General features: G+C 39.8%; 10 protein-coding genes across 19 annotated transcripts; 6 read left to right on the top strand and 4 right to left on the bottom strand.

The window, feature by feature from the left end:
* The first annotated feature begins 1,477 nt into the window (after positions 1-1,477).
* LOC115483784 (transcription factor A, mitochondrial-like) lies at positions 1,478-2,562 on the top strand. Its single transcript, XM_030226038.1, is given in 4 exon segments — positions 1,478-1,647; positions 1,650-2,231; positions 2,234-2,315; positions 2,379-2,562. Coding segments are annotated over 4 exon segments (849 nt in total). The 5' UTR covers positions 1,478-1,589; the 3' UTR covers positions 2,506-2,562.
* A 2,564-nt stretch (positions 2,563-5,126) lies between these two features.
* On the bottom strand, positions 5,127-21,384 carry LOC111595028 (fatty-acid amide hydrolase 2-A). Of its 2 annotated transcripts, XM_030226040.1 has the most exons (4): positions 21,187-21,384; positions 16,215-16,395; positions 6,966-7,013; positions 5,127-6,885 (listed from the first exon to the last, which is right to left on the bottom strand). In XM_030226040.1, the coding sequence occupies exons 1-4, from the start codon at positions 21,342-21,344 to the stop codon at positions 5,512-5,514; spliced, it is 1,761 nt and encodes a 586-aa protein (XP_030081900.1). In that variant the 5' UTR covers positions 21,345-21,384; the 3' UTR covers positions 5,127-5,511. The 2 variants fall into 2 exon arrangements, with proteins under 2 accessions (XP_030081900.1, XP_030081899.1); XM_030226039.1 differs by lacking the exons at positions 16,215-16,395; positions 21,187-21,384 and adding an exon at positions 11,205-11,433 and having other exon boundaries at positions 5,128-6,885.
* LOC111595029 (succinate--hydroxymethylglutarate CoA-transferase) lies at positions 13,159-15,288 on the top strand. The gene has a single exon (XM_023308550.2). It carries the CDS (start codon positions 13,665-13,667, stop codon positions 14,997-14,999), a length of 1,335 nt encoding a protein of 444 aa, XP_023164318.2. The 5' UTR covers positions 13,159-13,664; the 3' UTR covers positions 15,000-15,288.
* On the top strand, positions 18,491-20,023 carry LOC115483785 (succinate--hydroxymethylglutarate CoA-transferase-like). Its single transcript, XM_030226041.1, has one exon. It carries the CDS (start codon positions 18,677-18,679, stop codon positions 20,009-20,011), a length of 1,335 nt encoding a protein of 444 aa, XP_030081901.1. The 5' UTR covers positions 18,491-18,676; the 3' UTR covers positions 20,012-20,023.
* Positions 21,385-22,934: 1,550 nt separating the features above from the next.
* LOC115483787 lies at positions 22,935-24,231 on the bottom strand. The gene is made up of 2 exons (XM_030226045.1): positions 23,342-24,231; positions 22,935-23,279 (listed from the first exon to the last, which is right to left on the bottom strand). Exons 1-2 carry the CDS (start codon positions 24,098-24,100, stop codon positions 22,950-22,952), a joined length of 1,089 nt encoding a protein of 362 aa, XP_030081905.1. The 5' UTR covers positions 24,101-24,231; the 3' UTR covers positions 22,935-22,949.
* A 68-nt stretch (positions 24,232-24,299) lies between these two features.
* On the top strand, positions 24,300-28,775 carry LOC115483786 (mitochondrial coenzyme A transporter SLC25A42-like). Of its 3 annotated transcripts, none has more exons than XM_030226042.1 (6): positions 24,300-24,552; positions 26,717-26,921; positions 27,605-27,908; positions 27,970-28,235; positions 28,291-28,477; positions 28,545-28,775. In XM_030226042.1, the coding sequence occupies exons 2-6, from the start codon at positions 26,723-26,725 to the stop codon at positions 28,696-28,698; spliced, it is 1,110 nt and encodes a 369-aa protein (XP_030081902.1). In that variant the 5' UTR covers positions 24,300-24,552; positions 26,717-26,722; the 3' UTR covers positions 28,699-28,775. The 3 variants fall into 3 exon arrangements, with proteins under 3 accessions (XP_030081902.1, XP_030081903.1, XP_030081904.1); XM_030226043.1 differs by lacking the exon at positions 24,300-24,552 and adding an exon at positions 24,566-24,910; XM_030226044.1 differs by lacking the exon at positions 24,300-24,552 and adding an exon at positions 24,566-24,891.
* Positions 28,776-29,452: 677 nt separating this feature from the next.
* On the top strand, positions 29,453-46,990 carry LOC111595033 (signal transducer and transcription activator). 2 transcript variants are annotated; one of them, XM_023308558.2, is made up of 10 exons: positions 29,453-29,728; positions 39,895-40,420; positions 40,752-41,797; positions 41,869-42,354; positions 42,418-42,687; positions 42,744-42,944; positions 43,196-43,334; positions 43,894-44,215; positions 45,294-45,666; positions 46,311-46,990. In XM_023308558.2, the coding sequence occupies exons 2-8, from the start codon at positions 40,287-40,289 to the stop codon at positions 44,162-44,164; spliced, it is 2,547 nt and encodes an 848-aa protein (XP_023164326.1). In that variant the 5' UTR covers positions 29,453-29,728; positions 39,895-40,286; the 3' UTR covers positions 44,165-44,215; positions 45,294-45,666; positions 46,311-46,990. The 2 variants fall into 2 exon arrangements, with proteins under 2 accessions (XP_023164326.1, XP_023164327.1); XM_023308559.2 differs by lacking the exon at positions 43,894-44,215 and having other exon boundaries at positions 29,454-29,728.
* An 851-nt stretch (positions 46,991-47,841) lies between these two features.
* LOC111595034 (metallothionein-4) lies at positions 47,842-48,248 on the bottom strand. The gene is made up of 2 exons (XM_023308560.2): positions 48,139-48,248; positions 47,842-48,072 (listed from the first exon to the last, which is right to left on the bottom strand). The coding sequence occupies exons 1-2, from the start codon at positions 48,161-48,163 to the stop codon at positions 47,963-47,965; spliced, it is 135 nt and encodes a 44-aa protein (XP_023164328.1). The 5' UTR covers positions 48,164-48,248; the 3' UTR covers positions 47,842-47,962.
* A 255-nt stretch (positions 48,249-48,503) lies between these two features.
* LOC111595035 (metallothionein-4) lies at positions 48,504-48,840 on the top strand. The gene is made up of 2 exons (XM_023308561.2): positions 48,504-48,603; positions 48,667-48,840. The coding sequence occupies exons 1-2, from the start codon at positions 48,579-48,581 to the stop codon at positions 48,765-48,767; spliced, it is 126 nt and encodes a 41-aa protein (XP_023164329.1). The 5' UTR covers positions 48,504-48,578; the 3' UTR covers positions 48,768-48,840.
* Positions 48,841-53,488: 4,648 nt separating this feature from the next.
* Positions 53,489-56,259, bottom strand: LOC111595024 (cortactin-binding protein 2). 6 transcript variants are annotated; one of them, XM_023308541.2, is made up of 8 exons: positions 56,060-56,259; positions 55,859-56,002; positions 55,684-55,800; positions 55,456-55,635; positions 54,914-55,402; positions 54,659-54,859; positions 54,393-54,614; positions 53,489-54,338 (listed from the first exon to the last, which is right to left on the bottom strand). In XM_023308541.2, exons 1-8 carry the CDS (start codon positions 56,190-56,192, stop codon positions 53,548-53,550), a joined length of 2,277 nt encoding a protein of 758 aa, XP_023164309.2. In that variant the 5' UTR covers positions 56,193-56,259; the 3' UTR covers positions 53,489-53,547. The 6 variants fall into 6 exon arrangements, with proteins under 6 accessions (XP_023164309.2, XP_023164310.2, XP_023164306.2 ...); XM_023308542.2 differs by having other exon boundaries at positions 54,914-55,033; positions 55,100-55,402; positions 55,859-56,259; XM_023308538.2 differs by having other exon boundaries at positions 55,456-55,629; positions 55,859-56,259.
* Positions 56,260-69,217: the final 12,958 nt, after the last annotated feature.

A 69,217-nucleotide genomic window follows, 5' to 3' on the forward strand; every position in this document is an offset into this window, starting at 1 on the left:
AAGAAAGTTCGGAGCAGCACACAAAATGTATTTGAATTCGTATTTCTATTTGTTTTTGTTTTGTTTCTGTTTTGTTTTTCATTTATTCGTTGTTCAATTTTTATTGCCTGACGTTTGCTACGCTGCGTCTGCTCTCGAGAGCGTTTGATATAAGCTCACAGAAACGTTTTGCCGGCTGGCCAAACGTGGCGACGGTTTGTGGCCGCTGTCATTGTCAGAGCCCGACCCAAAGCACGTTCACATTCACTAAGGAAACGGTAGCAAATCAAAAAAAAGACAAGAAATCAAGTAAAGCGGCCCATGTGCAAAATTTAAATTCAGCCGCCGCATTTGATAATTGCCTCGGCGAATCGAAACTCGTTATTTGCTCTGCGTTGGTTTTTAGTTGTTTTTAGTAGTTTTTTTCGCGCGAAATAGCCAAACACAGCCCAAATTGCAATATTTGCCAGCGGCAACAAAGAATTTGTGTCAGCCGCTTGCACAATCAACCGAACACATACACAAACATATACATATATATATCTATCTATCTATATAAACAGAGTCGCGCCTTGCCGCACGCGGCTTATGCGCAACGAGGGCCAACCGAAAATTGTTTGACCAGAAGAAGTAAAACAGCAATTCGCCAAGCAGTTACATAATGCGACTGGGAGTTGGCTGATTCAACTGGGCTTGGTTAAGCGCACTTGACGGAAGTCGGGAAAGCAAATACAGACGTATCTTGTATCTGTCTATATGCATTCCCATAAATTGTGATCGGTGTGGGTGGGAAAATGATCTGTGAAATCGTTTTGTCGGCGAGGAAATCTCTTTGGTGCGACAATGTTGATGCTATGTGGAGTAAGCCAATAAGTAAATTGGCCAACAGCGAACCACAAATAATCGTACCAACAACAGCATTAACAACTGGCAGTGAACAACAATTGGCGACGACAAATTGTCATAAGCCACAAGCACAACAACTGCCAACAACCAGTGTGCAGTCGAGCAAAAAAGTTAATATCCGGTTTTGGCCATGAAATTATAATGCAGGATATCAAACTGAATATGATTATATACATGAGTAGCTGCTAATATTTGCTATCTCTAAGCACTAATTCGGTGCCAACAATTGACGCATTGGTTAGCAGACTCTTAAAACAATTGAGTTTAAATGTTTCAATTAACTTCAATAAGCTTTGAATTAATTTAAGCTTTCGCGCGCTTATTTGTCTACTATAGTCGATCTACTTGCACATTTATTGCTATCCCACTTGCACAAAGCAGAGTTGCACAGCTAGCAGCGACATCTATGCGGCTAACGCACAGAGTCGTAAATTCAAGTGGCGCCACCTACACAGCTATTCGTTCAGCTATCGATAACAAAGTTTAGAATCATGGCTATTGGAATAGTATTTTCTTTAATACTAAATAGTAAGAGTCGCTGAACTGACAGCTGTTGAACTCAAGCAACTCTAGCAAAACGCCGCATTTTTTACGTAAACTTATTCTAGCTTATAAATTCAACAAGTTATTAATGCAAATAGTGTGAGAAAAACGTAGAAACAAACACGATTAAGAACGCACCTAAGAGACAAATCCAATTCAAAATGATCTACACGACGTCGCTGCTGTCGCGAGGCTCCATCTTCGGTTCGCTAATAAGCAAGTCAGGCAAGTTGTAGCCAAAAATGCAGACACTGCAAATACAAATCCAATCAACAATCACCATTTCACACCTACGCCAAAACCAAACAGACCATTGGCCGCTGCCAGCCTGAGCAACAGTTCGGCGCTGCACTCCAAGACACTGGAAGAGCAAATCGGGCTGCCTCCCAGGCCAAAGAAGCCGCTAACTCCATATTTTCGCTTCATGCGCGAAATGCGACCCAAGATGCTAGCCAGCAATCCAAGTATAACGACTATTGAGGTTGTACGACAGCTGTCGAAGAACTGGGTGAATGCAGATCCTAAGATGAAGGAGCGCTTGCAATCAGAGTACAAAAGGGATCAGGAACTGTATGTAGAGCAACGTACCAAATACGAAGCAACGCTAACCGACGCACAGCGCGCCGAAATCAAGCAGATGAAACAAGACATCAGCGATGCCAAGGAACGCAAACAGCTGCGTAAGCGTGTCAAGGAGCTGGGCCGACCCAAGAAACCAGCCTCGGCATTCCTTCGCTTCATTGCCATCGAGCGTACAAATACGCCGCAAACAGAGCAGCAAACGTACCGCGAATGGCATCAGAAGGCACAGCCAAATGGACGCGCCTCTCCGATGAGGAGAAGGCCGTCTACCTGAGCGAATCGCGCAAAGAGCTCGATCAGTACAAGTATGTATCAATCTAGCCTCAAAGCTCTCATTACCTTCTTTAATCATTTAATTCGCTTTGCAGAAAAAGTATTTCGATTTGGGAGGAGAAAATGATTCGTCTGGGCCACATCGATGTGGTGCGTCATGGCAATCTAATCGATCCGCCAGAGCCCAAGCACCGCAAGCCTCAAGCAGCCAAAGAGAAGTAGTCTGACTTGACCGTCTATCATCCGCCATCACAATATCATTTGGGTTTTTTTCTTATGAAAATTTGTTAAATGCTTCACATGCCTTCATAACTATTAAATAAGTCATTTGCTTTATCCCTATTACATGCTGTAAGATCTGTTCTGAATAATCATGTCGAATTATGTAAATAGTTTCAGCATCATGTATTAAATACTTAAAAAGACAATGGAGTTTGCTTTAAATGGAAACTGCATATATAGAATTATACTTTGTCATATTTTATAGCAAGCAAATAATATGTAGAAAATAGAGATATAGGGACAAAATACTTTTAAAAGAATTTACAGGGTATTAGCAATTGCTTTTCCAGATATTTCAACTTATACTTGAATTTCTCAAGATTAGATTATATGGCCTTAAACTAATTATCTAAGAGAAAAGCTTTAATAGCTTTATATTTATATAAAAAAAAAAAAAAATATATATATATATATATATATATATATATATATATATAATATTTTAAAATGCTGCTCTAGCTCTAAATTTAACATAGGACTTCAAAATACCATTGAATTTTGACCACGACTTGCACACATGCATACTTAGATATATTTCCTAACCAAAATCAAAAATATTTTATCCAATATTTATTAAAATTTTAAACTGTAAGCAAAGTTTTCTAGTTTGGCTATAGAACTTTCTACTTCTTAGTTCCAACTAATTTTAAAAATATTAGTTGCCTAAACGTGGCATAAAACCTATCTAGTTGCATTTGCCAAGTATAGCAAACACGTGTTCGAGTCTTACGGGGTTAACATCACACTTGATTTTTAGTTGATTTAACACGGTAATCGACACAATTTTAATCTATCTGCGTAGATCACGGTAAACAAATATGCAGTAAATTTGTCACCTCAAATGCGCAGAATAAAGAGACCAAAGAAAATAATTATAGACTATAACTATATAATGGTACAGTCAATCTGTCTATACGTAGGTATGTACATAAGCGTACAAGTCGATGTAGTTTGGCTTGCTGCGCAGACACAACCGTTCGCTGCTTGAGTCAGCTTCGAAGTGAACGAGCTGGCCAGAATTGGGATAGGTTTGGCTGCAGACTGAAGACAGCCATTTTCTGACACTGGAAAGCCGCTGACTGGAATGGTCAGCAGCTAGCACCTCGCACCTCGCATGCTCGCTCACACGCTCTCAGTGCATGTGCGTGTATGTGTGCATAAGCAGCATTGATAACGGCTTAAGTTTATGGCTGATCAATGAGCATAAAATTTGTTACGCTCAGCATTTTGTTACAGTTGCTTTTGCTGCACTCGAAAAAATGATTGCTTAGTACCAGAATTAGACTGAAATATACCCATATTTTATACCAATCACATATATAAGGAACATTAATTAATTTATTGATAATTATAATAATTATTGATAATATATGATAATTTATTTAATTATTTATGTTATATATAGTTGATACGCATTTCATAGAAGAAAGAGTACAGTTTGCTAGCAAATTGGGTACATTGTACCTAACATGAAACTGTAAACATTTTTGGTACATTTCGTGCAGCAAGTGCCTGTCTCTCTCGCTCTCGCTTGTTGTCTGTTATTCGACTTCCAGTCAGTGCTGCTTGGCTGACTGCGCTCTCATTTTATGAGCAGTTGGCCAACAGGTAGTCGCAAATACATGGCTTGAACAGTGTTCAGTTTAACCCTCGTCTACCTGTAGTAGAACTTTAACCAAACACGCTCTGAACTCTATGCTAATTATAACAGTCAAAATTTACAGCGCGTGTTAATTGTGCGCTGCAACTAGTTTCCAGCCGCATGGTCAAAGTGAGGAGAAAAAAGCTTCATAGCTAAAAACTTCAATTTGGCCGCCACATTCTTTAGACAGAATTCAACTTACCTCCGATTTTTGGCCAAATAACACGTTCTGTGACACAACTTAGAGCCGCGCCGCAAGCGCAATTGCGCAAGCCATATTGGCAAAACCTTGAGCTACTCCAAAAGCTACCAAAAAAATAAAGATTGCCGAACAGATCTAACTGTGCGCTAGGCGGCGCGCCTGGCCAACAAATTGACAATCTGGTAGCAGCACTTCAGAGCTGCTGATGCCTTGGCTGGCCAAGGCATGCACTCAACATATGCATGCATGTATATGCATGTGTATGTGTGTATGTATGTATATGTATGTATAACACTCACACAGATACGACTGCTTTCAATGTTCTGTGCTGCGGCCCAGCCAGGTGGAACAAGCATTTGTTTTGCTACTCTAGCAGTAGCTGCTTATTAGCCAGCTTTGCGTTTTGCGTTTGTCTGTTGTGGCTTATTATAATCGTTATTAGCCCATAACAGCGCCTAGTTAAGACCCTCCGCCACCCCCCGCAGACGCTCTGCCTTACAGACTCTGCTTGAACTGGAGGCCAAGCTGCTGAGTGCTTTGCGCAAGAGAAATTCATAAAAATTTAATTTTCGTTGATAAAATAAACTTTTTTTATTAACAATTTGGCTCAATGTAAAAATATACATATTTTTTATATCTCTGCTGTACGTTTTATTTGTATATTCAGCTTTATTTTTTATTATTATTTTTTTATATAAAAATTCAAGTATTTCCAATCGATAAGATCCCAATGAGAAGATGCTATATTAATACGAAATAGTAGCTAGAAAAATGATATTATACATACACAGCTATCATCTAGCGCTTAAGATCTAGGAGAATATATACATACATACAACAACAAGGAATTTTGGACAATTACAAAGGCAATAATTTAATACTCCGAACTCCGAGCTCCGAACTAAAGTGTGTGTGTGATGTGATTCTTTGTCTCTGCTTATATGTGGGTGAATAGAAATGAAAATACAATTAAAGCAAGGCCCAACTCAAAAACGAAGCGGAAAATTTTGTGAAGTTTTCTTTGGGTTTCAATCATGCTCGACACAGTCAACTATCGATGTATGTGGATGCCAAATGATGTAATTAACTAAGCGGCAGCAGCTCAACCTCGCTTGCCGCTCGACTGGGCGTGGCTGTGGCTGTCCTCCGAGGGCGGTCGCACCCAGCCGCCGTAGCGACGCTCCATTTCGCGCGCCACGGCCAAACAGAGATGGTCCTGGCCAGGATTGGCAACGACCTGTATGCCCATGGGCAAGTTGCGACGATCCAGGCCAATCATGCAGTTGGTGACGGGCAGGCCGAGCGTATTGAAGATAGCCATGTACATCGGCTCCAGCAGCTTGTGATAGATTTGATAGTGCTGGTGCGCTGTATTGGGGAATGTGGGATAGAGGAAGACGCCGTCTGTGCCGAGCAGCTCCTTGAATTCAGTCTTGAGCGCTTCGATGATGCTGGCCAGATGCTTGTGCCGCGAATTGGGTATGATCTTCATGAAATTCTGCAGATGACCGAAGATCACCGAGGGCAGTATGCTGTCCGAGCAGCCAAAGAAATACTTGACCGTCTCCTTGCACACGGTCTTGGGCTGTTCCCCCTCCTCGGTCTTGTGGTAGATGGTCTCAATGTTCTTCATGGTCAACATGGCCGACAGCGAGATGTCCAGAGACCACTTCATCTTGCGAATATTGACACGCTTCGCATTGAAGTCGCTGGCCACCCGATTGATGGCCGCATGCAGGTCCCGGCTGAGCGGACGCATCATGCCCGAGGGACCGTCGTTGTCCATGAAGAAGAAGCGGATGCCATTCGCACTGATCTCTTTGTCGAGCGTTAGCTTCGGCCCGGTCGGATCGCTCATGCACTTGAGCAGCAGCGGCAAGTCCTTGGCATAACGTGTCATGGGCGCAATGGTAAAGAAGTCGCCCCACTTGGGAAAATCGCTGGTCGGATGATGGCCGCGAAAAGAGACCGCATACGGCGTGGGCTTGTGGCCCCAAATGCCGCTGAACATGGCGGGCAAACGCGACGAGCCGCCAATGTCCGAGGTGAGGCCCAGCAGGGAGGCGCCACTCGCTAGCAGCGCCGCTTCGCCGCCCGAGGAGCCGCCCGGTGTGCGCTTCAGATCGTAGGGATTCTTCGTCTGGCCCGTGACATTGTTGTACGTCTCCCAGAGCAGGCACAGCTCCGGCGTGTTGGACACCAGCAAGATGATGCCGCCGCAACGTTTGATCTGCTCCACAACGGGCGCATCCGACTTGGCAATTTGCGGGGTCTTGAAGACACGGCCCGCCTGGTTGGTCAAGCCCTTGACGGCGATGCTCTCCTTGACCGTGACCGGGATGCCCAGCAGCGGAGTATGCTCCTCCATGGACTCGACGCTGTTAATGCCCATGGCAATCACATTGTCTATCTCGCGCGCCTCCTCCAGCGCCTCCTCAAACCGATCCTGGACAATCGCATTGATCAGCGGATTTACCTGTGAATCGCAGAGCAGACACACACGCACACCTGTTAGGCCTTGTTCGAGGCAATCAATCAATTGTGTAAATCTATTACCTGTCGACATCGTTCGATATACGCCTCAACGACTTCTTCGCTTTTAATCTGCAAAGAGTTGATAAATGAAGAAAAAGACTCTGATCATTTCCGCATTGGCTAGACTCCAACATTTAACTCAACATTTACTTTTTGTGTGCTGGTTTGATCAATGTTTTATTGTTCCATTCTTGTCGCTTAATTGTTTGTGAGAACCCAGCGACGACACAAAAGCAATTTACGTTAAATTAAAATCAATAAAAATTCACATTCATGCAGCACCCGCCAATTGTCTGCCTGCCTGAGAGCACCAAGAATGCGAATGCCTCAGCGTACGACACGGCGTATGAGTAATGTGCGGATTTTCAATTGCCTATTGCGTAGGGCCGACTGCTGGGGCAGGGGTGCACAGGCACAGGCGTGCGGCCAGGCTGCATTCCAGTGAATATATAATACATACACTTACAAATTGATTAACTAATGTAGCTTAAGTATCGCCAGCAGGCATCAGGGGAAGGCAGAAACTTGAAAGTTCATTATCTCTTGCTTGATGTGTGTCTGACCTAAGGCTAATCGCAGAACTAATATAAAACGGAAGCAAATGTCGTCTACAGCAGCCTAATCTAAGCTGGCATTTTCACAGCTGTCTGTAATTCATTTCAATGTCCACATTAATTTCGCAATGCATATTCAGGCTCGCAGTACGCAGCTCGCTCGCCTAGCTAATAATACGTTCATATACAAACGAAGATCATCGGCATTCGTGCACAGGCATATTATTACACTTAAGGCTACTCGACTTTTTCAATGACTTCCCGAGCAATTTTAAATCACAGCTCAAACTCAAACTCGAACTCAAGTTTTGTGTGTATCTCTAAATAGTTGACTGCCTGTTGTAAAGCGGCTGGGAGAGGTGCAACATGCGTGGGGTGTTGTAAGAAGCCAACAGCTACAAGTGCGCACACACAGCTCAGCCTCAAGCCTCAAGTGACAACAGTGGAACAATCAATCGGAACGTAGTCGAAAAGAAAACGAATTCAAAAAAAAAAACGGGTAGCAAAGTGAAGACTTACACTAGCTGACTACGCATACCCTTTATATAGGTTGTTATCTTAAGTTTAGATGATTTTCGTAATCTGATTTTTAAACTGACTTTTTTATCAATTCACATGATTACCCAAGGAAGTGGTTAAAGTAAAACTTACTTACAGCTAAATAGATTTCTTTTTTTCACGTTTTTGTTGAATCTAAAAACATGTGAAAAATGTTCAATAGTCTCATTAAGTCTCAAGTTGCTTCACACTTAGCTAACTTGGCTAACTTGGTTGTCATTTAGATAGAGTCTCTGTCAAATTATTAACAAAGTTTGTTTGGAAAACAAAAAGGTTTTCAAATTTTTTGTTGTATACTGAGATGAAAAGATGATGAAGATACTGAAAAGCTTATCCAATTCTTAAGTTGTTTCCTCACATACATAGCTAGAGCTCACCAGCAGAACATCAGATAAATAATACATATATAGATGCACTAAGGCATGATTTGATAGTGTAAATAAGCCGTGCTGCCTTTCAGAAGGGTATCAAAAATGATATTTATAGGCGTGGATTCTGCTGTGCAGCGTTCGACATGCCCATCGACTTGCGTCTTGTTGTAACATGCAATGTAAACGCGACACACAGACACAGATTCGGCAGCTGTACATATCACACATATTTATATATATATATACAGATAGCCACATATATCAGAGTCAAGTCAAAAGGAAAGATAAACAGAAAGAAAAGCGAAACAGAAAACAAGTTTAGGCAGCAGTTGGTCAGTCGACTATGGCAATAGCTCGCAGTTGCTATGTGTGCGTGTGTGTGTTAGTAGTTGTGCTTGTATTAGTGTCATGCAGCTGAAAGGTTTTACGTGCTCTGCTTTAGTTATTTGCGCCGTGCGTGTTCGTGTTTCGTGTACGTGAGCCTAGAGAGAACAATTCATCTGTTGGTTACGATTGACGATCGACTGAGTGAAAAAATAGCAGATATAATTGGTATTGAGATACATATAGATATATGTTGAAATTGTATCTTCTATAAATGGCAAAATGCTGGTGATTCACGCTACTTAAAAAAACACTTCGATGTCTATTTCTGAGCATAATAAATTTGCAATAAACATATCTCAGATCTTGGGCCCACTTATTGTTTAAATAAATCTCAATTTGTGCAGTAATTAAGCAAAATGTTGTCGCTGTTGTCTGCGGCGATGACCCGACAATAAATATATATATATATATATCTATATATATATATATGTATGTGGACAAAGCGACGCACAGCTGATGCGACAGCAGTAACTAGTTTGCACAGAGATAAACACAAGAGAAACAAAATTTGCGTAAACGAAATAAAGCAATTGCTTAAGCACTGACAATGGAAACACTAATAAAAACTCAAAACAATTATAATTAAAAAATTCATTAAAAAGTAGCCAAAAAGTTATATGAACAAGCAAAAAAAAGATAAAAAAAATTAAATAAAATTTAATGAAAATAAAATAAAGTCAAAATTAAAGAAATACAGCTTTGCGCGTGAGTGTGTGTGTGTGTGTGCGTCTGCTCGTGTGTGAGTGATTCGATAAGGTCTGTCAAGTCATGACCTTAAGTGCGTTGTGTGTGGATGTGGACCAATGAACGCAATGAATCCTACAGAGCACAACAAACCGGGCTAAAGAAGCCCAAGCAACAGCAACAACTACAATAAAACATAACCAGCCCAGAGCTTGCAATTATTTATGAGTACATTCATGTATGTGTGTCAGTATGTGTGTGTGTATCTCGCAGATACTCTTTTTAGTACATAAATTCGTCATCTCGACTCACGCGCCGTCTGCCTGGTGTGTACGTAATTTGAGGTAGTTACCAGATGTTATTGATATGGCCAAGATATGTATGTGGCTGCAGCCAAGTCAACTCTCTAGGCCGCGGTTAGCTAACCAATTTGACGTATTGCTGCCGATTTTGAAACAGCCATACAGCCCCATATATGCGTACATATAGTAAAATGCTTTGTTTAAATTGAGATTAGGATGAGTAATATATGCTCTATGTCTGTGCCAGCTAACTGTCTAAATTCAACGTTGGACAGCTGACAAAAAGAGTGAAAAGTAAAACAAAATTTAATGGAAAACTTTTGGAAAGTGGAAAACGTTTTTTTTCAATGAATATTTGAAAACAATTAACTTAAGCTAAAGCTGTTAAAGAATTGCCAGAAGACAAAGACAGCAACAAGCATTTCAGGTACATCTATCTATACGAAGAACAACAATTTCGTCTGTGTCAGACAAATGTATCTGTATCTATGTATCTGCTTTAGTCTGCGCTGTTGAAGAACCTAAGTATCATATATGTATTATAAATGATACTCATTTTCTTAAAGGTGATCTTTAACCAAATCTTTTTATAGCATAATTTATAGAGATAGAGAACAAAGGTTCTGGCACATTATAAGCAGATCCCAAAAATTCTTTTTTTTTGTGTTGAACAAAATTAGACTAAAAAGTATCAAATAAAAAAAAATTAAAAAAAAAAAAAAAAAATATATATATATATATATATATATATATATATATATATATATATATATATATATATATATATATATATATATTTTTTTTTTTTTTTTAATTTTTTTTATTTGATACTTTTTAGTCTAATTTTGTTCAACACAAATTAATTAATTAAATTATATTTTATATTTAATTTATAACATAATCTAAATTTATTTAATTTAATATTTATAGTTATATATATATATATATATTTTAATTTTTATTTATTAATTTTTTTTATTTGATTCTTTTTAGTCAAATTTTGTTCAACACAAAACAAAAAAAAATTTGGCTTATTAAAGCAATGTCTTGATGTTAAAGGTGAGCCCAGGTTGCACCTGGGAGTCAGCTAAGCTGACCAGTGTTGGTCAACAACAACAAATTGCCTCAGCTTTACCGCAGTGGCTGACAGATGTGGCAAGCGCTGCGAGTGGCCTCTCTTGTCGTTAGATTGGCATATGCATTGAGTGAGCTGTGGATTGAAAGCCCCAAAAAAAACACGCCTCAACCCCTGCTTCAGCAGCAAACCATAACCCGAGGCTGTACCCTCTGTCTATTGATATTTTACAAGATATTGCCAATTTTAAGGTGCGTCTATGTATCTATGTATGCACATATGCATACACACACATGTGTGCGTGTGTGCGTGTAATAAGTTGTACTTACCTTTTTGTTGCGAATCAGCTTGGCTAGATCGACGGCAGGTATCTCCAGCAGATGACTGCGTATGGGCGGCAACTTGCGCCGTATCACCTTGATGTTGGTGTAGCGGCTATAGGGCACCACAAACCAACTGAAGACAATCATGGCCGAGCGCAGGAAGCGGCGCATGATGTACCCCAGGATCCTGGAACACAGTAGGACAGCAATTTTGACGGCTTTGCGTTAGACGACTTCAAAGTGAAATTATTTCAAATAGGTATATATATATCTAGATATATATATATATATATATATATTTATATAGATGGTATCCAGCAGACACAAGCGAACAGGTTGGCCAACAAGCGAAAGGATTGTGCAATATGCAGCTGGTCTGCAATTGCAGTGACTGCGACCGCGACGTCGACGGCGACGTAGGCAGCGACTGCGGCGGCTGCTGCGATTTGCGCTTGCATAACTCAATACACGAGTCGAGCTCGAATTCGAATTCGTTGTTTTGGCTCGAAAACTGGCGATGGCTTAATACTTTTTTTTCTGTTTTTACTATTTTTCTCTATTTTTGGTCAGTTGGCTAATAGCTGTTGGCAAAACACTTTCTTAAGCGCGACTGCATCTCAATTTAGTTGCGGCAGCGATTGCATTTTTCTAGACGAATTTGTATGCGCTGCAAACGCATGCGTACCGTATCACTGGCTTTCATTTTGTTACACTATGTTTTTGGTTTTGTTTTGTTTTTGTTTTTGTTGTTACTGTTGTGGGGTCTATTACATTTGTAACCGATCGCAGCGAATTGAAACGACTTGAAGCGAATTGAACGAGCGAACCGATGCGAACGACGCGCGCTAAGCAAATAAATGAGTAGCTAGCGCAGCGCATAACATTTAAAGCTCTGCTTGGCTCGCCCGTTAGCTGCGCTCACAGCGCTGAGCCGAAAGCTTGAACCGGTTCGTCTGCTGCGTGACGCTTTCTCTTTAAGCTGCGTCCGCTCTTAAGTGCATGTGCCTTTATAGTTCATTTGTGAGTCCCATTCGCTCTGCGCAAATGGACTCAGCGAAAATTCAAAGAACTCAAACGGATGCCCTGAATAAACCATAAGTAAGATGGAATTATACAATAATTTAAGCTTGATGTAAGCTCGTTACATTTGAGAAGAAGTTAGAATTTAATTTTCCATGTAATTATATATTGTTATATATCTTTATAGATTGGTGCGTCAGTAAGGCTAATTACTTTATATGCTTCCAGCTAACCTACAATTAGCCGAACTTTTGATCTTCGATTTATTTGCATTTCTTGTTATTAGTGCAGTGCGAAGAAACTGAGACAAGTTGTTCCTTTGAACTGTTTGTTAATTATACAGCTTTTAGCCAATCGACAGTTATTAGAATGACGTGTATAAGAAAAAGGCTTAGAAACTGAAAGTGAGATCATCGAGAGAAAAGGGCAAAAATATTCTCAGTTGAATATGGAATTCTGCTGTTTCTGCTAAAATAAATAAACAAATAAGTAATATGAATGCATCTGTATATATACGTAAGCTCAAATATTTATAAGCGCTGAAACGTGGGAGTATGAGATGTTAGGGGCAGATATACATATTTGGGCGCTCATGCCTGACGAATATTTAATGGCAATTTAGCAATTTTTTTGTGCTGTAAATATTTTAAATGTTTACTATTAAGCTGTCTACGAGGTAAAAATTGTTTTTTAATTGCGCAACTATTAGAGTTTATAGCTTTAAGCCGACCAATTTAGAGCGTTGTTTACAAACAATTGTATATAATTAAAGTACTTTGGGAGTGCCAAAATTTAGAAGCTTCCTAATGACTTAAATTACAATCAGTCAACTTAAGCTCACGCAAAATGTTTAAGTAAACAAAACTTACATTTTTTTCTGCTTCTTTTTTCTCGAGTAGGACTTTTGCTCTTTGATGGGGGAAAAAACACGAAGCAGGTTTTATATTGCATTTATTATTTTTTATTTTTAGTTCAATGCGGGAAAGTACCAAGGTAAATGGTAATATAGCGGAAGATGTAAAAATAGTTGAGTAATAATTGAAGAACATTCCAAGAGCAGCAAACGGAGGGAAACGAACTCTACTTGAACAGCAAAGAGCGCCAATAAAATATATGTCCAGCTTAGTTAGTTATCTACACTTAAATGATAAACATGCTGTTATCGTATATGCTAAAAAAATACGTATAGCTAAGAGAAACTGAGAGAGAGAGAAAACGGGAGCACGTTGTGTTAAGAGCGAATAGTGGGCGATGTTTTAAGAAAGCTCTCACGCGTCAGCTGTGCTTGATTCAGTGGCTGCTCACCAGTTGCCTGGAAAACTTTCCGTTAAGAATACTCGCATAGCGCAGAAGAACGAAAACATCAACAACAACAGCAACAACAGAGAAAGTGACTGTCAATAGCAAAGCGAATAACAATTGATTGGAAGTAAACAGTTACTCTCTATGGCTATGTGGTTACAACGTTTACGACTCTCACGCGCTGCCGCTGCCGCTGCTGCTGCAACGCGTCAAAGTTTGCGAAGCTTTGCCGCTGCCAGCAAGCATAACAACAGCAACGATAACCTTGAGGCTTCTTCCATAGATGAACGTCATCCGCTGCGAGGCGTGCGTATATTAGATCTCACGCGCATTGTCGCTGGACCCTATTGCACGATGGTGCTGGCTGATCTGGGCGCCGAGGTGATAAAGGTGGAGCGTCCCCATTTTGGGGATGAAGCGCGCAAATGGGGACCGCCGTTTCTTGAGGAGTGCGGCGATGCGGCCTATTTTCTAGCGCCCAATCGCAACAAGCAGAGCGTTTGCATTGATCTCAAGCGGGGCAAGGAGCTGATGAGACAGCTGGTTGACAAGTGCGATGTGCTGGTGGAGAACTATGTGCCCGGCACACTGGAACGCTACGATCTTGGCTATGAGCAGCTGCGACAGCTGAATCCCCGTTTGATCTACTGCACCATCAGTGGCTATGGGTCGGTGGGTCCCTATGCCAAGTGTCCGGGCTACGATGTGATTGCCTCCTCTATGGGCGGCCTGCTGCATATAACGGGCGAACGTGACGGACCGCCCAGCAAGGTGGGCGTGGCAGTTACAGATGTGGCAACGGGTTTATATGCGCACGGCGCCATTCTGGCCGCCCTGCTGCAGCGGGAGCGCACACAGCGCGGTCAGAAGATCGACGTGAACCTGCTGTCCACGTGCTGCTCGCTGCTGATCAATGTGGCCAGCAACTATCTGAACGCCGGCACAGAGGCCAAGCGCTGGGGCACAGCCCATTCCAGCATTGTGCCCTACCAGAGCTTCAAGACGGCCGATGGCTACCTGACCCTGGGCGCCGGCAGTGATGCCCAGTTCGTGGAGCTGTGCAGCCGTCTGAACATTGAGCCAGTGTCGCTCGATGTCAAATTCAAGACCAACAAGGATCGCGTAAAGAATCGCGAAGAGCTAATCAATCTGCTGGCCAAGATCTTGGCACGCGACTCGTCCAAAAACTGGATGCGCCTCTTTGAGGGCGCCTCCTTTGTGGTGGGCCCCGTCAACAGTATACGCGAGGTGTTCGAGGATGAGCACGTCCAGGCCATAGGCCTGGTCAAGACTCTGCCACATCCGCGCGATGGCAGCGTCAAGGTCGTGGGTCCCCCAGTCGTGTACAGTGAAGCACGCAACGATGCACGCACTGCTCCACCCATGCTCGGAGAGCACACAGACGAAGTGCTCACCAAACTTCTGGGCTATGGAGCTGAGCAAATTGCAGAGCTTCGCAGTCAGCGCATCATTCAGTAAAGGATGCCATACCCAGAATCGTATTATACTACAAAGTATACCCACAGAGCTTTCTAGCATGAAATGGAATTTCAGTAAAGAGCTTAAAGCATAGTTCACATGCCTTACGTCCATCAGGAAAACAGCTCACAAAAAATGTACATTCATTAAGAAAAATATTTTTGTATCTTTATAGCTTTACATTAAAGTCGAACATTTACGGACTACACTGTGCCGCTTAACACTTGATCTCTACAAATAGCCGAATCTATCTAGATATATTTGAAGCTGAGTGACTAAAGCTTAAAAGTTATGAACCTGAAACTCTATAAGGGGAAATGTCGAAGTCGACTAGCTGGAAGACTGTGTTCGTTTTCATATAAGATCATAGCTCAGGCACTATCAGGCCTACTATGCTTTGTTCTCATAAGTAATCAGCTAAAATCCCGATACTTATGCTTAACGTAATGCATCCAAAGCCAAGAAACAAGATTGTAAAAAATTTAAGGATAACGTAAACATTTCTTTTATATATAACACGATAACAAATATACCTGTATGAAGCGTATACGATTTTGAACAGTGTATACACAAAGTTAAAATTTGTACAGTATGAATTTATTGATTTTCTAATTTTTTTTTTAATTTTTTTTTATTTGATACTTTTTAGTCTAATTTTGTTCAACACAAATTAATTAATTAAATTATATTTTATATTTAATTTATAACATAATCTAAATTTATTTAATTTAATATTTATAGTTATATATATATATATATATTTTAATTTTTATTTATTAATTTTTTTTATTTGATTCTTTTTAGTCAAATTTTGTTCAACACAAAACAAAAAAAAATTTGGCTTATTAAAGCAATGTCTTGATGTTAAAGGTGAGCCCAGGTTGCACCTGGGAGTCAGCTAAGCTGACCAGTGTTGGTCAACAACAACAAATTGCCTCAGCTTTACCGCAGTGGCTGACAGATGTGGCAAGCGCTGCGAGTGGCCTCTCTTGTCGTTAGATTGGCATATGCATTGAGTGAGCTGTGGATTGAAAGCCCCAAAAAAAACACGCCTCAACCCCTGCTTCAGCAGCAAACCATAACCCGAGGCTGTACCCTCTGTCTATTGATATTTTACAAGATATTGCCAATTTTAAGGTGCGTCTATGTATCTATGTATGCACATATGCATACACACACATGTGTGCGTGTGTGCGTGTAATAAGTTGTACTTACCTTTTTGTTGCGAATCAGCTTGGCTAGATCGACGGCAGGTATCTCCAGCAGATGACTGCGTATGGGCGGCAACTTGCGCCGTATCACCTTGATGTTGGTGTAGCGGCTATAGGGCACCACAAACCAACTGAAGACAATCATGGCCGAGCGCAGGAAGCGGCGCATGATGTACCCCAGGATCCTGGAACACAGTAGGACAGCAATTTTGACGGCTTTGCGTTAGACGACTTCAAAGTGAAATTATTTCAAATAGGTATATATATATCTAGATATATATATATATATATATATATTTATATAGATGGTATCCAGCAGACACAAGCGAACAGGTTGGCCAACAAGCGAAAGGATTGTGCAATATGCAGCTGGTCTGCAATTGCAGTGACTGCGACCGCGACGTCGACGGCGACGTAGGCAGCGACTGCGGCGGCTGCTGCGATTTGCGCTTGCACAACTCAATACACGAGTCGAGCTCGAATTCGAATTCGTTGTTTTGGCTCGAAAACTGGCGATGGCTTAATACTTTTTTTTTCTGTTTTTACTATTTTTCTCTATTTTTGGTCAGTTGGCTAATAGCTGTTGGCAAAACACTTTCTTAAGCGCGACTGCATCTCAATTTAGTTGCGGCAGCGATTGCATTTTTCTAGACGAATTTGTATGCGCTGCAAACGCATGCGTACCGTATCACTGGCTTTCATTTTGTTACACTATGTTTTTGGTTTTGTTTTGTTTTTGTTTTTGTTGTTACTGTTGTGGGGTCTATTACATTTGTAACCGATCGCAGCGAATTGAAACGACTTGAAGCGAATTGAACGAGCGAACCGATGCGAACGACGCGCGCTAAGCAAATAAATGAGTAGCTAGCGCAGCGCATAACATTTAAAGCTCTGCTTGGCTCGCCCGTTAGCTGCGCTCACAGCGCTGAGCCGAAAGCTTGAACCGGTTCGTCTGCTGCGTGACGCTTTCTCTTTAAGCTGCGTCCGCTCTTAAGTGCATGTGCCTTTATAGTTCATTTGTGAGTCCCATTCGCTCTGCGCAAATGGACTCAGCGAAAATTCAAAGAACTCAAACGGATGCCCTGAATAAACCATAAGTAAGATGGAATTATACAATAATTTAAGCTTGATGTAAGCTCGTTACATTTGAGAAGAAGTTAGAATTTAATTTTCCATGTAATTATATATTGTTATATATCTTTATAGATTGGTGCGTCAGTAAGGCTAATTACTTTATATGCTTCCAGCTAACCTACAATTAGCCGAACTTTTGATCTTCGATTTATTTGCATTTCTTGTTATTAGTGCAGTGCGAAGAAACTGAGACAAGTTGTTCCTTTGAACTGTTTGTTAATTATACAGCTTTTAGCCAATCGACAGTTATTAGAATGACGTGTATAAGAAAAAGGCTTAGAAACTGAAAGTGAGATCATCGAGAGAAAAGGGCAAAAATATTCTCAGTTGAATATGGAATTCTGCTGTTTCTGCTAAAATAAATAAACAAATAAGTAATATGAATGCATCTGTATATATACGTAAGCTCAAATATTTATAAGCGCTGAAACGTGGGAGTATGAGATGTTAGGGGCAGATATACATATTTGGGCGCTCATGCCTGACGAATATTTAATGGCAATTTAGCAATTTTTTTGTGCTGTAAATATTTTAAATGTTTACTATTAAGCTGTCTACGAGGTAAAAATTGTTTTTTAATTGCGCAACTATTAGAGTTTATAGCTTTAAGCCGACCAATTTAGAGCGTTGTTTACAAACAATTGTATATAATTAAAGTACTTTGGGAGTGCCAAAATTTAGAAGCTTCCTAATGACTTAAATTACAATCAGTCAACTTAAGCTCACGCAAAATGTTTAAGTAAACAAAACTTACATTTTTTTCTGCTTCTTTTTTCTCGAGTAGGACTTTTGCTCTTTGATGGGGGAAAAAACACGAAGCAGGTTTTATATTGCATTTATTATTTTTTATTTTTAGTTCAATGCGGGAAAGTACCAAGGTAAATGGTAATATAGCGGAAGATGTAAAAATAGTTGAGTAATAATTGAAGAACATTCCAAGAGCAGCAAACGGAGGGAAACGAACTCTACTTGAACAGCAAAGAGCGCCAATAAAATATATGTCCAGCTTAGTTAGTTATCTACACTTAAATGATAAACATGCTGTTATCGTATATGCTAAAAAATACGTATAGCTAAGAGAAACTGAGAGAGAGAGAGAGAACGGGAGCACGTTGTGCTAAGAGCGAATAGTGGGCGATGTTTTAAGAAAGCTCTCACGCGTCAGCTGTGCTTGATTCAGTGGCTGCTCACCAGTTGCCTGGAAAACTTTCCGTTAAGAATACTCGCATAGCGCAGAAGAACGAAAACATCAACAACAACAGCAACAACAGAGAAAGTGACTGTCAATAGCAAAGCGAATAACAATTGATTGGAAGTAAACAGTTACTCTCTATGGCTATGTGGTTACAACGTTTACGACTCTCACGCGCTGCCGCTGCCGCTGCTGCTGCAACGCGTCAAAGTTTGCGAAGCTTTGCCGCTGCCAGCAAGCATAACAACAGCAACGATAACCTTGAGGCTTCTTCCATAGATGAACGTCATCCGCTGCGAGGCGTGCGTATATTAGATCTCACGCGCATTGTCGCTGGACCCTATTGCACGATGGTGCTGGCTGATCTGGGCGCCGAGGTGATAAAGGTGGAGCGTCCCCATTTTGGGGATGAAGCGCGCAAATGGGGACCGCCGTTTCTTGAGGAGTGCGGCGATGCGGCCTATTTTCTAGCGCCCAATCGCAACAAGCAGAGCGTTTGCATTGATCTCAAGCGGGGCAAGGAGCTGATGAGACAGCTGGTTGACAAGTGCGATGTGCTGGTGGAGAACTATGTGCCCGGCACACTGGAACGCTACGATCTTGGCTATGAGCAGCTGCGACAGCTGAATCCCCGTTTGATCTACTGCACCATCAGTGGCTATGGGTCGGTGGGTCCCTATGCCAAGCGTCCGGGCTACGATGTGATTGCCTCCTCTATGGGCGGCCTGCTGCATATAACGGGCGAACGTGACGGACCGCCCAGCAAGGTGGGCGTGGCAGTTACAGATGTGGCAACGGGTTTATATGCGCACGGCGCCATTCTGGCCGCCCTGCTGCAGCGGGAGCGCACACAGCGCGGTCAGAAGATCGACGTGAACCTGCTGTCCACGTGCTGCTCGCTGCTGATCAATGTGGCCAGCAACTATCTGAACGCCGGCACAGAGGCCAAGCGCTGGGGCACAGCCCATTCCAGCATTGTGCCCTACCAGAGCTTCAAGACGGCCGATGGCTACCTGACCCTGGGCGCCGGCAGTGATGCCCAGTTCGTGGAGCTGTGCAGCCGTCTGAACATTGAGCCAGTGTCGCTCGATGTCAAATTCAAGACCAACAAGGATCGCGTAAAGAATCGCGAAGAGCTAATCAATCTGCTGGCCAAGATCTTGGCACGCGACTCGTCCAAAAACTGGATGCGCCTCTTTGAGGGCGCCTCCTTTGTGGTGGGCCCCGTCAACAGTATACGCGAGGTGTTCGAGGATGAGCACGTCCAGGCCATAGGCCTGGTCAAGACTCTGCCACATCCGCGCGATGGCAGCGTCAAGGTCGTGGGTCCCCCAGTCGTGTACAGTGAAGCACGCAACGATGCACGCACTGCTCCACCCATGCTCGGAGAGCACACAGACGAAGTGCTCACCAAACTTCTGGGCTATGGAGCTGAGCAAATTGCAGAGCTTCGCAGTCAGCGCATCATTCAGTAAAGGATGCCATACCCAGAATCGTATTATACTACAAAGTTTACCCACAGAGCTTTCTAGCATGAAATGGAATTTCAGTAAAGAGCTTAAAGCATAGTTCACATGCCTTACGTCCATCAGGAAAACAGCTCACAAAAAATGTACATTCATTAAGAAAAATATTTTTGTATCTTTATAGCTTTACATTAAAGTCGAACATTTACGGACTACACTGTGCCGCTTAACACTTGATCTCTACAAATAGCCGAATCTATCTAGATATATTTGAAGCTGAGTGACTAAAGCTTAAAAGTTATGAACCTGAAACTCTATAAGGGGAAATGTCGAAGTCGACTAGCTGGAAGACTGTGTTCGTTTTCATATAAGATCATAGCTCAGGCACTATCAGGCCTACTATGCTTTGTTCTCATAAGTAATCAGCTAAAATCCCGATACTTATGCTTAACGTAATGCATCCAAAGCCAAGAAACAAGATTGTAAAAAATTTAAGGATAACGTAAACATTTCTTTTATATATAACACGATAACAAATATACCTGTATGAAGCGTATACGATTTTGAACAGTGTATACACAAAGTTAAAATTTGTACAGTATGAATTTATTGATTTTCTAACGTTTCTTTCCAATTGGCGATAACGTATATACGACAATAATCGCAGCTGCAAGTTTACTTGATATGCCGGTAAGGAGGACTACTTAGAGATACGATTTATCTATACTACGCAATCGTCCCACTGTCATACACTCGCACATACATACATACATACACACACACACAAACACACACTCACACACACACACACACACACACACACACACACACACACACACACACACACACACACACACACACACACACACACACACACACACACACACACACACACACACACACACACACACACACACACACACACACACACACACACACACACACACACACACACATACACTTACACATATGATCAGCTTCAACGGAATTATGTACCATGGGTCGACCGTACGCTGCGAGAGATATTTATTACGCTAATGCTTATTACATTGGCCTTATTTGTCAACATTATTGGCTGGATGGCTTTCGTCTTGGCCTTAATGAAACACTACAAATACTCGCGGTATTCAGTCGATAAGCCCGATTCGACAAACCGTTCCAAAGCACTCGGCTAACCCACTTACCCGTCCAGCAAAATGGCTTCCAGTTGGACACGCACGCAGGCGACTATCGATTTTAGCAAACGCATCACTGGGTTGACCTGGCACATGGCACAAGGCACAGGAACAAATAGGAAATGGAAAGTTGATACAAGTGAATATGAACATAGAAATAAAAACATAGAAATTGTAAGGAGCACGCAACAACAAGAGCAACAAGCGCGTAACTCACTTATCGTTATTCACTTGAGTTTTATTTCTCTTATTCGTTTCGTTACGTTTCTATACGTTTTTTCTTCTTTTGGTCAATCAGTGAGTCGCGCTTGCTTTGTTGTGAATAGGCCGCGAGCTCTGCCTAAACTAACTCTGAACGGAGACAGTGCAAGTGCCGCTGCCTGCATTATATAAATTTTATATTTGTATTTATTTTTAATGCTGGCTCAGTTGGCTGTACGAAAACACTACGGCGACACACACCCTGCTATGCGCTCGAGCCCCACTGTGAACTCGAATGTACCTTGTACTTTACACAGAAATTTCATTGTTTACGTGTTCTATGCTCCTCCTCCATGTTTCATCTGTAGGCAGACTGAGTGGGACAGCGACATATTCAGATAGGCCGAGGGCAAAGGTAAAGGTGACTAGTGATGGGAACAAAGACACTTGGCTATCTAATTACATAATATATGTAGTTATGTGTGTGTATGTGCGTATTTGTGTGCACAACTGACAATGATTTAGTTAAAGGTAAATTTACAGACGAACAAATAATTGGTAAACCGAAAAGCTTTAATTGATATGAAATATATATTAAATAAAATGTGAATAACATTTATGATTACTTCAGCTAGAACGTTAAGCAATGAATGCAAATGTTTGTGCACTTGCACTTATATTTATGTAAATTGTCTAGGGACATTAACATTTTGACACCTTTGTGCACCTGTTGCTTATAAAACTGCATACACTGAATACAAAGTCTACAATAATTGGTTCTACAGAAGGTTACCTAAGTCTAGACAATTAAACAAAAAGTATAACTAATAATAATAATAATTTTTTATATAATTTAAATGTAAATATTTAAGCGCCATTATAATGGGAATGCCAACTACGACTAAAATATCTTGGGCATTTTTAGTGCATTCACGAGGTAATCGAAAGCTGGTTATCGATTTATTACCATTATCATCTCTATGCACAAATATGTTAAATAATAATAATAATAATCGGGAGCCTGTCATAATTTGTTAAATAAAAATGCCGACGACACGAAAACCCACTTTTGTGTCCCGCAACCTAGTGGCTATTGTCATGATACCCAGCCTGATTGCCGTGCACTTCGGCTGGGCGATTTTACAAGATAATCGAAAGCTGGTGACCGCCGAGGAACAAATTGATTTGCCTCCCGTTACGGTAAATGGAACAAAAACTGATAAATCAGATGAGAAATATATATATATATATAAATAAAATAATCTTGCAGTTTGCTAAATTTGCGTGGAAGCGACTGACGGGCGATCATGGCGTCGTTGCGGAGAAGAGCGACTCGAAATGAGCGCGTGAATTGTAAATTGTATTCGGGTTAAACTAGTTAAAAACTATTTATTGCATTCAACTGATGCAGTAATTAGATCTACAGTAAACTTTAAACGTTAATATACAAGCTAACACAAAAACAGACGACGTACATACAATACATATACATATATGCTTATGTAAAATAAAATTAAACAGACTGAAAGCGTCCGCAACTAATTTACAATATTAATTAATTAGCTAATTAATTATTGCGTCAGTGACGAGTTGACTGTGAGATTGTCGAGTTGTGCATTGAAGAGGACATCGCTGATGAGCTTCTCGGCAATGATGCGTTGCGTGTGGTTGATCGATCGCAATTTGCTGGCCACATTTACCCCAATTGCATCGTATTCATCCTCATGCCGGTGCGAGGTGGCGGGCGCTGCGGTTGTATACGCTGTAGTCGCTGCGCTTCCAAACAGCGGCTGGTAATGATCCCGTCCAATCTGTATGGTCGGTACAGGTTGGGCATGTCCATTTGCCTGATGGTGCAGGTGCTGCAATTGCTGTTGGTGATGCTCGAGTGAGTTGACAGCCTGCCAAGCAGAGGAAGAGAGAGTATTGAGTTTATGTTATATGCAATATTTTGCACACGCACCTGTTGTATCTCGCGCTGCGAATTGGAGTCGAGCGATGTTATCTCCAGCACCTTGACCGCATGTCCGCCTGCTGCAGCAGCAGCTAACGAAGACTGTGCAGCGTTCGCCTGTGCAACTAAACGCTGATGTGCCTCTGCCACCTCGTTGTGCGTCTGATGCGTCTCATCCTTTACAAGTGTCACACAATCCGCAGGTGTTACCGAGATGGTGCTCAACGTGGCGCCCTGACTACTGACCACCACATTGTTGGCGGCGACGGCGGCAACCTCTGCCTCGACTTCATCGCTGGGGTTGGGCACAATGGTTTCAATATGTTGTGACTGCGGCGTATGATGGGATTCTTCCTCGTAATCCATAGAGTCGTCATCGTCAAAATTGATTTGCAGCTCTCTTTTGGGCTTGCCGGTCAATTCGTTTGAGTGGCGCTTGGGTTTGTGGTCTGCTATGAAGAGCAGCTTGTCGTAGTACCAGAGACGCGTCTCGTAGTCGGTTTTGGAGGAGGATTTGCGAAATTCTCGACGAAACGCGGATCGTAATGAGTTGATCTTCCTAACGACCATGGCGCGATCTGGATTTGGCTCAACTTCTTTTAGTTTTTCAACCAGTTTGTCGTATGCTTTATTTCTGGCGGCGTGATTGCTGTAGTCGTGGTGTTTTGGCTGCCACAGGCATTCCTCCTCTTGGTACTGCTCAATGAACTCGGTTAGCCAGTGTCGAGAATAGGATCGCAAGTCATTATTTATGTTCGATACGTTCATTGTTTTCCTTTTTGTTTTTGTATATTTTTACACTTTGATATTTTGCTGTTTTTCTCCAAGTGCGTCTCGCGTGAAGTTGGTTGCTGCTGCTGCAGTTTAGTGCTGCCTGATCCATGATAAATGCAACACTATTTCAGCGATGTGGCAGCACTTTGTAATTTGGCAACGATGCAGCCCTAGTACCCCATACAGTTCTCTGTTTTTGTCAAATGGTCAGAAAAGACGGAAAGGCGAAGCCGCGCAGCGAATTCTTATTATGTATTAAATAATACAAAAAATACGCGTTGTGAATGAAATCAAAATAAATGATTGTGGCGTTCCGAATTGTTAGCTACAGCTAGTGAGTGCATGAGCGTGCCGCTGCAAAACAACATTGCGTTGTTGTTGTTGTTGCTGCTGCTGCATGTCAAAAAAGAATACGCAAAAAATCTTTGTTAACAACAAAAACAAAGGTGCGTTATCGTCATTGCCTAGGCAGCACATTTTAAAAATCTCTAAATTTGTCAAATTATATAATATGACTTTGTGTGCGTGTATATGTGTCTAAGTGGGCAACCAAATACGTGATAAATTAACGCATTAAAATCAAAACAGAGAACGTATGAAATGTATTTCTGTTGGAATGTGTGGGGTGCTGTGAAGGGTATGGGGGTTGCCGCACTGTTGGGGTGCATAACAAAGGAATCAAGTGAACCAAAAGTGAAATACGGTTAAGCAACAGCTGTTTATTGTGCCCGTTGTCTGGTCAGACAATTCCAATCAGAATTGCATCACAACGAATTGCTCAAAACGTAAACGAAACGCAACGAAGTAATAATTAAAAACTAATATTTGTATATTTTTGAATTTAATAAACATATTTTAATGTCACATAAATTTACATAGGTGATACATGCGTTGGCTAGCAAAATTGAGCCGAGTGCAAAGTCCATTCCAATCAGAACTAGAATTGCTATTGCCACATGCTTCCTATTAGACAAAGCGAGCGTCAAATCTAATATGAGTGAATCTATTTATAAACCACACTCAATTGCGCATGCAAATATACATAAATATATATGCATTTACATATATATGTGTATCACTAAGCGACAGCCTTGACTCAATGGCAAACAACAAATAACATTTAACGAACTTGTTTACATACGTTTTGCCGGCTTAGTGCAAAATCTCACCCATCTAACCGACCAACCAGCTGCCTCCCAGCATCCAGTTTACAGTGGTACACAAATGATTTGTCTACGAAATCCTTATCTAGTAGAATTTTCAGCAAATGCAACTTTAAATATCTGAGCTAAATATTTTAATTAATATATTTCTGTTCTCAGTCCAATCTAAATATAACATTTTCAAGGTCTTCTAAAAATATCAAAATTAAAATGTTCTGCTTTATTTTGTATATACAAATAATAAATATTAAAATTAAATTAGTTAGTTTCTAGCACGTGAAATTTATACATCCAAATACCTGAAACTGGAACAGCTTTCATGCGGAATTTAAAAAAAAAAGATAATCTTAATTTCCCTAGAAAAATTCAAACATATTTAAGTCCAAGAATCATTTCTTCTGATTGTAAAATAATATTGTTAGTCTAAACCATTTTTTGAGTTGTCCACAAAATTCTAGAAGCACAGTTAAATCGTAGTTCTTGCTTAGAGCAAGGTCTGTTTCATTTTTTTCTTTATATATTGAACGGCCGTTTTAATTTTATCTCTCGGGCAGCTGCTGTACGCTAAGCTGTATCTTATCATTAGAGATATAAGAATTTTTTATCATGAGCTACGCTCGTTTCTGTCTAATGCCAAAACGTGTTCAAGGTGAAACGATTCGCTTCTAGAAACCAAATTCGCCCGGCTGCTCTTTTTCACATCGATACGTAGAAAATAGGCCCATATATAAGTATGTGTGACCTACCCATATAGAATAGTCGTTTGGGAGGTGTGTGCCAGCACATGTGCTTGTTATAATTGATGTTTGGTGATAATTTGTTGTTATTGCTGGCTTGTTTACATTTTTTAGTGAATAACAGGTTTCTATACTCTTATCTGGAGAACTATGGTTTTCTCATGGCATATGTAACAGCTGAAAACTGTCTTCTGTGATGTGACAGTAAAACTGTGGCAAGCAATAAAACAGCTTATTTTCTTTTCTTTATTGTCAACTTGTGTCAACTGTTGTTGTAAATAAAACCCCAAAAGGTAAACTGATACGTGTTCAACGTGTTATAATCTAATCAGAATGGTTAATCAACGAACAGTCTTTGAACAGTAGCTGTCCAAGCAAAGTACACTTCAAATGTTCAGATACAGATTTCATCTTTGTCGCAATTGATTGCATAAATCTTAATTGTTTTCCATTTTCTTGAAACGATGCCAAAATACAAATTTAACAAATGGTTTCGTTTCGTTACGAAACAGTCGTGAAAGTTCTCGCCTTACTAGTTTTTCCATTGATTCGACTTATCGCCTTAAGCTGATAAGAGCTTGAGCTCAAACATAATACTTTGGCTACTCTTTTTAGTGATTGTGGGATCTGTCGGAGTGCATCAGTGCTTAGGCATACGACCGGGAGTCATAATTGAAATTAAAGTCTGTGTTACCTCTCTCCCATTGCAGTCTGCCATGAGCCGCCTTATAGAGAAGCCCAACATTGCCATGTCCATTACATCAACAGGTAGTCAATTATCCAGCACAGTTGTCACTGGCTCGGCCATAGCAGACGACACACCTGCTCCGGCAGAGGACGAGGATGGCCACAGAAGCGCAACGGGAATCCAAACTCCAGTTGCCTCCGTCGAACAGAACGCCAAGTCCACAAGTGGTAGGTTTTCCTAGTCGATAGTGCCTCTTTACTGGAGAGATATTTATCAGTCAGATTTATATCGATTATTAGCAAGCGACTTAACAGACATCGATATTTATCGATTGCCAGCAAGTAGTGCAGATAGCGATCAGTTATAGAATTATTAGCAAAGTTTGTCAACGAGATATGCTATATAAACCAAATCGATATTTATCGATCGCCAATAAAAGAATTATGAATATATATATAGATATATATATATATATATATATATAGATATATATATAGATATATATATATATATATAGATAAATTGTAAATGAATCAGATTTTCTATTCCACGATCTCTCGACGTATCAATTTGATTTTTTCAACATATATTCAATACAGTTGTAATTCTTATGAAATATTTACCTTTTTTGAATTATTTTAAATAGGTAGACTGTATAAATAGTATTTTCACTTCGTTCAGTTGTAAGCAGTGATTAACACTTATCGTCATTTCACACAGCTTCAGTGTTTATTTAAATTTAAGAAATATGTGTTAAAATGCAGTTCTATCAATTTTAAGTGAAATATAACTTATTGAATACTTTGATTATTAAATTTCGTGTTTATCAGATAGACAGATATAGTACAGTAGATACCATCCAGACGTATATTGCAAAAATTCATGTTTCCCCTTGATCCACCCTTTTTAGTGCGCAACAAAGTGGACCAGGTCCTCATCAGTCTGATATCGGGCGCAGCGGCCGGGGCTTTGGCTAAGACCACAATAGCACCGTTGGACCGCACGAAAATCAATTTTCAGATACGCAAGGATGTGCCATTTTCATTCAAGGCTTCGCTCAACTACCTGCAGCAGACATATGCCAAGGAGGGCGTCCTGGCGCTGTGGCGCGGCAACTCGGCGACTATGGCACGCATTGTGCCCTACGCAGCCATCCAGTTCACGTCCCACGAGCAATGGCGACGCGTTCTGCAGGTGGACCAGAATGGCGCTAAGTAGGTTAACAATTAATTGAAAGATTCCTTAATTATTCGAAATCTACTTGTCTTTCAATAGTACGAAAGGACGTCGTTTTATCGCCGGTTCGTTGGCGGGCATCACATCACAGTCCTTGACCTATCCTTTGGACTTGGCTCGCGCTCGCATGGCTGTCACGGATAGATACACGGGCTATCGCACGCTGCGTCAGGTGTTCTCCAAGATCTGGGTGGAGGAAGGTCCGCGTACCCTGTTCCGTGGCTATTGGGCTACTGTTTTGGGTGTTATACCTTATGCGGGGACCTCATTCTTCACCTACGAAACGCTCAAACGCGAATATCATGGTAAACCAAAGCTCTTCTTCAGTTATCCTTCATAAAGCTCGTGCTTTCTTTTCAGAAATTATTGGCAATACAAAACCGAATGCTTTAGTTTCGCTGGCATTTGGCGCCGCAGCCGGTGTAGCTGGTCAAACGGCTAGCTATCCGCTGGACATTGTGCGTCGGCGAATGCAGACGACCCGGGTGAACATCAATGAGCCGCAACGTTCTCTCACGATACTGGGAACGCTTATTAAGATATACAGGTATTGTTTGGGACTCCAAAGATTGCAATTCGAATTCTAATTTATGTGGATCACTTGCTTTTCACAGGGAGGAGGGCATCAAAAACGGCTTCTATAAGGGCCTGAGTATGAACTGGATTAAGGGTCCCATTGCCGTTGGCATTAGCTTCTCCACGTATGATCTGATCAAGGCTTGGCTTATAGAATTGTCTCATTTGAAGCGCGGTCGGGCTGAAAATTAGCAGATGACCTTCAAACACATACACACACAAACACACATACTCATTGACTTACAAACACACATGCATACACACCTACACACACATAAATATATATATATATATATATATATATATATATATATATATATATACACATAAGAAAAGAAATAGACAACGCACTGCTTTCGCTCTTAAGTTAAATGTTCGGAGAGCATGAAAGGATTTTGTCATGCAGCATCAACATTGTTATATTTGAATGATATTTTTAGATGTTAACTATGAGAGTCATGATGAATACACAAACGCATACTTCTGTTATTCACTGTAAACGATTATTTTCTTTAAGCTGAAAGTAAACACAACACAATAAAAACACAAAGCTGTCTGTATAAAGTTTCAAATTAAGGCTACTACTGCACTGATTTTGATGCTTTATTTGTACTTACAACATCGACAATAACTTTTCCATATATACAACTCTATATTTTAAACTGATTATATAGCTTGTATTCTACCTTGCCAAGTGTGAAATTTACGTTAAAATTGGCTTGTGGTAGTGAAAGCTGTAAAAATATTGTAAACAAATTTGGTATGCATTTTCGAATGTTTAGCCGTGATCAATAGTTTAATATATTATATGTGAGTGTTTTTATTAGCAAAAATAAATTAACAATAGTTTGAATCAAATTTTTAAAACGGCCGAAATATTTTCGTTGTTTTTGATCTGGCAACTCTTACGATAGCTTTAGTTCGATAACGTTCCTACTTCAGCGTTTGGCCAAATCTGCCATCTCTAGTCGCGTTTAGTTGTGCAAAAATAGTGCGCAAAAACAAATTGCTTATTTATTTCATTTATTTTATTTAAAAACAAGTCATAATTCGTTAACTGTTCCTAACTAATTCGCGTGCTATATGTAGATTATGTGTCCTCAAGCACTGGCGTTTATTTACCTTTCTGTTTCGTTTTAACCGAGCGTGGATGAAAAGTGACCATTCATATATACTAGTACATAAATAACTAAAGCTTATGATGACTTCTGCTTAGAAACAGGTGAGTGTCGGAATTGGGGAAGGTGGCAAGTGCATGTGTAAAATAAGACGACTATTGATTTATTGTAGTCATGGCCGCTCCCTTGTGGGCGGACTGCTGGCGAACAACAGGTGAACAGAGTTGCCATACAGTCATTTAAGCCTTTCTGCAATTTTAAATTGCGAAAAATCAATTTATTTCCGTATATCATTTAATTAAAATTTAACACATGGTTGACTACTGCAACATTTTGCAGGGCACAAAACAATGCTGTTACTTGCTCTAACTGGTACAATTGATAATGATACATGACATCGAGGATTCCGGTAATATCTGATAACTCTAATCAGAAACTTACGTATATGAATTGTAGAACTTTATAATAGCAGAAAGTATTATTATATTATAAGTGAAGCTGTTATTTGCAACTCATGGAAAAAGGGTGATAAGGCACGATTGCTGAGAAAAAAGGGACTTTCCTTAATTGGGTATGATATTTGTAATATAAATTTAAAAAATGAATCAATTGGAATAATCTATCATGGGTTGCTTACGTCTGTTAATGAGATACATTTTCTTCAATAATTTAAAACGGGGCCTTTTTAATTCAAATATATACAAATTGGGTAGTTTTCAACTGCAAACAGAATTCAGACTGTCTGGCCACGCGGCTGTTCTATATGTTTGCAGTGCCATTTTGAGTAAAATGGTTTAATATTGATGTTAACAGGTCGGCTTTACATTAATGTTCGTGCGTCCAATCGGGTTGGTGGTGTGCCCTCGCGGCTTTTGCAATTGTAATACGAATTAAATATATTTTACAAATTATATTGTTTGAAAAAAAAAAACTTAATTCGTCGCCCGCTCAATTCGCATTTTATTGAGCGCTCAGGCACCCGAATTCAAGCACAGTATTTTCGTAGAGTAGAGTTGAAGTGATAGTGTTCGTGTAGTTGTGTGGCGCGTTTATTTGTGTAAGTGTGAGTGTATACGATTTAAAAATAAAACGGCAAATACATATCAAAATATTAAAAGCAAGAAACAGAAGAAGAAAAGGTCTGCTCGTGTATTTTACGTGAGTGAGTGTTTATGTGTGTGTGCTCTTCTGCTCTGCACTAGTGTACGCGTGTGTGTGTTGGGGCCATCGCTACCAATACCAACATATGCACACACATACATTCTTCGTACGTGTTTACACCTTCTGAGCTGTTTGTGTATTAAAGGTAAATAGAATATAGAGAAAAGAGCAAAACACGGGCACGTTCTCTGCTCTGTGTTCTGTGCACAAAACCAACAAGCAATTGCTGTCGGCGGGGGCTGTGCGTGGGCGGGCCATAGCCGCTGCCTCTGCTTGCTGCTGCTGTTGCTGCACTTATCCCCTCGTATAAGGAGGATTTTTGTGGAGAATTCTAGGAAAATACATATATTTTTTTTATTATTGAATATAATTTTATTTTTTGACTCATTTCTATAATTTTTAATCCATTTTTTAGTATTTGAAAAGTATACATGCATATGTATATACTTATGCATATGTATGTATTAGTGCATATGTATTTACACACGTGTGTGCAGTCTGTGTGCCTGACCATGCAAAATCATGTGTTGCCACTTGGGCAGACATTATGTTGTTGTTTCTTGTTGCGCTCCTGTTTCTTATTGTTTTTCTTGCTGGCTGTGCATGTCGTCTTCGTCGTCGCCGTTGCAGTTGCAGTCGCAGTCGCTGTGGCCATCGTCTTTCGCTGTTAATTCTTGGAAAAATCATAAAAACAAAAGCAAAAGAATTTTCGAGTGCAATAGCAGCGAATATATTAGCTCCCATCTCTTTCTCGCTCTCACAATCACATTTGCTACTCTTGCTTTCTTGCAGAGACAGCGCCTGCGACAGCGACAGCGACGTCGACGTCGTTTCATGTCGCGTCGCGTCGCGCTGTTCTGTTCGTTCTGCCCGCTCAACACTTTATCTTCTTCTGTTGTTCTGTTCTTCTGGTCTTGGTTCGTTCTTTCGTTCAATGTGTTGCGCACACAAATAAACTTCCACACTCACACTTACACACACATGTCCGCACTGGCCGTGGGCTGCCATTTACCATTTTGGACAAATTACTTTTCTCGTCGCCGTCGCCGTCGTTGTCGTCGGTGTGTCAATGACGCCGCTGTCCACTAACGCTGTGACCAACTGATTCTGCTGCGGTCGTAATCGCGTCTATCGAAGCCTTCTCACAGATAAGCTGCGATAAGGTTAGTCAAGTTAAAAGCCTTCCTCCTCCTCCTTTTCTTTCTCTCCCTCTCATAGCTATACCGCAGTGTAATTGATACACCTTTATGGCAACTAAATGCAACGCAATATGTGTAAAAAGATCAAGAAAGTGCTTATCAAATGTTTGTGTATACATGAGCTGCTTGTGTGTGCGTAGGTGAACTTTAATTAATCAGTGTTGCGTCTGCTGCAGCGTTTGCTGTTTCTGTTGCTGTTGCTCTATAAAATTGTGCAGAAAATATAAAACACTTGAAAGAGCTGTTGCCAGATGTTCGACTGTGTGCGTGTGAGGGCTGTCAGACTGATAAAACGCTGTAGCACAAATTTTAAATAGTCTATAGCATACATCTATATATGTGTGCATGTGTGTATATGCATATTGATAGATGAATATACAAATTGAAGTATCGATACTTTGCTTACGTGCGTTATTGTTTGCTAATATCTTATTTATTGCACAGTGGCTAAGGATCGCAAGAGTGAATGAAATAACAGTTGAACAACAACAACAGCAACAATGACGATAATTGATTACCCAATATAAACCCAATAAAATATCTGGTGGGTGGGTTTGACATTTGATGTTGCCAGCAAACATCCAAAGCAAAGGCGCACGTACTTACTCTGTCCCTCTCGCTCCCTCTCTCGCCTTCTCTCTTTCTCGTTTCACACACACGGATACAGAATTTTACTTCCACAAGCAAAAGCGCTTATTAAACTTTTATGAGCGCAGTAACAAATAGCACAAAAACGGCACGGAATAAATATACATATGTGTGGGGGCTATATATAAAAATATACATATATATATATATATATATATATATATATATATATATGGGTATATAAGTTTGTATAAAAAAATTAAAACGTAAGAACAACTTTTTCTAGCCTTCACCGAAGTACTTTATACTCTCAATAAATACAGTTTTCATCAATTTACATGAAAGTGATACAGAGTTTAGGAATATCGATTCAATAGACTTTGATTATTATTATAGAAATATGGATGTCAACTTTTGAACGCCGTATTAATTAGCAAAAGTTATTCTAAACTCATTTTATTGAGCTGCAAATAACATTCGTATGTTCAGCTATCGTTGGTTTGTATTAAAATGTTTAACATTTTAACAGTGCTCCAAATAAATGATTTTATTATTGTTGTTTTTTTTTTGTGTTCCAATTGCACAGCATATTTTCAATGCCTTATCTTTGATTGTGTATAGAAATACACTCAATATGATTTGAAGGCAGACAGGAAAGAAAAAAACAAATGTCGAAGCAGCAAAAAAAGGGCATCAACAAAAAATAGCAACTTGGTGCATATATATATTGTATATTGAATATAACTATTCATATATATTTATATATATATTTATACAAATGTTTCATGTCTAGATTTATATTCACATGTATATTTTGATATATGCAAGCGCACTTATTAGCTGCTGACAATATATGATAATTGCCGTATACTTATAAAGTCCTTAATTAATCTTCTTTTGAGTAAATTTGTATTTTAAATTGTAACATGTTTGAACTGCGTATTTTCTGCAGATTTAGCAGCAATTAGCTGGCATCAACTAATTTGCTTGTCTGCAAAAAAAAAAAAAAACAACTAAAAAAATTGAAAAATTCCTATCCATATATCTAGTTATTTATTTGCACGGAATCGTGTGAGTATATATGCACATACACACACAAACACAAACATACATCTATATCTCGTTATATCTGAAAATTTGTTTATCTTTCGCCTTATGGCAGCGTCGTCGTCGCCATAACGTTGGCTTTATTTGTTTAGCAAGCGAATCTGTTTGCTTAGCTAACCCCACAACGAAAGCGAAGAGTGCGCTTGTGTATTTGGGTATTATTCGGATATTGCAATTTGTTTAGCTAATGAGAAATTGCGGTACTTTTTGCCATTTTAGTTATGAATCAGGATGAAAAAATTAAGAAGTAGAAATAATCGTACTTATAATACACTGAAGAAATATTGTATAGTGGCAGACGGAGATTATGATACAACATGTACGAGGCTGCTTATCGTATCTTTGCTTCAGTTTCAGTTACGATTTCAATTCATTTTAATTAATGCCTATATTATGTTCATGTTATGGTGCCCCACAACAACAAATTATTTACCTTCTGCTTACGTAACGTTTGTATTTGTTATGAATATCATGCCCTTATCAGCTTCAGTGTGCAGCGGGCTCTCATGGGTCTTTGACAAACAGTTATTCATAATCTAAAAATGCATTAAAGTCACTTTTTGCCATTTGTTGCTTTCAACAATTTCTTCACTTTTTCTGTTTGTTTGTTAGTTTGTTTGTTGATACAGCAACAGCTGCATGCAAACCTGATATATCTATGTTTAGATACATTTGTATGAGTGCATTAATTGTTGACGATGTGGTCAGCAATTTTTAATTGAATGCTATTCAAATTGCTTGCTGGGCTTTTCACAGATCGCCAACGACGTCAATTGTTACGAGCATGAAAATCAAAAGTCGCTAAACCAGTTTAGCAGTTTTCACTGTAACACAGCAACAGCAACACCAACAAAAATAGCAACTACAACAACTTTCATTGCCCATGCATTTCAAGGTTACGTTTTGCGCCACTTTTCTTGAGCTGCAAAACTTACTTTTTTCAAGGTTATTTAGCGCTTTGCCTTTGAAAAGAAAGAAAGCACAATAGAAGATAACAAGAGATGGGGAAAACTTTTGTTCTGCTACGACCGTCATGAAGTAAGGTAAAAGTTAAATGCGCAAATACATGCATACATAGACAGCATCCATCATCTATCTCTGTAACACTTTTAGCTGTGCATAGACTATAAGCTAAATTCGATTTAGGCTATTTAAAAACTACATTTATTTTTTTTTTAACTCGATTGTAGATAATGTTATTCATTGAGTTTCTGTGAATAAGTCGCCAATAAATTTGTTCCCATAAGAAAATTGGAACAAGTGAAATATAGCCAAGGGTTCGCTCGTGTTTGCCATTAATTCTGCCTCTTTTTCTCTTCGCTCTTTTCACATGTGACTCTTATCAAAACGTTGTACGTCGTACGTCATATGCGTATCGCGTTTGGTTCGTTGGCGACATTTTTTGTTGTACGTTTATCGGAGTTATAAACGCGCCCCAAAAACTTTTCCATTTTCATTTAAAGCGCGACTATGTTCCAGGAACGTTCCAAATTAAAGTACATATTCTGATGAGATGTCAGCACCTTGTGCAAATACAGTGATAACTTTAATGGTACTGAGCGAACTCGGCTAATTTCTTTATCAATTTCACAGAAAAAACAAAGAAGTAATAAAAATCCCTATAAAAAGTTCTGTGTTATCTAGTCAGCCTGCATGACTACAGTAAGTTGGCTTTAAAGACTTACACTATATGTAGCTATAGTAGCTTCTCAGAAAATATTTTATATTAAGTTTGTGCAAATAAGATTTTCATTGTATTTTAAAATCAATAAACACGTATCATGCGGAAAACGAATATTTGGCAAAACTTTCGAGACGGCCAAGGTCTATCTACTACATATACACAAATATATATATATATATATATATATATATATATATATATATATATATATTATTTATATATATAAATATACATTAATTTTGGCATTTTATGTTGATATTTAATCACTGCCTCTATTAGAATCGTACTTATGTAAATTTATATGAGAATGAGTGTAATTCATTGGAACTGCTTTGAAATGCACACGTCAATGCGCCTCTAAAGATACAAGTTTCTCCGTTGTTGTTGAGAAACTGATTCGAATTTATGAATTCGTTGCTTTGCATGAAAACCAGAGTGTAGACACGTTTTTAGCCCATTGACGACGTCGTTTCGATGCGTTAAATATTTCAGCTTGATTCGGTTGTTCCATGTTTACGTATGCACAGCGGACGTCTGCTTTATGAGCGTATTGGTTTACAAATATTATCGCCCCTAACAAACAGCACTGTGCTGCACTTGGGGCTAACGAATGCAATGCATAGCGACGCCCTGTGCCGCCTCTTGTTCGAACACACAAGCAACAAATTCAACAAATATAGGTTCTATTGATTTATAAAATGCTGTTATCCGCCGGTTTTCAAGTCGTCTTCTTAATACTACCGGTTATCGCGTCCGTATACTCTTCCCATTGAGTATTTTGATTTAGTAACATATTAGAATGAAACGTTCGTGCAGCAAAAGGTCAAGTAACTTGCACCGATAGCATTGCATTTAGTTAACATTAGCTTGTTCTGTTAATTGTAGCTCAACTTTACAGACTTGCTTACTAACAGATTTCATATGATTACCATTAACATTGATTGCTGCTGACATTTACATTGCTGTTAAATACCTTAACATATGTTAACACAGTTCCCTTTGCATTGAAATTTGTTCTTTTGGAAATATAATTTTTAAATTTATTTAAATGTCTGAAGTGTTTACTCTAGAGTATTTTGTATTCGTTGAGACTCTGAACTCTCATTTTGTATTCCATTTTATTAGCTTTTTTTTCATTGGCAATATGTTATGCCAAGCTATCTACCCTCACTATGCTTTTTGGCAACTTTGTTGCTGCCTCTTTTTTAGCTTTATTTCATTTCATATTTTATGGCAGGTAAACAACAAAAGGCGGCGCAACTTTTCATTTTGTGGCTTTTGAAGTCGCACGCTTGGATTGTTCTTCACATATTTATAGGTCGAATGCTAAAATGTGCTTTATCAAGGATGCCAAACACAAAAACACACATGCATATATAATTAATATTAGTATGCACATTTAATTATTATTTGCAGCAAGCTATTGCTTGTGCTAATTATACGCTTTTAACAATGGCCAACTTCTAAGCAAAATATGAATTTCCATATAATTTCCATGTTAGCCATATTCACGAGAAATCAGTATATTTGTACTAAATTTCCCCAAAACTAGCGCAAATATTTTGATGATGTCTTAATGATTTTTGCCAATTCAACTGATAACAGTTAACGGGCTCAGTCAGCTGTTGAGTACCTTATCAAATTGTCATCATCTTCCGGGTAAATTGATTCATCAGTATAATCCATTCTTTTCATTCGTAGTGGTGCTCTTATCAAAAGTGGACAAGCAAGCGTACTATTTAGGTTCTTTTTTTCATTTAATCAAATTTGCAATTCAAAGAATAATATTTCTTATTTCGATTATTTTAAAATTTTACTCAAGTTGCTTGACACACTTCACTCCTTCTGAATTGCGTGTACTTATCGACAGAGTATATAAGCAAGGCTACAGTTTCCTAAACACTTTAGTCGCGTTTACGTTTCTTTTCTGGCTTAAATTGCGTGCACATTTCCATTGTTTGAAAGCAATTGTATTCGTAAGTAGACATATAAACACACATATATATATATATATATGTATATATATATATTATATATATTTATATATATATATATATATATATATATATATATATATATATATATATATATATATATATATGTATCCAGAATCGTTGTTGTCATTCTACACTAACGCATTATTTCATAGATATACATTTAATTCTTATTAATACTCTGGCGTCCTATGTTGGATTGTTATTTATAAACATGTCAGCTGCGACATTGCTTATCTCAGGTGACGCAGGTGTAGCTCGCATCAAAACAGAACGGGTCAATAAATAAATAAAACAAACAAACAAACAAACAATGAATGGAACACGACGCTGTTGCTCGCTTGATTGCCCTGTGGCGTGGTGGGTGGCTGACTTGTTGGCTGGCCCTAAGGAATATTTGTATTTATAGCACAATTTGCATAGCACAAATTGTTCAAGGTCGAAGGCAACCGCAGCCATTTTGTGAGAAATTCACTGGCAGCGAAAGCAAATACAAACGCAGTATTATTATTAATAACAACAATAACAAGAGCTAAATTTTCCCCTGAACTGGCATTTGCATTGTGTGGAGCAGAAGCACCAAAGGCAGCGGCAGCAGCAGCCTTGAACTACTAACCATTTGGCAGTACGGCAGCAGAAAGTGAACCAGCGAGTAGAAAAAACTCATGAATCGTAGATAAACCTGCACAATATCGTTTGGCTACCTAAGCCGAGTCGCCGCGGGCTTTGGACTCTCTAGTCAGCCGCACATCCGATCAGTTTTGAGATCGACCAGCCAGACTTGTGCAGCAGGTAACACACATGCCACGGGCTTGACCTGTTTTGATTTCTGTGGCTGTTGCTCCTTTTTAGTTGCATAGAGATGAGAGCGAATAGTCGTGACTGAAAAGGAATCCCAAAGATACATCCAATTCACAAATTTGTTCTGCGACTTTGTGTCAGAATATGTAATTCTTTCCGTTTGGCCTTGCTCAATTAAACTTTAATTCTAGTTACCTGTTAAGCATAAACAAGAATTCTATTCACATCGTGACACGTTTCTTCAGTAGCATCCATCTCTACAGTCTGCCGTATTTCATTGTGTCTGTTTGTTTTCTCAGTGTGTGTGTGAGCTTGTGTATTTGTGTGTAGTTTGATTTTTATCAAATTTTTGTTACTGCTGCGGGCTGCTCTCTTTTTGAGCCTCGTCTAACTGGTTTGGCTTGTTTGGCCATTTCTCGGGCCATTCATATTTGCTACGTGCGCTGTGCTCACGTTGTTGTCCCTTTTTTCTAGAGAACTACGAAAATTAGCGTATCGACCACAAAGGCAAACAAATGTCTGGGCATGAGTCGTTGTTCTGCTGGGTTCTTCGGGTTACCGGGGGCTTGTTGTTGTTGTTTGCTCTTCTCGTCTGCTGTTTGTTTCTCGACCGATCACGTTTTAGTGTGTCCCCCACACGACGATTCGAGAATGAACTCTGCGCAATCATGTTGCTAAAACGAGCATATTTGCAGCGCGAAATTAATTGTTACACCTGTCCAGCTGTCCCTGTGCCCATTACCGTGCACTTTTCCATAAGGGTGCGTCGGATATTTGCCTCCATTCTGGCTGCCTTTTGTTTATTTTCTCACTGTTATGCGAGTTGTTGTCGCATTGTTTGCTTTTCGCCATTATTTTTGTTATGGTAATTAAAGTTGAGTTTTGTTAGCACATGGCTCTATCGTATCTCTTCGTTGCCATAAGCCCCTTAAAACACACGTAACATCAGGCTTACACACAGACACACAGTGGCGCTTCTTGTGACGAGTTATGTTATAGTTGAGCACAAAGTGCGTCAGCAATAAGTTTCCTTTCACTTGTTTGTCAAACAACCCATCCGGCCCACATAGTTATATAAGCTGCCTTGTTGCATATTCAAAGGATGGAATTTTGAAATAGGAATTCCTTTTTGACTTTGTAATGTGAGGCTGGAAATCTTAAGTCTTAGAGTTTTAATACCGAAAGTAAATTAATATTAATTTAATATGAACTGAAATGTTTATAAAAGCTGTGTATATGAAATTATGTGAATGTACATTAGATAAATGTGCAAGCTAGAACATGAGCTATTAGATATTAAGAATAGAGAGTTTACCGAGCTATTTACCAAATTGTATTAAGTATTAAACTGAAAGAGGTACAAGCAGAGAAAATAAGGAAATTCTTGGAAACTTAAAGTACAAACTTGTATTTGCCCAAGAAATCCCATAACGCATCGTCAGAGATTGTGCTTTTGGCATAATTTAGCTAAATTCCTGTACGAATTCCTGTGCTTCACCTAATTTGTTGTTGCCAATGTGTCTCATATGGTCAAGAAGTTTGAAATCTATTCATTATAAATAATTAGGCTTTGTGTAGATGGATTTTATGAATGGCGCTCTGCACATGCAGCATACATATTCACACACTCACTCACACATCTCAACACACACACATACAAACGTACATTTAATATCCTTCCTCTCATGCTATCCTTGCCACTTATATGCTTATGTATATATATATTTTATTTATAGTTTTTTTTTGATCCATACGCATTCGTACCTAACATTCCGTTTGTGTGAATTTTATGGACAAATCCAACTTCCGATTCGCTTGTGGAAGCCAGCAGCTGGACCTTGGCCAGGTCATCGCCGCCGCCACCACCAAGCAGCCAGAGAGCCTTGCAAAAATGCATTAAACAGTTACAAAATTAAATTGCATGACAAATAAGAAGCGCATAACAAATAACTGAAACAAACACAAACAAGCATCAAAATATATCTGTATAAACAGAAAATCCAACACTCTGGCCTAAAAGCACATATTGTCAGCCGTATCCCTGTCATTGCATCCTGGTCGCAGCATATGTAAAGCTGCTTCGCTCTCGCTAACATCCCATCCATATTCATCCAAACCAATAAACCATATGAGCAGCATGAGTCTGTGGAAGCGCATCTCGAGCCATGCCGACTGCGAGCAGCGCATGGCGGCTTACTACAATAAGAAGGGTCTGTACGACCTGCGTCTCTGCTTGGCGCCCTGGATCGAAGACAGAATAATGTGAGTAGTTGACCCTAGTGTTCTCAGAGTGGCGATTCTTTGCCTGATCAGTGGGTGAAACCAAGGTATTCAGACTAAAACACTGCTAGGTATGGGCGCGGGCTGTAAATACATATTTATAAGGTTTTTCTATTCTCCACACAGAAAGGCTTTGTTTGCTGGAAGAAAATTTTTATTAATATATGTTGAAGAGAATGTTTAATGTAAATTAAACAAACCATATCAGATGGTTCTTCGGAGGTCGAGCTTAAAGCTTATAAGTTTATATATTCTATTCTAACGGGTTTTCTTTCTCTCTCTCTGTGTTGCTCTCTTTGTTTTTCCCATGCAGGTCTGAGCAGATTACGCCTAATTCGACAAATCAATTGGAGCTCGTCGCTGTTAAGTTTATTGAGGATCTACAGCAGAAACTTTTATCAACACGTGCCAGTGATCAGGTGCTAAAGTACCGTCTGGTTGAGCTCTGTGCGCTGATCCAACGCACACCGGCCCTTGAGCTATATACGCATCTGCGCAGCGGAGTGCAAAAAGAACTGCAATTAGCCGCCGAGAAGAGTGTCGCCGTTGCCACCGCAGGCCAATCGATGCCTCTGAACACGTATAATATGAACAATGCCGCAGTAGTTGCCGCAGCCGTTGGTATGAACACTGGCTATGTTGATGCTAGTGAATTTGTAGGTGTTGCAGGCACCGGTGTATCCCCAGTTGCTGGTGGCATGCCAGCCGGCATTATGCATAATATGGCTGAAACTACAGCTCCCGGCTCGATGGGCCCAGCTAAAATGGAATTGTATGAAGTACACAATCAGATATTCCAAAGCTTCAACGAATTCACAACATGCTCTGAAAATCTAAGAGTTTTGGTACAGAACTATCGCTGTATGTTAAACGCACCCAATTCGCCCGATGCGGAACGAATGTTCAAGAGCTTGATTGAGGATAAGACCGCACTGGTGGCTAGGCTGCGACGCAGTTTTCTGTTTTACGATCAACTGCAGGATATGGTCATAACGGAGCTTAAGAACTGGCGACGCCAACAAGCCCTAGCTGGCAATGGAGCACAGTTTAGCGAGAATATGCTGGATGATATACAGCGTTGCTTTGAGCTGTTGGAATCGTTTGTCACCCATCTGCTGACAGCTGTCAAGGAAACACTTTTGGTGCGCATAGTAAACGATGATCCCGATCTGAATTGTCTGCTTGAACAAGTGCAGGTGGCACAAAAGAATCTAGTATGCTCTGCTTTCATTGTGGATAAACAGCCGCCGCAGGTAATGAAGACAAATACACGCTTTGCGGCCTCAGTGCGCTGGTTACTTGGATCACAGCTGGGCATACACATGAATCCGCCCACAGTCGAGTGTATTATTATGTCTGGTGAGTGGATTTCTAGCACATCAATCGCATTTTGAATTGTATCCCTAATTGTTTATGGTTTATATTTGCAGAGTTGCAGGCGCAGCGCTTTGTCACGCGTGGCACACATATGGATGTGACCAATGGCAGTCTGGCTGGACAGTCGTCGGGCGAGATACAGAACTGCTCCAGCACCATGGAGTATCAGCAGAGCAGTCATGTATTCTCTGCTAGCTTTAGAAATATGCAGCTAAAGAAGATCAAGCGCGCCGAGAAGAAGGGCACCGAAAGTGTCATGGATGAAAAGTTTGCGTTGTTCTTCTATGCGACCACAACAGTAAATGATTATCAGATTCGCGTCTGGACACTTTCGCTACCCGTGGTGGTTATTGTGCATGGCAACCAGGAGCCACAATCTTGGGCCACCATTACTTGGGACAATGCATTCGCAGATATTGTACGTGATCCGTTTGTGGTCACAGATCGTGTCACTTGGCGTCAGCTGTCAGTTGCACTTAACACCAAATTTGGATCGTGCACACAGCGTGCCCTAACATCGGAGAATTTGGAGTTTTTATGTAAGTTAAGCGAGATGAAACTTTTCCTACGTTGACCGAATAATATCTTAATAACTTTCTTAGTTGAGAAGCTGCAGCGTGATAATATTGCCGGCGAGCGCAATGAGTTTATTTCATGGAATCAATTTTGTAAGGAGCCATTGCCAGATCGTACTTTCACTTTCTGGGAATGGTTCTTTGCCATTATGAAGCTGACCAAAGACCATTTGTTATCCATGTGGAAAGCGGGCCGTATTACGGGCTTCATCAACAAGGCCAAGGCACACGATGATCTCTTGCGCGCCGTTACAGGCATAGGCACATTTTTGTTGCGTTTCTCCGACAGTGAATTGGGTGCGTAAATTCATTTTAGTTGGTTAAGAGCTTCGTTAATATTATCGCTTTGTTAGGTGGTGTTACTATTGCTTATGTAAACACTTGTGGCTCGGTGACAATGCTTTCGCCGTGGACTGCACGTGATTTCCAAATACTTAATTTGGCTGATCGCATACGAGATCTGGAAATGCTGCGATGTCTGCACCCGACCGATATCAATGTGCAACCATTGGATCGCGATCTCGCTTTTGGTGACTTTTATACACAGCGTTCTGGTAGGACTATAAGCCAATGAAATTAAATTTTAATTGTTTACTAAAGGATTACCTGAAGATTTGATATTGTTTGACAACATATGAGCATTGACAAGGTCTCTAAACAAGATATATTTATAAGCTTGTTTGTAAATTCGTTTAAAATTTGGTTAGTGTAATGCTAAGTGTAATTGTCAAACAAGTCAACTTAGGTCTCCTTTGTAGCACATGACCACACATTAACAATTGACACCTCTTTTTTATCTGAATAGAACCAACGCCCCGCGGCGATGGATATGTTCCCAGCACGATACGCGTGCAGGTGCGTACCAGTGGGGATACGGGCTCCATCAGTGGCACGCCTCATCATTCAATGCAGTCACCGCCGCAGGATAGCATGTCGATGGGAAAGTAAGTTTTGCACGGTCGACCTCTTACTAACATCTAGCGTCTCTCTGACCGACTCTTCCTGATATTTGTTTAGCTAAAATTTTTTTTATATATTGTTTTTTTTTGGTTGCTCCTGTTTACTGGGGAGTGAACTCCAACCGAATCCAAAGCAAACCCTTCAAGTAGGGTCTTAGTTTCCTTGCAGTCTCAGCTGTATTTTAATTTTATTTATTTGGCCCATAACATTTTCAAGAGTTTAATTAGATTGCAATACTTTGAAATCGAGAGGGACATAAAAACAAAAAAAAGCGATATCAAAAATGTTTAACAATTCCACTAAAACAAAAAAATAATAAACAAATTTGTTCACTGGCGTTTATTGTTTATGTTGTTTTGCTTTTCCTTTTTTTCTTTTTTTTTATTACCTTTACTAATATTAACAATAAAGAAAACAACGATTGTGCTACGCAGCTGTGGTATAAACTATGTTACTTACTCTACTCTTTGTTTATTTTCATTTTCTACTTTTATGCGTTTTTGATTTGTTGTGCAAACACTCGGTGTTGTGGTGCCCATCCAGTTATTCTCCACGTAGTGGCATCATGTCTTATAATCCATCGAGCGTCGCAACCACATCCTATTACAGGGATGATTCTGATTCAGATGATAGCACTGTGGCGCGTGAGCTCGAGAATTATGTCAACAATACAGCGCCAGACGATCCCATACTGGATCAGATAAGTCACACCATATTCAATGTGTGCGCCAATGGGCAAGAAGCACAGTGGATGATGCCCACTAAATCAACATATGCCGTGCCATCGCCCTATAATGAAACAGTCCAATATTAAAAACATAAATTCGAATTGCAGGCTAGTTGCGGTTGTGCCTCTTACCGAAAGGTATTTTTTGATACCTACATATCTATCCATATATTTATGTACCAATCGCATACGCAATCGCATCAATATCACCCAGCAAAGAACAAACAAGCAATAAACCAACAATTCGATTTTTGATTCTCAAAACAAATAATCATCATTAGTTTGTTTGTTGTGTGCCACGGCTCTAACAGCGTGTCCATCATTGCACCGCCCTATCCGAGCCTCTGCATAACATAAACTCACGTCTTCACTCGCCACTCGCCACTAGCCACTCGCCACTTGCCACTTGCAACATTCGCCAATTGTCACATTCATTAGATATGCCCGCTGTCGTTGCCTACTTTACTAACTTTTCAAACTTATCAGGTCGCTCGGTTCTATGATCTCATATTCAATTATTTTTGTTGCCTTAGTTGTTCTACTTCAAAGTATTGCCATCTTATTAAGCTTTTCAGCAGCCATAACAATCCAATATGTATTTCTACGTATACAATGAAATTGATATCTAATGTAATTCTATATTCTAATTTTTGATATCATCGCAGCTTACAGAATAGCACCATCATGCATTTGTAAATGCCAAAAGAACATCCACAGCAATGAATACAATAATAGACAACAATTGCATTTTCAGCAAGCAACTGTTTTTTGGGGCTTCTTTGAAATTACAAGAATACACAAAATATATAAACAATAAACAAGTTGATTGCATGTATATTTTTCCTTTTTATATACCTCTTTATTATGTTTGTTCGTAATTGTTGTTACCATCACTTGATGAAACTTGATGTTATTGTTGTTAATGTTGTTAAATTGGCACGAGAATCGAATGCCTTCGACGTAGGCGGGGGGCACCGTTCGTATAGATTAACAGTTTTTCAATCGTACACCTTTTACCACATATTTCTTTTCACTAAATACATTATTCGTTTATATCACAACTAACATCATTTGCCGACTCATTCCAATGATTCACACACATTTGTATTTGTTTTAGTATAACTCATGCGTCTTCTTCTCGTTTACTTGCATTGATTTATTTATTTAATTAATTTTGATTTTCTATTTTCTATTTTCAAATTTTCTTCAATTTTAGTGGTAGTGATTTTCCCATGGCGGACTTTGATACGATGCCGAATTTCGATGTGTATAAACTATAAGCCTATTCAAAGCATACGCCACATTTATATATACTTATATATATATATATATATGTATATGTTCGCAAACGATATATATGTATGTGAAGAAAAGAATGTAACATGAAATCGCGTAAACAAATGAATCCTATAAAAAGAATTTGCCGCTATTAACGACGTCCATTAGATGTTTACTCTAATCAAGCAACCAATATACCCTACAATTCACACAAAATCGGGCACATCGACCTTAACTTATCAAACTATTTTAACCCAAATGTAAATTTTACATATTTGGAATGCATCATTGTGGCATGTGTTTTATTTTTGGTATGTATATAATTTATTAGTTTTTATATTAATACAAACCTATTTCGGTAGCCCGTAAAGACACAATAAAGTAAGGAGAAAATTTTTGTGGTTGTGATCTCCAATTCGTAGAAACACTTAAAGTTACCTTTGTAAGAGTATTATATACACACAAATACACTGGATGAAACGATAGCTACTGTAACTAGTAAACGATTTAAGTAAATGGAAAATGTTTTAGAAAGAAATGTGTTTTATAAAAGTTTTATTCAACAATTTTATCAAATGTTTATCGTATATTCGAATTTATATTGTTGAATGTATTTTAAAATATATAAATATATATATATATATATATACAAATATCTAATTGGAGTGACACAAATTGGAAAAGCTGGTTTCAGTAGTCGCCTATATGTATTGGCTCTCTGATAGACTAGTCGAGAAAATGAGTTTGAACTGAGGAACGGATTGTATACGAATTTACACATAGCCAAAATATATTTATATGTATGTTTATCTAGTTGTATGTATAGAAGATTTAACTTAAAAAACCGTAAAGTACATTTTGAAATGGAATTTCATCTAAATGTTAAATGTGGTTAAGTGTTTATGCTAATTGTTTGTTTTTCAATTATTAAACAATGTTTTATTTATTCTTGCAGCATTTGTGAAACGCCAAAAACGAATCAACTAAACGACAAGAGCAATGCATGCAAATTGCGGCACTTCAACACACACACACAGCCCACACACGTCACATTACACATACGCACACACACAAACACACGCACAGAATACCAGATATTAAGATTTTAAATTGTGCTTAAATATGTATATGATTTTTATATACGCAATTTACATAGGTGTGTGCGTCCCTGTGTGTGTGTGTGTGCGTGTGTGTAATATGGTTTTAGACACGACTTTGTCAATTTTGTCAAATGTCTGTATGAAAATGATTTAATTTTAATGGATTGCGTGATCAGCACGTGAATTTAGTTAGTTTCCTTTTGTAACTACGTATATTTGTTGAATCTAAATTTGTGAGTTTTATTATAATTTAAAATCGTTTATTTTGTATACGTTTAAGTTATTTAGTTGGGACACAAATGTACCTCAATTGTGCTCATTTTAGTTATACATTACGTAAGTACGTATTATACATATAAATATCTGTATATGCATGCATATATATATGTCTATATATGAATTGCTTTATGTATAAACCCCTTTTCATTGGCTTCCATGCTGCAAATGCAAACAAATTTCATTTATGTACTATATTTGATATGATTTTCATTAAGGACAAAGTGTGCATTGCATTAAAAATGCGTTAAAAAAAAAACAAAAACAAAACAAATATATAAACAAACTGTTGCTTCTGTCGCCCACACCAAGGACACAAAAGCATGAGAAATGATAAACAGATGAAAAGTAGACGACGATGAGGATGAAAATACTATTTTTTTGTGTAAACAATTAAGCTTTTAATGTGAAACTGTAAGAATTTTATAATACTTCTAAGTAACCCAACTTAATCAATAAATATATACACACTATATATATATATGTATATATATATATATATATATATATATACAAAGATTAAAAACAATTGAAGTTAATTACACATTTTTGTGCAGCTGTTAAAGCAAATTTGAATTGAGCAACGACAAACTCTTTATGTGTGTTCGTGTTGAACGTAACGTTTTCAATTTTTAAATGTTTAAATATAAATTAAAAGCTCGCGCACACATTCCCATAAACACAAACACCATACACACATACACTCACACACAACACTCACTCTGATATTGGGAAATAGTTTTGAAAATGTGCACATTTATTGATAAAAATGGAGTTATTTTTTTAAGTGTAAGCAATATACGAATTGAAAGAACTAAAGAACTATTCTTGTCAAAATGGCCAATAAAGATTTGATTTTTAACATTATTTAAGAGTGTTTTGTTTGTTTCTGTTCTCTCACCTTGTAAGTAGAATCTGAAACATATGAATTTACTGTAGGCTTAAGAGATTGTGATGAATGCTCTGAAACTGTCTGCTGGTTATGGCTAGATGGTTATGGGTACTCAACTCGTCTGTTTATTGCGAGCAGCTTACAAACTGGTAAATGTTTGCTTCTACTAAGTTCCAAGTTGACAAAATCTCGCTTAAGTGAAAAAAGTAGTCAAACAAAGAAATTCAAATAAAAATTGTGTTTTTTATTGTTGGTACTAAGTTGGTGTGCATCAGTGAGTCAGTCATTTGAATATATCTATATACATTTATGATATAGTATTGATATATTCATATGTAATCACTTTTTGTCGGAGCAGCACTTGTCCTTGGGTTCGTTCTTGCAGGCGCACTTGCATTGCTGGCTGCAGGCGCAGTTGTCGCCGCACTTGGTGGCCGAGCACTGGCAGTCTGTGGGCAACGATACCATAATATTTCTCCAATTTGCTTTCTATATATATATGTGTATATACTCACTGGTTCCACAAGCCTTGCAACCCATTCTTTGTTTGTTTATTTGTTTATTTGTGTTTTTGTTTAGAAGTGTGTTCGACACGATGTTTTCTCGCTGACTTTGTTGACTCTGTTCAGTGCCGCTGGTATTTTATAGATTTCTGGCTAATTCCGTCTTTTGCACACCATTCGGGGGCTAACAAGTGGAATCATCAATTAACAAGTATTAACCATATACATAGCTGGCTTATCAAGGCGTGCGCAAAATTGCGTAGCCGACGCGATATCAGCGTATTCACTTTTGCGCACGCTGAACACATACAGCTGCACACGGCTTGTTTTATTTGTCTTATCAGCTGTGCGAAACGATATAAAAGGCGGCGTAGCGAGCCCATTGAGCAACAGTGTATCAACAGCAGTCGTTGTGTTAAGAATTTTATAAAACAAAGTGAACTATAATAAAGATGCCTTGCAAAGGATGCGGAAACAGTGAGTAGAGTGAAATCCCCGATCAAGTGATGGTCTATATTAATGAGCCCAATCCTGCTTTAGACTGCCAGTGCACGTCCGGCAAATGCGGCGGCAACTGCGCCGGAAACCAACAATGCCAATGTGCCGGCAAGACAGCTCCCAAGTGCTGCCAGACCAAATAAGATGACGTCCAAAGCAAGGCCTTATATGAATACCCAGCTCCATATTGAAATCTCCGACTGATTAATTTTCTACCAAGAAGTTTAATAAATTATATATTTAATAATGAATTGAAATTAACCGTTGTTTGCCTAAGTCTTTCGATCATACAATTTGGCTTGAAGCCTAGAAGATGCTCGAGGCTAACACATTGAGCCGAGTCATTTGTAAGGTAAATCTGAGGGAGTAACAGCTAAAGATATGAGTTCCGTAAAAATGATTATTGTTCTACAAATAGGACAATATCGTAAGTTTCAAAAGTTGGAAAGTTGTTTAATTTGCAGCCAAGCAAAACACTCAACAATCATACAGGCACAATATGTGTCTACTCAAGAAACTAAAGTATCATCATTCAGTTTAGGGGCACTCAAGTCGACGTAGTCTTTAAGCTGGCAGCAAGTGGGGCTTGGGTGACCAGGGTAGGTTGCCCGGCGAGTCCTTGTGCAATGGCTAACAACTGTTCAGGGCATGTAAGTGCGCAAGCTGCACTTGGGGACGCTGATTGCATGACAGGTTGACAGACATTTAGTGGGGGCCCAGGTGGGACGGTAAACACGAATGTATCCAAAAAGTGCATTAAGCGCACTAATTGCAATTGACAATTGCATTACGCTGGCCCGAATGGTGAGTCAAGACCTTGTCCTCAAACCGTGCAACAAAATTTTCAATTTCAGCGTTTTTAATAGTGTTAAAGCGTCGGAAATGAAATCGCGCTCTGAAACTTGCTGTTTGCGCAAAGTCATCAAACTTAATTTGTATGGGGGGAAATTCGAGCTCAAATGTTTTTACAGCCATTTCCGGAACGGTTGCTAGTCGAAATGTCAGTGGCACTCGATTTGCTTGCCTTGGAATGACACACGGATATGTGGCAAAAAAGATAGAAAAAGAAAAACCTTCAGCATTCTGGCAATAACTCAAAAAAATATAGTCATGCAATGGTTTTGAATGTTAAAATAAACATAAATGGGAGAGTATATGAAATAAAATATTTGAGCATTTGATTAGTTATTGATGAGCTACTGGAACTTAAATTCAGGTGAGAATGAATTTCATACTTATTAGCTATATACAAATCTTTTTATCAGGGTATATTTGAGTCGAATAGTTAATAATTATTTTCAACATTGTTTGTTGTATTGGGCAGTCAGCGGAAGTTGTTGTCACGGCATTTCAGATTTGTGTTGATGTTAAAAATAACGCGAGAAATTCTTTTCGTTTTATTTTTGGCTTGGTTTGGCTTCGAGCGCAAACCCAAATGGCGATACCTGGTCCGAGTCGACATGAGATGCAGCCGCAAGCGGGTCAGGGCGATGGTGAGTGCGATTCGTTGTCGGGAAAGTTGCGGCTTAAGCCACACGCTGCGTATACGCGATATGCGAGCCATTTAATTCGCTGTCGCGGCCTTTAAGCACAAACGCAAACAGTTAATTACGGCATTAAGTTTTCATGCTGCAGTCAAAAAAGGCGGCATTGGCCGGGCCAGCAAGGGAGCGAAACAACTGCAATGCGGGCACTTCGTGAGCGCTTTGTCGCCAGCAGCAGAACGACAGCCGGGAGCATGAGCAGGAGCAAGAGCAGGAGCAAGAGCAAGAGAGCTGAAGTCACTCTGAGTGCGAGTGCGAGTCCATGAAAAGAATGTGACGTCGCATCACTTATGCATAAGAACATTTTAACTTTTCGTTAGCCACTTTAGACTTGGGCACGTTCCAGGGCCATGGAGATGGTAAGCGTGACTCGGGCTGGATTCGATGGTTGGGATACGTCGGCTCGTTATGGGGCATGTTTATCTTTTGCGTGTGACTTTTGCCTTTTGGCTGGCTCAAGTTTTTCTATTGTTGCGGCCAAGTGTTGAAATCAAATAGTACTGAAAAGCAAGCACACACACACTCAGACACACACACACTTATACTGTTGCAGTTGGCAAACAAACATAAATTAATGAAATGCACAAAAACTCTACTGTCTCTCGCTCTCTTACCTTGACTCTGCAATGTCGGAATATTCTTAATAATTTATTGCATTTTGTTTGCTAAGCGCTTCAAAACTTGCTGAACTTTTCAACATAAATTAACAGATTAGTTGTTGCCTGCCAGCAACAGCAACAACAACAACCACCACTACCACTACCACTAGGAAATATATTTTCAACTTTTAGCAGGTGGCCTTGGAAAAAAATGCGGATAGTTGCTTTTGTGTCTGCCACAACAGCTGCTAATTTCCACTGTACTATGCTGAGGATTGCGCTTAAATGTTGCCGAAAAACTTTTGCAAACAACACGCACTGCAATCGCCGTGGGATCCACTCGCCTTTGGCCACTATAAATCTTTGCTATTTTGGCAAATTTGTAAATCTCTTTGGCCTCCCTTACAGCCGGCCAGACCCGACGTGACTGTGGAAACTGCAAGCATTTGGCATCAAATATATATATATATTTTAATTTGTAATTCGTGTTACTTTCGCTACTTAATAGACAGAACTCTTAAGGCTTTGTTGGCTTCGGCTTAAAGTGCTCACTATTTGCCAGCTATTGTGATTTACTGCCATTCGATTTCAGCGTTCCCAAATGAGTAATCAAAGCAGCATTTTCGCTCGTCATTTAACATTTAACGAAAACTCATTTCGTTTTCGATTTGTCGCTGATTTCCCAAAACACTTTCAGAAACACACACCCGCACACACAAAGACGAGCGCTGTAAGGATGTGTCTGATGACTGCGTGAATGTCTTTGGCTTTGGCAAACACATTAAGCGCCACATCCTGGGCGCGTCTCAACTATCGGCCCGGATGTCCTGCCTAGCCCTGTATTTGCTAGCCGCCGACCAACTTTGTTGACAGCAATTTGGGATGCACGACTGCACCGTTGACGTTGTCCAAGGCAAGCCCAGTCCATCAAGACCTAATGACAATAGCTGCATTCTCCAGCAATCTATAGAAACTACGTGTGATACGAGAATTTAGTTCGCTGGCGTTTAAGTTTAAAGTGGGATTATTTCCATTTGGTATGCATGAGTTTAAATGATTTAACCCAGTTGCTTGGGTGGACCAACTGGATTCAGTTTATCTAAACGTAAAGTCCATGAATTCACTATTTTATGCAAATAGTTGAACGTAATCGTCACTATTAATAGTTGATAAAAGGGATTTCAAATACATATATAATATAAGGGAATAAATAGCTCATGGAATGAAGCTATCAAAGATTTGGCAAGTATTTCATTTGAGAGATAAATCTGGATAGGCATTCATCATAATTTCAGTTATCCAAGGCTTTAAGTTCGGGCTAAATTAAATATATTTCAAACAAGTGAGAAGCAACTTAGACATTGAATATTAAGTTTTTAAACATAAAATAAAGTTTTCACTGATGTGCCACGCCCCCTATGCCCATATCTTTTTTATCTTGAATTGTATGTTTCAAATTACAAGTCTCTAGAATTTTAACTAATAGCATTTCTGACATACCGATATACTATGTCTCTTCAAAGGATTCAAGTATGAATTTAAAGTTACAGCATCTAAGTTTTCTAATCGAACAGTTTATAATATTAAAAATGAATCAGTTACATAATCTGAGAGTTAAAGCTCCGCAACATATAAGCATTATTTCGAAGAGCTTTCTTGTGTTTCATTCAGCTATTTTTGCAGCTCATTAAGGCTCTTGGCGCGCTCAAAGCTCTAGCTTTTTCCGAGTTTCGTTGTCTTCTAACCAAGTAGTCATTAGCCTGACGTTAAAATTTTAATGCTGTAACATGTTCGGAGCAAATCAACTTTCCCCACGGCTGCGACACAGTTCGTATACTTACCTGTGCTTGTGCACATTTTGTTGTATTGTTAATTAACCGAGCCACGCGAACAGCTGAGGCCAACCTCTGTCAGTTGTCCTGTGCACGCGCTCAGCTGTCAGCCACCAGATTCTACTTGCAGGCTTTGCCATTACGTTGGCAATTGCGCAATGTCTTGTGACTCGTTCGCTATGCAGCTGCGTGTGTTCCCTGGAGCAATGCCCTGTTTGGCTCATTAGCTAACTGCACACGTGCACAAATCAATTTTGCCACGTCCACTCCGAGTCGCACGCTCGCACTTGTGTGACTTCGTGGCGCTACCGCCCCTAATCCCAGCAAGAGTGCACCAGAAACAATCATACGACGCGTTGTCCAAAAGCAATCAAAGTGAATGGCTCTACTACAAAAATCACATGCCACATGCCACATGCTCGCCCCAGATCTAGCAACTGCAAAGGATATGAGCGGTGGCACGATTGGATGTTTTAATAAGCAATGGTTCAATGGAGATGATGCCATAAGTATGCAAGTGCCACATCGTATGTTGCAATTGCTCCAACGCGCTTCCAACTGCATTCTGGGTGCCTAGCCAAAGAGTTATACAGTTCCCACTGCCTGCCCTGCAGTTGATGTTTATCTATTGCAGTGCCTTTGCTTGCCAAGTAGCAGCTTCGCACTGATAAGTGCATCAACATGATGCTCAAATTATATGGTTTCACTTGCCAGCACAGCAAACGAGCTCCATCAGCATTATACAAATACATAAGCACACAGAAATCACAGGAGCGGAACGGAACGGATCGGGCCCACTTAAAGTAAATTCTTGCATATTATTGAATAGTCTAATACGGACCCATGCACTCATTGCATAAAATACAAGTAAAAAAAGAGAAAATCTGTCGAGATTAACAAAGCCCATTTGCTTCTTCCCCTGTTATATACAAATACTCTTTTGCTTTATCAGTGATAAAAAAATGATATTAGCTCCGGCTTATCCCGTAGATCTGCATAAGCCAGAGCTGTCAGTCCCACTTTATAGTCGGTGGGCACCGTTTCGTAGTGACCGGGCTGCTTCTGGTAGGCCACGAAATTTGTGTAGCTGTGACGCTCAAACTTGTAGTTTTTGCCCATGCCAGCAAAGAGTTGCTTTTCATAGGTATTCGGTGGCGGCTGTTTCGTTTTGCTGGTGGCTTTTGGTATGGACTGTTTCTTGCGTAGATAATGCAACAGGGCCAACGATGTTGGCGGCAGCAAGGCGGATTTTTTTAGCAAATCTGGATCAGCAATGCTGTTCGCCTGATTCGAGCTGACATGTGATTCGTATAGATATGTGCGAATATTCACGCCATATGGTAATCGCATCAGAAATCGATCTCTAAAGCTGGTTCTATTGATGCATTCAGATAACAGCCTGTCGCACTTGAAGTGCCCGAGGTGCCATGGGCCAGCCTTGTGGCAAAAGTATGCCTTGCCATTCAGTTTGTGTGGATTGGCAGTCAGGACCCGGGTCAAGGACTTCTCGGTTAGGTAAAACATCATAGCATACTTGTACCTCTCGGAACGTTGGAGTACATAGACGCGCTTCAAATTGCCAAACGAACTGAAGAGTTCGAAAACCTGGTGATGTACAATATCAACACTCAAATCCCGAATGTACAAAACATGTTTAGTATCTAGATCGGCTCCCGATATAAGCTGACTTGGTGGACCATATGATCTCTTGGTTGATGGATGACCCAACGGTTGACTACCTTCAATTAGATTTTAATTACGATTCCGTATATACATCTAAGTGTATGACATACCGGGCTTGTTGCTCGGCGGCTGAGCAACAGTCAAGTCAATTGACTGGCATCTTTGCTTTTGGTTGTTATCACTCCGTAAAACTTGTGGATCGCTCGGTGTCGCTACAGTATACAGCGATGGTCGACGATATGGTTGCCTTGTCGTTGTAACTTCAGACGATGGAACTGCGGTCAACTGAGTTGCTTGAGATTGAAGCACTGGTGACTGGGGCTCTGAAACAACTATTTCATTACTTTTTTATTAGACTGAAATTAAAGTTACTCACTAGCAGTATTACTCGTAAGATTAGAACTTGAACTATCGTTGGTATCTCGCGTTTGTGTTCGACAGACATTGTTTTGAAGGCGTTGATCCATGTACTGTGATACCGTCAAATACTGCGATGGTCTTCGACTAGGCAGTTTTGTTTGCTCCGTTGTTTGTGTTTGTTGTGCTGGTGCTTTAATATCTGCAAGTGGTGGAGTCTCTGCAATTTACCAGTGAATGACTATTTTAGAAAACTTAGACCATGCTTTGTTACCCGGCATATGAGTGACAGCAATTTCTGGGGTCTTATTGCTTGGAATACTTGGAGCTTTGCTCGTTGGTTTCGGCGTCAACTGTATTGATTTCGGTTGTGAATGATTTGTTGATTGAAGCCCTGCGGATTGTACTTCCGGTAATTGCACCGAATCTATTTTAGAAAACTTAGACAATGCATTGTTACCCGGCTTATGAGTGACAGCAATTTCTTGGGTCTTATTGCTTGGAATACTTGGAGCTTTGCTCGTTGGTTTCGCATGTGAATTATTTGTTGATTGAAGCCCTGCGGATTGAACTTCTGAAAGTTGCACCGAATCAATTTTGATTTTAGTTTTCAGTTTCTGCTCAGCTAGAACCTCCTTGACTTCACTGATTTGTTTTTGATTAACATCACCTTGAAGGATTGGATTCGCAGATGGTGTCGTCGGCAGCTGCGATAATCTGCGATATGAGCGCTTTGCTGGTACCGAGCACTTTGGCTGATCTACTGATGCTTAAGTAGTGTAAGTCTTTTATGCAATGATTAAGGAAAGTTTTTACCAGTAGCATTCTCCTCGGGTTTAGCAGCAGAAACCACATTTGTCTTTACTTTGTTATCGCTCTGAAGTTTTTGACTCTCGTGTGCTAAGGCCTTCGTCATAGATCTGCGACATGAAGTTCTCGGTGTTGTAGTCTTCGGTCGATCAATTTTCGGGGGTTCTTTCGCTTGGCAGTCTGAAACTGACGAGCTGGTTATCGATCGAATAAAAAGGAGATTGATGTACTTACTATCTTTCTTGGTTTTTGTTTTGCTGTCATTTTGATTCTCTCCTGTCTTTGCTATTTTGCGATATGAACGTCTTGGTTGTACTGGCTTTGTTGATTGAGCTGCAGCTGATTGTTGAGCTAGTCAAGCTGAAGTTGTTATCACTTGTTGCTTGCAGATCTAGATGCCAGTACTTACCTTCTTGCTTCTTCAGTTGCTGCCCAACAGATACGTCTGTGGAATGACGCTTTTTCTTTCGAGTTTCAGTTTTTACGCACGCCTCAGTCAAATGCTGTGATGTTTTGCGATTTGAGCGTCTGGGCAACTGAGACGGCTTATCTTCTGCAATTATTTTACTTTTGTTACATCTTTGACCTTTGATGGATGCCCCGTTTTTACCGGCTTTGTCATCTGCCTGTTTAGTAGCTGCTTTTATTGGCTTACATTTCTGCTTTTGGACCGGCTCATCACAGGAGGATTTCGAGCGACTCCTCTTAAGTGGTTTATTAGAGGAAGATTGTTTTTTGCTCATTTTGGTAACCTATTTGCGAGAAATCGACATTTTTTCTCAAGAGACAAATTTCAAGGACTACTATGTTAAGTGGTTTTCGGAGAGGTAGCTTTGTCATGTGATGTTTTAGTAAAGGAAAATAGCTTCTTCCAGCTGGCTTTGTAAGTATTTTTACCCGTTTCTTTTGATTACGCTCCTGTGCGCAGCACCACAGACAAAGGCATTGCACATTGTTGCACAGACTATTAAACCTGCTGACGAAGAAGATGAAAATGCGTTTTTAATGCAGCGCAAATGTGGCAACTGTTTCTGCATGCCATCACATGTGGCCACCTAACACACATATATACATAGATTTTTCCACTTAACTAACTGGCAGCGCGCACAAAAATTTTATGCAAATTACGTGCCAAGAACTTGAGCAGTTTTTGTTTTCAAAACGCAGCCTTATTACTTAAGTAAGTGCGTAACTTCTATTTAGAAATTGAATAAGCAAATGTCGGCAGGAGCATCCGTCGATGGCCACAAATTTGTACATTTGGGCGATAAACCACTCTCAATGGAACCGAATTGAATTAGCTGCAGGTCCACTTATGTGGCTGGCGGGAATAACGTGACTTGGGTGCACGATTTAGTCAAATAATGCGAAAAGTCAACTCTGACCAGCTGTTGATTAAGTGACCAAACAGTTTGTGAGATAATCGAATTGAAGTATTCGACTAGCTAAGTGGAGTCATTTAATAAATAATCATTTAATAAATAACATAAGTGGCCTTGGCACGTATAAATAAGAATGAGCCATTTAAGGCAAAGCTGTTTCTTGAAATTTATATAAAATAGCAGTTCTCTTTTGGCTAAATAAATAATGTATAATAGAATAAGGTATATGAAATTGTACAGCCAATTCAACTTAATCACTGAATCATTCTTACTCATTGCAAGACAGCTGCAAAAGCAGCCGAGTTTAAGCTCATGGCTTTGGTTGTAATTAGAAACCAAGCTGTAGTCCTTACTCTTTCCATCGTCTGTCTGCAAAGCTGTTTTCATTGACATCGTTATTTTTAAAGAACTCAGTGATATGTATTCGCTTGATCCGTAGCCAACGAAAAGATTCACGTACCACAAACATGCCAGCTAACGTAGCCAACTAGTCACACAAGCATATATGCTAGATACATATATCAAATTTGTTCAGTCTACCCATTTGCATGCTGTGCACTTCGAGAGGGATATCATGTCGTCGTTAAAGAAATCGAATACTTTTTGTGTGCCGCAAATTGACAATGGCAGCGAACTCTGTCTGCTTGGGTTTAATCAGGCACTTCGGCTGTACAGGACACGTACACGGATGCAGCGCAGTGAAACAAAACGAAAATCTTGCAATTTGTCGTCTAAACAATAAACCAAATCCTCGCAGGCAGGAAAAAGCAAATCAGCAAAAAGCGAGCAACGGCAACGTGCACAAATCAAACCCAGTCCGGGCCATTGCTCTGGTGTAGCCAAATAGACAAACGCGACCCTCATGCCAAATGGCTAAACACGATTTAGAGGGCAACAAATATCTTGGACTCGAAGGCTTTGAGCCAGAAGTCAGCTAACGGAAGTAACTTTTTCGATATAGTTTAATCTTTGGCTGGATTGTAGATAGCTTAACCCTTTAATATCACCTCAATGTACTAGCTACAACTATGAGTTACTATCTTATAAGAAGCTCGACTTGCTATGGAAATTGACTCATTTTGTTGTCCGAAGCACTTGTACGGCAACATTCCTTTCATTTCCGCTTGATATATTACTTCACCTACAAAATGTGGATGCTTAGAGAACAAAAAAGCAAACAGGCATTCCCTAGTAGCAGAAGCAGACTAGCACTCTAAAATAAGTTGTTTATTTTTATTATTATTTCCATTTTGTTTTATAGTTAGTATACTCTACATATCCCAGCTGATATATAAAGTGCAATATTTCAGTGGCGGACGAAGCGTGAATATAAACTTTTTGGCGACTTCTCGGGGGCATCGTAAGGCAAACACGATGCTGTTCGTTTGATAAGCCACGACGTGTACTATTTTTATTGCTGTGCCGCTGTGTGGGCATAAAAACATGCAATTTCCATGCATTCATACATATGGCTTCATTCATTCATATATATGCATGTCTCTTAAATATTCAGTTGCTGAAGAGAAACGTTTGTTTCAAGTCTAAAACCATTTTATTGTAGACTTAAGTACTTTCTTGTTGTTGGGCTGCCTCTCAGGCTGATTCCATATACAAGTTATCAAGATGAGGCGAAAGTGTGCCAACATGCAATCAGAGGTTGTCAGGCGGCAATCAAGTGTCGCTTCTGGTTAAAGCTCTTTGCGAGCAGCGATAACTTAATTAAAATTGAACGGTTTTATACCAATCAAAGGATATGCATATATATAGACTGGATCTTATTAGCTGGCAGGCAACTTCAATTCGAATTTACACTCTACTCGATTGCTGGCAGGCCAACAACCCGCACACACACACACGCCGACGCCAGGGTAAATGTGGACTACGTGTCGGTTTCAATGAAATGAAAATATAAAATATGCATTTACTGCAGTCCGCCTCCAGTTACAGATAGTTGCTACCGGCTGCTGCTGTTGCCCGGATAAGTATGCTACGGGCAACGTGCTTTGCGCCGGGGAATTGTGTCGAATGTCATGTGCTGCGCCCCGCATTCAAATGCCAGCTGCACAGTCTGCCCAAAACTGTGATCCTTGCAGCCAGACAGCCAACGGAAACGGAAGCAGCATTGTTCGCCTGCCGAGCAGCACACTCCATAATAAATGTAACGAGCGTATTACAAACACTTACGTATGGCAACTTTAAAGTGCAGCCATCACTCGCATAAGCCTGAGCATAACCACTTGAATGTGCATATATGTACATATGCATATATACCCTGTAGGATTATATATATTGAAATTTATCAAACGCCAACTGTTCAAATATGCATAAGAATGTTGTATCTAGTATTGATTTGTCCTTCTGTCATTTGCCATTTGCGTATCCAAATATCATATTAAATATGAACATAAGCTTGTTATTGTGTTTTATGTCTTTCTCAGCTTCACTCAGATGAGTGTTAGAAACAAATGATAGAAGATAGTTTATAATTAATGAAAATCTGAATAATAAATTAAATAAATAATATAAATAAATATTAATAAAATAAATATCCTTTAATTGTAATTGCAATCTAAACTAAATTTATACAACAGGGGAACTGCTCGTCGAGCAGACTTTTATCCCGAGCATTATGAGTCGCCTTAGTTGCTTTATATCCAACTCGAGTACTTTTGCCAACTGCCACATGCTCGTACATAATTGCTGAATCAGTCGCAAAATAAAATGGACATCAAGGCAGCGACTAAATCAAATGTGAGCCAAGTGAAAACTTGGCCCAACTTTTATGCAAGTATTGTGTGCGAGCGAGAGGGACGCCGGTGAAAATGGGACAGAAGTAGTGAGCGACGGAGGGCGGGCGGAGCCAGACGGGTGGCGGCTGATGGTTGGCGCATGCACTTGAAGTGCTAAAAACTTTGCTGCGCTACGTTAGCAGAAACTTTTGCCAGCTAGTTGTAGCATGAAAAGCAAAAGTTTGCCGTCAAAGCGAAAGTTAAAGCCAGCGCCTGCAACAACAATACGAATCCGAATCCGAATAAAAAACTGAAATAAAGAAAAAAATAAAAAATAAAAAACGATGCTAAAAAGTGCAAAAATAATTGAAGTTTATTTGTCAGAATTAAAGTTGGCAGTTGATAATTTGGATAATTCCGAATTTTTGCTACCTTCTGCCTGCTGACAGCTTAAAATAATTTTTTATGAAACATAAATTTTTTGATAATTAGTTTTAATTTCTGTTTTGAGTATGTGCAATGTAGACGAAGGTCCTGTCATCTCCTATACAAATGGACTGGGTAAGTGCGTTGGCCAACGGGGACATTGTATAGCAGAAAACACAGCGAAATGGCGCAAAACTTTCTCGCATTCTCGCATTCTCGTATTCTCGTATTCCCCAAGCAAGTTGCACGTAAAATTTTTGCACAATTGGCAATCGAAAATTGGAAAAGTTTTTCCTATATTTGTTTTGGCTTCATTGAGTTGACTGTGCTAACTTACACTCATACACACACATATACACATACACACATATACACTCACGAATTGCTTAGATATACACCCACACATAAGCTCACACACAGATTCGTTGGCTGCTATTAGCAAAGTTTTGTATGCTCTGCTTTAGTAGCAGGTTCCCTCAAGTTAAGCAAAAACTTTAACGCAGCAACAACTACCAAAATACCAACAACAAAAACACCAACAAGAGCAACAACAACAATAAACCTAATGGTGTATCTATTGGCAAATGGCCGCGTTTATAATTGCAACTGGCAACTGGCAATTGCCAATTGCCAATTGGTAGCTGGCAATTTTCAATTTGTTTGCATTGCATTGGCAACTTTATGATCGAACCGCACCACTGACCCACTGACAACGCCACCATCAGCCAGCCCAGTTCAGTTCAGCTCACTATTTTCCACTTGACCAAACTCTGACTGAAGCAATTAGAGTGCAGCCAAAAGACGCTTTAAGTCTGTTTAGCCAACTTCTACAGCGATTTCCAGTGCTGTAAAATGTAATGAATTCGGTTAAAATGAACATGGAGAATGCAGAATTGATGTTAAGCTATAAGAACGTCACTTAAGTGCGCACATTATTTATTTTTCCTACAAATAAAACTATATATTAGTTATATAAAAGATTAGCTTATGCTCTAGTTGCAGATACCCTACTGAGAGATTGCCAGAACCCCATGGCGAGCACATGTTTACGCACACCTTGAATTGGCATTTTCAATAGATTCAGTGTATTGAAATGGTTCAGTTTCTACTCCGGTAGATTGTTCAGTTTTAGGTAAGAGCTGTAGTCATTATGATTTTATGGTCTATTGTCATGCCGGCAGCTACGCAACCTGTTTTATTTGAAGCTCTATAATTCCTGTTGGTCTTGCTTTATTCCATGCATTTCATTTCGCTGCATGAATTATTAATGGTTGTACGCATTCGCCTGTCGGGACAGCGTTTTGTGTGCTCTAAAATACGTGTAGCCTGAATAAAGCTCGCCTATAGCTGGCCATTTGCTAATGAAGTGCTCGGATTGGAAGGTGGCTCTGGCGCCAGCTTGGCCGGTGCAACATGACGTATACGTAACGCGATGCAGATGCATATTGCGCATTAATTTGGCCATTGCACAAAAATTACACGCAGGGGCAAATTTTTAGACTGAATTTGATTTCATAACTGGCAAACATTTGATTGAGCTAACGAACAAATACATTTTGCAACTGCCATTGGCCGACTCTAATGCTAATTGCTTTGTGATTGCTTTACGCAATGATTTTTCCAAAAATTCCAAAATCTGTTCCACTGCCAACCGAATATCGAGCTAATCGCTCTTATGGACTCACTGGAGTTGCGTCGGCTGCATTTGGCTATTTCATTTTTGTCGCTATCGCTGATTTCCCCAAGCATCGAGAGTGTCAATTTGTTTGGGCTTATTGGTCGCTTTGGTCGGGTTATGATTTAGGTACGCGCCCAGGGAGCCAGCGTCTATGTCGCTGTCGCTGTCGCTGCCGATGTCGATGTCGATGTCGATGTATGGCTGCGGATGTGGATGTGGATGTGGACGCCAATGCGGATAGGACTCGAAACCCAGAGCGTATCCGCAGCTCGTCAGCTCTGATTTTATTATTTATGGTTTCTTTTTTTTTGCGTGGTTGTTTTGTGGTCACAATTGTGATTGCGTTGTCCTAATGGCAAAAAGATTTAACATATAAATATTCTGTTTCAGAGTTGGCTCCGCCCAAAACTCATTCGGAAAACATGTTTGGACTGCTGTCAAAAGTGCTTGCATTTGCATTATAATCGCCATCCACAAAATAAATCTAAAACGTATGCATATTTTATGAACGCTTACCGCTAGCTGGGCTGAGGAACAGCATGGGTTGATCGTGAAGTTTTCCATGTGTGCTATAAATAATAATATAAGAAGAGGCTCAAGGAAGGAGAGGCCTATAATAGGCAAAGGTAGACGTAGAGAAAAAGATTCGAAGAGAACAAGTTATTACCAAATTCTTTCAGGAAGTCAAGTCATTGATTTACTTATTATTGCGAAACATTAACTTATTGTCTGCCCCTCGTACGGGCACTGAGCTTAAACGGATTAAATGTAAAGTGATAAATTCCAATGTCCTGGCGTTTCCAAAGGTATACGAACGTGGCATGCCCCCAAATATGCACATACTATATGAGTGATTGGGTTTGTGTGCAATAAATAGTAGCAAAAAATGTGTGTAATCTAAAAGCACAAATTTTATTACATATTGCGCTATGCGAAAAGTATTAAAATTCGACACATAACGCATTTTCCTGTATATACATAACGCGCATACGCAGCGTATGCCCGAATAGAACTATGGCAAATTAATGACTAGTTAATCGTTTGTGGGACCATGGAAACCACAATTAAATAAGCAAGTGTGAAACGCCACTAATTATAATTGTGGTCCAATAATTGTATTAATGGCGGAACGTAAATGGCAATTAATTAGATGTGATTGGCAGGTAGGCGACTGCCGCACGTACGGTTTGATGATGGGGCAAGCAGTGGTCCTGCGAATATTTACCCAGAATTAGGCTGCTTGGTGCTCGGAAGCGGGTCATGTTTAATCTTTGGCTTTTGTTGATGTACAGCAACTCTATTTTATTATAATTCCATTTGAGGGACTTTTTAATTTCATTAGCGGAGCTTGTAATTAAAATGCCGCAAAGCGCTGCCAGACGACGCACAGCGGCCTGCGCTCATTGCCTCCAGAGACTGCGAGTGGATTGTGGACGCGCCCACGCATTTGCCAATTAAAAATTTCAATTGCGGCATAAAAACGCGCGTGTAGAAAATAAACTTGCCTGAAATGGAATAATTAAGCAGCAGCGTTCATTAAATTTGCACAGCCAAAGTTAAATATAAATTCAAAGGCCTCGGCCCCCCGGTCGCTCAGTCCCAATTTCACCACAGATTAAGCCATACGCCGTCCAGCCCGCTAGCGAAATTGCTGTTGCATGCTCTGGGGCGTCGACTTTACCAAAAACTTTAACAAAAATTAATAGAACTGCGGCTGACCGATCCTGCTTCCAGAGCTGAAAACCCAAAAATTATGTCAACAATACAAGCAAGGCAAGTTGCGAAAACATGGCCTGGAACATATATATATATGCATATAAATATATAATATATATGAAGGGGAAGTATGTATAAGCCACGGTACCTAGAACAGGTGCGCCTGTGGCTTTTTGTTGTCGTTTGCCAGACACAGAAAAACAATAACAACTACGAGTTTATAACTGTAGCAACTACTGTAATTTAAACTGCAGCTGCTCCACTTCGAATGGAGACAGCGGCCCATAATGCATGCAAACTTGCAATCATTTTCACCAAACATTCTCTTTACAGCCAATAAATTTTATGCTTCTCACCGAGCTGCAGCTACAGCTGAGCTGGCAGTAAAAAGGCTGTGCGGCCGCTTGTAAATAATTAAGTTTAAGGCTTTTTGGTAAGTTCGAGAAGACTTCAGTGCCAGACATCACAAAAACAAGAAAATACTAGGCAAACCTTTATGCAGATGAAACATGGAGTTGGCCATTTGTTAAGCTGCCTGTCGGTTGTCAATCATATTTGGCTTTGTCGTGCGCAGCTTGGTCAGAAGTAGTTGCAGTAATCAAAGTCGCATTAAGAAACTTCACAGCTCTTTTTCATGCCGTTTCGGGCACATTATTCACTCAAGTTACCTGGCCGTACGCTCTTTTCTTACTCACTCCTGTGTCACTCGAGCGCCAGCAGTTGGCACAGCTCGAGTGCCCACTCAGCACAAATGTGCAAAATGAACTTCACAGTCGTCATGCTGGCAGCAGGTAAGACGAGCACCCTTCAAGCCCCACCACAAGCATCCAAAATAACAGCAACAAAGCGCACAGAACAGAACACTTCAGCAGTAGCAGTAGCGGTAGCAGCAGCAGTGGCACTCGCAATGGCAGCCGCAATGGCAGCCGCTTTACCAGTAGCCGTAGCAGTAGTACCAGTTGTAAGTAGTAAGCACACACGCACACATACACTCACACACACACTCTGACGCACTATTGGTGGCTATTGCTGCAGTGGTACGCATTGAACTGGGTTAGTCGGCGGAGGCTGTTTGACGCGCAAAAAAACAACAAACGACGAAGGTAAACAAAAACACGTGTCTCCGTTATCCGTTAGTTATCCGCAGCCGCTTTAAGACACGCACTTGCTGTTGCGCAGCTGCGGATAACACGAACAGATGTGCGGACCTAAGAGCGCGGATAATGAGTACGACGCGTATACGTGATGTTTTCTACGCTCTTAACACATGTTGGCCGGCAGCCTAAAAGGCCTGCATTGCATTTCGTCTGGCATCTATCAGCAACTGCTTGCTTAAATATCGCTGCATACTTTTAGGACACACGAAGGCGGCCATAAATGCTTTTTACGAGGAGTGCGAAGAAGCTTTAACTTCAAGTTGAAACTTAAAATACAAATGATTTCCATATGTGACATCCGTTGTTATAAAATTAAAATAATTAATTTTAAGCACTCAATTTGAAGTTTGGTGAATTTATTAAACATATTTAAACAAACTGAAAAAGACCATTGTTCATACAAGTATTTAACGTCAGCTATTTGTTGTAGAAACTCACAGGAATGTATGCTGAGTTTCCGATAAGTAGCTTATGTGTTTATTTTGAAATAAATACTAAACAAACGGAAATAAATAAATACGATTTGTATCCAAATCGAAAATATAATCTTAAAAGCATTCGAAATTGAATAACAAAAGAGAAACATTTGCATGGAATACAATTACTTTAATATATATGCACAGTTAATTTCTTTTAAACCACGCATAAGTACTATTTACAGTTAATTGAAAATGGATCATAATGCGTGCCATGCGTGTGTGTGTATGTAAGATATGTGCATGTTTACCAAACATAAAATTCATATTATACCTTTAACCAACTCACATCAATAAATCATCGCGGGTTAAAAGATAAATTGCTGTCAATGAAACCATATACAGATACATACACTTACACGGACATTGAGTGATATACAAATATTGATTTACATAGGTGTAAACGGTATAAAAATAGTTTCAAAGTGTTCATTGAAAAGTTATTGAAGTGTAAAGGCAGACGAGAATTCGTATTAATTTTAAACACCACACACGCTCCGCACTGTCTGAGCATGTGTGTGGGTAAATGTATGTACGTAAATGCTGCTGTTTGCATACCACTTCCGCTTGCCACACACGCCCAGCCACCCACACACAAGCTGCTGGCATTTTTAGCTCGACTGAGTGTCGCCTGGCAACTGGTACCTGGCGACTGGAGAGAGTATTCTAAATCAGCAATTGTGCGGCACATTTTAATGTATGGCGCTATAAATAACCTAATGCCTGTATGCTTCAAATTATATGCATAAATATGTATTCGTGTGTATATATATATGTATTTTATATATAATATATTTTGGCTTACATATTGCAATTTAATTAGGAATTTTTATCCTTTAATGCATTTTGTGTATGCATTTTATGGAGTTAGTTAATTGGCAATATTTTCGTATCTTTAATGGCCAAATGTCAGTCAGCCTCTGTCATTTGATATATTTATTGAGCAGCCCACGCTTATAAAGTGCTCGTAAAGTGCTGCCCGTCACATGAGGCTCGTGCATGTGCACCCACTTTGCGGTTATTGTTGTCTCTATTGTTGTTGTCATTCGCACTGACAGTTTATTAAATTTTTGATAGCCCCGCTCATGAGCGGGGTGTAACACAGATATAGCAGTGCACACTCATATATGTGTATGTATTTATGTATATACAAGCAATTATTTGCCACACACTGTTTTATATTTCGTCAATTTAATTAACATTCACTTGCGGTAGTCACTCATCCTATACCTGTTTAGTACTTAGGGAATGAATATAGTTTAGATGTATATATAGCTCAAATATATTTATATATATAGACTATATATGTGTACATTATTTTTAATTAACAACCTGCTTGATTTTTTTGAGCTACAGTCGAATTCGAACAGGTTTCATTTATTTATAATTTAATATAAATTACCGTAGTATTTTAGCTTTAATTGATCTAAGCTCAAGTCTGCTGCTCACTATGTCGCGTCAGTTCCAGGGTATAACAACTTTGAGCACATTTCGTAAATTGCCAATTTAATATACAGACGCTGCTATTTAACATTTACGAGCTGGTTTAGCTCATGCTCACGTTGCTCGCAGCCATATTATTATATGTATTAATAATGCCAGTGTCGAAGTAGCTGCTAGAGTCCATGCTAAATATTAATATTAATTTACCGCATGCCCGGGTGTACAGTGCGTATGATTGATACTTGATTATGTGGCAATACTTGGGAATTTCCGCTCAATCGATGCAAACTCTTTGCTATGTGAGAAACGTAATTTCCTGTGCTTTTCATTAGTTCACAATGTCTCAGGGGGGCTGTTCGCTTAAAAGCTTGAATGACATCTTCTTCGGCTGCAGCAGCAAACTTGCAACGTTCAACTGGAAAGTTGCCACAAAAACAGAGCGCTTCTACAGCATGCACGGGCCATTTGCAATTGGCGACAGTTTGTTGACCCTTGCAGACCCTACAAAAAGAAGCAAAGCCCAGACACATGACAATTGCTGTGTGCCCATGAGCAAGCCCCGTCCCCTATGCTGTGTGCTGCCTTTTCTTGCCCACCAACTGTGTCTCTTTATGTCCGTCTGGCTGGGCCTTTGCTGGGCCACGTTGCATTGTGTGGTCCATTTTGACGCCAGAGACAACTCGGTGAATGTTTAATGAATTGGTTCTGAGCAACTTTTAGCTTGGCAACTGCCAGCTCTCAGGGCAACTCTTGACCACTTGCACATTGCATGTGCTCTTGTTGATGTGCTTTTAAAGCGGATCCTTTTGCTCCTGGTGCAGCTGTGTCTTTCCATTTAACAAGCCTCCCCCTGGGCTGGAATTTCCGTAGTCTGCTGGCAAAACGCATTATTTCATTTTAGCTGAACATTATTAAAACTTTACCACAAAGCTGCAGCAAAAGTTCTTCAGAGCGCACCTTTGCCTTTGTGGTCGAGGCGGGGCTCGGGGCTCGGGGCTCGGGGCTCTGGTTTTTCAGGGCGCCGGGCATTGGGTGTTCGGCAAAGCAAAAGGAAAAGTTGTGCTCTAATTAAGCGCTAATAACATTTTAGCACAGTTTTGCTGGGGTACCAAATGAAAACTTTGCCACCGCTGTTGGCTACGCTGTGGTTGTATTTATAAGGGTTACCAGCCATGCAAATATGATGAGCCACAAGGCCAGCTGATGGAAAGAAAAAAACAAAAATTGAAAACCAATTTGCATTCCTGAATCTCGGATGTAATCAATTTCATATATTTAAGCTGAAGAACTCGACGATAATATACCCTTAACTTTGATAAATTAAAAAGACTTTCAGCTTGAGGAAAATAAATACTTATTCAAAACTGGCTTGAGATTATTACCATAAATGCTTTTAAGTCAATGAATAGTCTTTGCCAACTTTTCTTTTCTGTGCCTGCCCTTGCCCAGCTTTATTAATTAAAATACACTTTTAAATGTATATATTTTGATGCAGGGTATAAGAATTCATTTTAATTTCCATTTGCCACAATGGCAGGCTGGCCAAATTGCAGCGATTGCCATCTAAGTCCCAGGGCTCGACATTTTCTGTGCACATTTTTAGGCAGCTGCCAACTGTCAGAGTGGACAGTCGAGCAAAACAAACAGAGGGGCAGACAGTGGGTGCCGTGGGTGCCAGCCAGTCCGACCAGGCCAGGCCATGTTGCGCCCCAGGGCAACCGAGTGAGCTGTGAGACACGAGATGTCTCCAACTCTATGCTGCCTGTCCGGCGGCTGGCCTCCCTGCATGCCTGGCCTGGTACTCAATTGAGTCCTGTAGCTAAGTTCAGACTCATGCTGACGCTTGTCGTTGCCAATGGTTTTGCTCTATTTGATGTCTTTGTTGTTGTTGTTGTTACTGTTGTTACTGTTGTTCGGCTGCAGGCGATGTCAGTGTACTTTACATGTTGGCAAATAGCTGTCCCTAGTGGTGCCTTAGCTGTTTATTCGACCTCACCTGCCCCCCGTCTCGCTCTCTCTCTGTGTCTCTCTGTAATCAGGTCGGTATTGCTTTACATATGCCGGCCAACCATTTCCATGTGTATGGCACCTGAATAATGTGCAGCAGTCGCATGTGTTGCTTCTGATTTTCTTAAGTGCAGGCAATGATCTGAAGCTTTATCTAAGTTATCAAAGTATCACGTATTTGAAAAATGATTTATGAGTGCTCAGCAACACCAGCGGCACATGACAATTTTTTAACATGCGCTCCCCAAGCGCTTAACAGAACAGATTTTGGATCGAATTCAAAATTGATTTGAGCCATGCTGAAAAACTCATATAACAATTAAGTTAGCTGGCAAGCTGCAAAGCTGAAATACCTTGACATAAACGAGGTCAGATATCATATGAGATGCCCTCGGTACTGCTTCTCTCTCTCTCTCTATCTCCCTCTCTCTATCTTTCTCTATTTGCCTCTGTCTCTTTTCTGTCTTTGTTTGTTTGAGGCAAATAAACGCTTATTTGCACACTAATTGCACCTGCGACGTGCTTTGTTATTATAAATTTTATATTTACACTACGAGTGGTTCGTCCTTTCTTTGTTTTTCCGTCTATATCTATGTGTGCGTGTGTTTGTGTGTGTGAGTGTGCAACGCTTTTGTCACAATATTTGCTGCTGCGCCGTGTCTTGTAGGCACTTGTTAGTGCTAAAAGGCTTTGCTGGCCTCAGCTGCTGTTGAATTTTTCACAGTCTGGCAACATGGCGTATGATTAACCATGC

The sequence above is a fragment of the Drosophila hydei genome, unplaced genomic scaffold (genome assembly GCF_003285905.1).
Source record: "Drosophila hydei strain 15085-1641.00,03,60 unplaced genomic scaffold, DhydRS2 tig00000048-arrow-arrow-pilon, whole genome shotgun sequence".
Classification (NCBI taxonomy): Eukaryota; Metazoa; Arthropoda; class Insecta; order Diptera; family Drosophilidae; genus Drosophila; species Drosophila hydei.

What these genes read in the sequence shown, in the direction of transcription:
- LOC115483787 (XM_030226045.1), bottom strand. Translation starts at nt 24,100, where the DNA reads ATGAACGTATCGAACATAAATAATGACTTGCGATCCTATTCTCGACAC. An exon ending in CGCAGCGCGAGATACAACAG is followed by an intron (nt 23,280 to 23,341) that starts GTGCGTGTGCAA and finishes TCTGCTTGGCAG; the next exon opens with GCTGTCAACTCACTCGAGCA.
- LOC111595024 (XM_023308536.2), bottom strand. Translation starts at nt 56,192, where the DNA reads ATGAGCAAAAAACAATCTTCCTCTAATAAACCACTTAAGAGGAGTCGC. An exon ending in ACCCGAGGAGAATGCTACTG is followed by an intron (nt 55,403 to 55,455) that starts GTAAAAACTTTC and finishes CTTAAGCATCAG; the next exon opens with TAGATCAGCCAAAGTGCTCG. An exon ending in GCCGCCGAGCAACAAGCCCG is followed by an intron (nt 54,339 to 54,392) that starts GTATGTCATACA and finishes ATCTAATTGAAG; the next exon opens with GTAGTCAACCGTTGGGTCAT.
- LOC115483786 (XM_030226042.1), top strand. Translation starts at nt 26,723, where the DNA reads ATGAGCCGCCTTATAGAGAAGCCCAACATTGCCATGTCCATTACATCA. An exon ending in GTGGACCAGAATGGCGCTAA is followed by an intron (nt 27,909 to 27,969) that starts GTAGGTTAACAA and finishes GTCTTTCAATAG; the next exon opens with TACGAAAGGACGTCGTTTTA. An exon ending in ACGCTTATTAAGATATACAG is followed by an intron (nt 28,478 to 28,544) that starts GTATTGTTTGGG and finishes TGCTTTTCACAG; the next exon opens with GGAGGAGGGCATCAAAAACG.
- LOC115483785 (XM_030226041.1), top strand. Translation starts at nt 18,677, where the DNA reads ATGGCTATGTGGTTACAACGTTTACGACTCTCACGCGCTGCCGCTGCC.
- LOC111595028 (XM_030226040.1), bottom strand. Translation starts at nt 21,344, where the DNA reads ATGTTTTTATTTCTATGTTCATATTCACTTGTATCAACTTTCCATTTC. An exon ending in GAAGCCATTTTGCTGGACGG is followed by an intron (nt 16,396 to 21,186) that starts GTAAGTGGGTTA and finishes ACTGTGTTCCAG; the next exon opens with GATCCTGGGGTACATCATGC. An exon ending in ATATCGAACGATGTCGACAG is followed by an intron (nt 6,886 to 6,965) that starts GTAATAGATTTA and finishes TGCGATTCACAG; the next exon opens with GTAAATCCGCTGATCAATGC.
- LOC111595033 (XM_023308558.2), top strand. Translation starts at nt 40,287, where the DNA reads ATGAGCAGCATGAGTCTGTGGAAGCGCATCTCGAGCCATGCCGACTGC. An exon ending in CGAGTGTATTATTATGTCTG is followed by an intron (nt 41,798 to 41,868) that starts GTGAGTGGATTT and finishes TTATATTTGCAG; the next exon opens with AGTTGCAGGCGCAGCGCTTT. An exon ending in GATAGCATGTCGATGGGAAA is followed by an intron (nt 43,335 to 43,893) that starts GTAAGTTTTGCA and finishes GTGCCCATCCAG; the next exon opens with TTATTCTCCACGTAGTGGCA.
- LOC111595035 (XM_023308561.2), top strand. Translation starts at nt 48,579, where the DNA reads ATGCCTTGCAAAGGATGCGGAAACA. An exon ending in TTGCAAAGGATGCGGAAACA is followed by an intron (nt 48,604 to 48,666) that starts GTGAGTAGAGTG and finishes ATCCTGCTTTAG; the next exon opens with ACTGCCAGTGCACGTCCGGC.
- LOC111595034 (XM_023308560.2), bottom strand. Translation starts at nt 48,163, where the DNA reads ATGGGTTGCAAGGCTTGTGGAACCA. An exon ending in TTGCAAGGCTTGTGGAACCA is followed by an intron (nt 48,073 to 48,138) that starts GTGAGTATATAC and finishes CGTTGCCCACAG; the next exon opens with ACTGCCAGTGCTCGGCCACC.
- LOC111595029 (XM_023308550.2), top strand. Translation starts at nt 13,665, where the DNA reads ATGGCTATGTGGTTACAACGTTTACGACTCTCACGCGCTGCCGCTGCC.